The 72,089-nt window shown below is 38.9% G+C and overlaps 1 pseudogene; it reads left to right on the plus strand.

The window, feature by feature from the left end:
• The first annotated feature begins 27,538 nt into the window (after positions 1-27,538).
• Positions 27,539-28,997, plus strand: LOC140511609 (high affinity copper uptake protein 1 pseudogene; annotated as a pseudogene).
• The last annotated feature ends 43,092 nt before the right edge of the window (positions 28,998-72,089 follow it).

Here is a 72,089-nt window from a genome sequence, read left to right on the forward strand (position 1 = left end):
AAAAATAGCTCCAACATTTCAAAGACAGAAAAGGAGTCAGACTTGTATTCTTCTAAAGAATCAATGCCTATCTAAATTAGATTTTCAACAAATGAAGGGGATCTAGTATTCTGCTGGCAATATGTATATGATCTTTCTCTGAAGGGACAGATATCCTAGGGTTGATACTTAATATTCTTGTCTGAACAGATTATCTTGTCTCATCTGAAACATCAACACTATAGTATGAGATTTGTTTTTTCTTACTTAGTATTTTATTTTTACCCAGTTACATGTAAAAAAAATTTAACATTCCTTTTTAAAATTTTGAGTTCCAAATTCTCTCCCTTCTTCCCTCCTCACCTCATCCCTCTTTGAGTAGGTGAACAATTCTATATAGGCTATACATTTGTAATCTTGCAAAACATTTCCATAAGAATCATGTGGTGAAAGAAGACAGACAAAATAAGCCTCAGGAAAAATAAAGAAAATTTAAAAAATGTATGCTTCATTCTGTATTCAGACACCATTGGTTCTTTCTCTGGGGATGGAGAGTATTTTTCATCCTAAGTCTTTCAGAATTTTCTTGAAGCATTGTATTACTGAGAATAGCTAAGTCATTCACAGCTGATCATCTTACAGTATTGTTATTACTTTGTATGTAGTACATTTCACTTTGCATCAATCCATGAAAGTCTTTTCAGGTTTTTCTAAGAGCATCCTGTTCATCATTTCTTATTCCATCATAATCACACACCACATTTTGTTCAACCATTCCCCAATTGATAGATATCCCCTCAGTTTCCAATTCTTTGCCCCCAGAAGAGCTGCTATAAATACTTTTGTACACATTTTGTACTTTTCCTTTTTAAAAAATTTTTTTTATCTCTTTTGGGATATATACCTAGTGGTGGTATTTCTAAGTCGAAGAGCATGCATGGTTTCATAGCCTTTTGAACATAGTTCCAAATTGTTCTACAGAACGAATGGTTGGAGCAGTTCACAACTCCATCAATAATGCATTAGGATGAGATAGTCTTAAATAATGAAAACACAATGGAACATGGTGCCTACATTCATGGACATTTAGAACTGAAAGGGCATCCAGGACGATTTAACCCAAGCCGTTACTCTAGTAGATAATAATAGAAAGAAATAACAGAAATAAAGGAACAAACACAATATCACAAACCTTGCAAGAAAGGAGCCCTAAGAGGAGGACAAGAGATCTTTCCCAGACTCCCTTTCACCCCTAAAGCTAGTGTCTTTCTCTGAGATTACCTTTCATTTTATATATGTGTGTGTATATATATATATATATATATACACACACATATATATGTGTATTTGCATTTACTACATATGTATTTATATGCATGTATATATGTGTATGTGTGTGCATATGTATGTATACATTTCTATATACACATTTCTATTTACATTGTTTGCATGTCATCTTCCCCATTTAAAGGTGAGCTCCCTGAAGTCAGGGACTATGTCTTTGCTTTTTCTTGAATACCAGTACTTTTTATAATGCCTAGCACTTAGTAAGAACTTAAAAAATGCTTGTACACTGACCCAAGATTTTTTTGTCCAATTTTCTTTCTTAAGTTTAGCCAAGTAGATTTAATGAGGAAATTCATTCTTTGATTCCCTGTAAATTGAGGGGAATATATTAGAATATAGATATCACTGAAAAATTACATGACAAGAAGAACATCTCTTCTATATTTTCCCTTAAGATGATACTGGCTTTCTCTCTAAACAACAGAGGTAAACTACTGCATGTTCTTGCCCCACCCCTTTTCACATTTTTTTTTTAGGAATGTGACATGTCTTCTTAATCTTTTCTTCATAAGAAGTAGATGCTAAACTAACGTAACTAGAAGGAGCTATAACATCAGTAAACAGCCAAGGCTTTCCTGAGTGCTCACGTGCCTTGGCATTATAGGTATGATTTGAAATTGTAATTTCATTTTACCATCAAGGTGAAAGGAGATGTTAACATGAAAGAGTTATTCACTCAGTGGGGGAAAGCTAGAGAAAACTTGAACTTAACAAATCTACACTGTTTTCAGTATGGAAAGCTTGTCAGAGACCCAGTCCCTTCAGCTTTCACACTAGAAGATCAATGGACATTTTGCCAACCTAACTAATATATAATCTTTTTCTCAAGGTGAATGAAACTATTTTTTTTTAATACAAGGAACCATACATGTTGGTGACAGCAGCAAGAACTGACCACATGGCTGTAGGCAAGTTATCTAATCTTTTAGGGTTCGTGCTTCCAAGGATGAATTGATCACTTCTGATTTAGGAGATCAGGGAAAGTTTTATAGAGGAAGTAGCATTATAGTAGTGCTGTGAGAGAGAGGTAGAAAACGGTTTGGCAGACTAGAGAAAGGGCATCCAAGATGGAAGAAAGAATACACACAAAGGCAAGAGGCAGGAAAGTTAGATAGAAAGCAACCTTCCTCTTTATAGAATTTTCTTATTACTGTCAGGAGCACCACCATTCTCACAGTTACCTGGGCCCCCAACCTCCTCGGGGTCATCATTGACTCTTCCCTCAAACCCATCCCACATATCCAATGTGTTGTCAAGTGTTATTGTGGCTACCTTCACAGCATTCTTCCACATGTCCCCTTCTTTCCAGTCACACAATTACCAGTCTAGTGTAGGTGCTAATCACCTTGCACCCAGGCTACTACATTTCTCTAACAGTTAGTCTCCCTGCCTGTCTCTCCCCGTTCCTGTCTATCCTCTTCTCAGCTGCCAAGGTGACCTCTTAAATCACATGTCTGACCATGTAATTACCCCCTACCCCATTAACTCCAGTATCTCCCTATTACCTCCAGGATCAAATTGAAAATCTTCTGTTTAGCTTTTAAAGTCTCTCACAATCTGATTCTTCCTTACCTTTCTAAATCTTCTTACATTTTACTCCCATTCACATACTCTAGGACTCAGTGACCCTGGCTTTCTTGAAGTTCCTCCAATAGGATACTCCATCTCCCAACCACATGCCTTTTCACCAGCTAGTCACCATTTCTGGAATGCTCTTCATTAGTTTCTGCATCATGATTTTCCTAGTTTCCTTCAGCACTCAGCTCAAATCCTACCTTCTGTGAAAGGCCTTTCCTAGGACCCCCTCTTCAACCTCCACTATTCCATGCCTAGAGCCTTTCTACTGAAATTATCTCCCATTTTCACTGCCCATATCTTGGAGGCACATATTTGTCTGTGTGTTGTCTCCCTTCCTAAAATGTGAACTTCTTGAAGTCAAGAACCATGGTTTTTGCCTTTCTTTATAATCAGCACTCCTCTCTCGAACTCACCCCACACAACCAATGGGTTGTCAAGTGTTGCTACCTTTGGAGCATCTCTCCTCATATGAACAGCATCTTAGTCATTGTAAACTCTTAATAAGCACTTGTTGGCTGATGAAAGCCAAAATGAATTAAGGGAATGTCAAAAGGGTCAGTTTGGCTGGAATGCCATGAATACAAAAGAAGACAAAGTCAAGAAGAGTAAAGCATATAAAGGAAAGGTCAAGTTGTCAGCACTGTGACCTGGAGAAGAAACAAAGTGCCCAACAGCGGGCTGAGTCAGCCCTATGACAAAGGACAGCATAAACTCTTTCTAAGTATAGTTGAGATGCATTGTACTGATAGAGCATTAAGTTGGATAACAGTAGGAGGAAGAGAACACCTTGGGTCAGTAGTAATAAACTGCCTTCTTTTGTGGAATCTTGTAGCCTTTTCTGTTGTTTTCAGAGAATGACTTAGTTCTATGGAAGTCTCTAAGGTGTAGAGACAATATGACACCACTGTAAGGATTCCCTTTTAAAATGTTGGCCTTTTTTGTATATCTTTACTGATCTTTGGCAAGTCAGGTAGGGGAGCTATGTATGCCACTGTGGCTGTTGGTACCTTATTTTTAGTTGGGGCCAGCCTTCTTGTATTAAGTGAGCCTGTGATCATTAGACCTTTCAAAGATGTTCTAGACTATATTTACAACAAAGAAATTATAAGAAGCTCTACCCTATCAGCTCTGAAGCTGACTGTGAGAGAGCATCAATAGAATAAAGACACTGAGACACAAGAGAACTATCGGGAGGCTATCAACCAACTGAGTCAACATTAAGGCTTCCTAGCCTTTTCCCCCCTTTCCCCAAATCAAACCTGCTGCCCTGAAGTCTATTCATCACAACAACATTACAGTTCTTTAATATACCAGGCACAAGGTCAGCACAAGGAAAGACTGCAGTTGCTAAATGAGTACCAATCTAAGATGGGAACCATAGCAGTAAGGTCTCTCAACTTCGCAACCCTGTCTAGAACTAGAAACTTAGATACAAGGATCCCCAGCTCTAAGATGAGGGTCTCAGATATGACTCTTCACTTTAATGACACAAATCAGGACCAGAACTTCAGACACCAATTTCTTACCTCCTAGACTCCACCCAGAGCCAGAGTCCAAGAGGTCAGATACCTAACCTCTATGACCAGAACCCTTTATTACAAGGACTAGATCATCAGATACCATGTTTTTAATCTACAAGACCTTGCCCAGGATAAGAGAGCTTCAGACACTAGACCTCTTGCTATCAGGACATCATTAAGGAATAAGGAATCTGACTGTAGGCTTTTTTCCCTTGGTGCTTAAGATTAATCTGACACTGACCTAATCTGTTATCACAGTAAATAACAACCATTTATTAAGCACTTACTATGTGTCAGGCATGGTGCTAAGTGCTGAGGAGACAAATAAAGGCAAAAAATAGACCTTCCCTCATGGAGGGTAGAAGCCCTAGTCATATATAGGAATATATAGGGCTAGCAAAATCCAACTTCTTCCTCTCTTTCAGGGGTGAACCTGATAGCACAGGTTCTCTACTGAGATGAATGAGATAATCATAGATCACTGATCAGTTAACAAAAGGGTCCTTATTTAGCTATAGAATAGAAATGACATAGACATAGATACAGAAGCATTTAGATGCTGTCCTTACAGAAACTTGTCTTGTCAACTCTGAGAGACCCCTGATTACATGGGGGTGCTACTTTTTAATGTTCTTATTAAAGACTTATTAGGGCCAGGAAGCTTCATCATGGGAGGCAGAGCCAGTCAGGTCCCAGGAACAGCTTTGCTGATTTTTGTGGAAAACTAATCCTTGTTATTTGGTAGGAAGAATTATGGGTCTAACCAATGTTAGAGTAGGTGTAATGGTTCTAACTTATGTTGTGGGGGCAGAGGGAGAACCAAGAGGTATGTGTGGGAAACCCTGGTAAATATTTATCCCATCATACTCTTCTAACCCAAGACATAAAGATTCAGTGGCTAAGTGTGGCAGGAGCAAAATTTATGTTCCTTGCTACGTAGGATTGGCTGATTTTTCACTAAAAGTTTTTCCCTGGGAAGCTGGCCCCAAGATTTGATTGATCCAGAGACCTAAACCTATTGACATGATAAATCTCCTCCTATTGGATCAAAATGCTCCTCTTGGGGAAAATTTCTGGGAATCTGTGCAATGCAATTATGTCCTTACCTAATTGTGAAACTTAGGCTAGATTAGAATCATCCAAAATTGATCAAATTTAATCCCTTAATAGTTATATTTTCATTCATTTATTCATTCAAAGGTGTAACTTGCCTATCTTCATTTCAAATTATCTCTATCCTCAAGGAGTTTCCATTCTACTGGGTGACTACAACAAAATCACAAATAGATATATACATGAGTATTTGAGGAGGAAGAAAAAAGATTAAAATTTAAAGGCATCAGAAAAGACAGTGGCCCATAAGCCTTGAAGGAAGCTAGCAAATGAAGTTGTAAACAACTAAGTACAAACATTTACCTGGAAAGATAAGATGAAGTCAGACTGTAAATGCTAAGCTAAGATGTCTGTATTTTATCTTGTGGTAATAGTGAGCCATGGAAGATTTTTGAGTAGGGGAGTACACTGTAATTCATTTAAGAATATCAATTTGTATCTGTGTAGAAGATAGGATAGAAACATGGCTGGGAGACTAATTAGGAAGATACTACAATGATCCATGCCATACTTGGGCTGATATCTGCCTGAACTGAGGGGGTGCTTGTGTGAATAGAGAGAAAAGGACTGATACAAGAGATATTATGGAGGTAGAATTGACAAAGACTTGGTACCTGATTAGAGAGTGGGGGAGGAGAGAAAATGAGGAGGCTGAAGAGTCCAATGTGATTCTCAGGCATTAAACACGAGGGATTGAAAGAATGACATTACCCTTAACTGGAAAGTTTAGAGGATATGCAGTTTTAAAGAAGAAAATAATGTGTTCCATTTTGTACAGGTTGAGTTTGAGTTGCCTACAGGACACCCAGTCAGAGATGCTTATTTGAAACTTAGGAGAGACTAGGGTAGGCTATATAGAACTGGGTGTTACCTATAAAGAGAAGATACTTAAACCCATGGGAATGGATGAGAGCAAGAAAGAGAGTGTAGAAAGAAAGAGCATTCATAACAATGGGGGGGACACTCACAGCTAGGGCAGGGAGGGAGGGAATAAGCATTTATTAAGCACCTACATGCCTAGCACTGTCAAGTATCTTATAAATATCATTTAATTTGACCTTCTCAACAACTCTGTGAATGAGGTAGGTGCTATTACTATCTTCATTTTCAATTGAGGAAACTGAGCCAGATTGAGGTTAAATGATTTGCCAAGGGTCACACAGTTAGGAAGTGACTGTAGTTGGATTTGAACAGAGGTCTTCCCAACTCCAGTCCCAGCACTGCCCATACAATATGATGAACTAATCAAAGGGATTGAGGAGAGGTCAGGTAGATAGAAGAGTAAAGAGACGAATGTCATGAAATCCAAGGGAGGAGAAAGTCTACATGGGGAGGGAGTGGTCAACAGTGTTAAAAATTGTAGTGGTCAAGAAAGATGCAAAGTCCTTAATATGACTGAGAAAATGGTCATTGGATTTGCCATTTTAGAGGTCATTTGTAACTTTGGAGAGAACTCTTTTGTGGTGTTATTCTTATGACCAGACATTTTTATTGTCTTCTGTTGGACTGCAAGCTCTTTGAAAATGAGGATCATGTATTATACACTTTGTATTGTATTTTGTATTTGTATTATATTTATTATTATTATATTTGCATTATAAACTTTTGTGCAGGGGCTGTCATCTGGTGTCTTACTGCCAGCTATGTGACTTTGGATGAGTTCCTTACTTCTCAAGCTTCAATTTCTACGTCTGAAAAATGGGGATAATATTTTCACTCCTTCCTTGATGGGGTTATTATGAGAAAACTCTTCCTCAAACTAGAAAAATTTTAAATGACGTTGTTAAAAGTGTCCATTAAATGTTTGTTGAATGAATGAATCATTTGCATTTCACACAGTTTCACATACATTCATTTCAGGATATCCTCACAAAAATTTAGTGAAGTAAACAGTACAGAAATTATAATTCACATCTTCCATAGGAGAAAACAGCCACAGAGAAAAATGACATGCTCAAAGTCACTCTGCTAGCTAGTGACAGGACAGGTTAAAAAGCAAGCTGTTGATTCCTCTTCCAGTTCACGCTTTACTTCAGCATATATAAATACTGATCATCATCATACTGATGATGTGAGGGCATACTGAAAAGATGCATGTGTGGTCAGTAGTCCTTCCCACATGACATACATGTATAAGCTATCCTTTGGTTTGTGGCTTAGCAGCTAAATGCTGACCTTGGTACTTCTGATGACTCAGACTCTTAGATGAATTCTGCCTGTGCTCACAAAGCCTCCCCCCACTCCACCTTCCCCTCTTCAGATTCTTGTCCTGTCTGATTCCCAGAAATTCACAACCATGCCATATCATTAGAGACGGTGTTTCAGCCCATCTTTAAAAACATTCCTCTCACTTGCCCCACTTTCAATTTTCTCACTTTGTCTTCCTATAAAGCATTTAGCTACTTGGGTGTTCAGTTATTTTCCATGGAATTATGACACAACCAGGAACTAAATAACCCAAAATAAATGAAATGTCATAAAATCATGGATTTAGAACTGATAATCACCTTAATAGACAAGTAATTACATGAAACAATCAACTTATGAGTAAATAGTATATTACTTATAAATATTTAATTTTTATTATTAAAGTAATATTAAATTTATCATTAAATCAACTTTTAACTATTATAATTATTTAATTTAAAACTATTAAATCACTTATAAGTAAATATTATTTACAATAAGTAAATATGTTACTTGTAAATATTGTATTTACTTCTGTGTATAAATGTACCATCTTTCAGTAGAATGCAAAGTTTTTAAGGACACAGATGAGTTTTCATTTTGTCTTGGTAGCCTCAATGACTAGCAGTGTCTGGCACGGAGTAAATACTAAAACGTTTACTGAATTGAACTAAATGTAATCAAATCTCCCTCCCCCATTATACAGATGAGAAAACTGAGATCCAGACAACTGTAGTAATGGACTTAAAATACAACAAGAGATGTATTTTTGGATGTGGTTATTTTGGGAATTTGTATAGTTTAACTATGTGTTTTTGTTATGAAGGTTTTCATTTTCTCTTTTTATTGTTTAGTTAGGGGAGAGAAGAATAAGAAGGAGGAAGAGAAAATGAATTCTTCTTAACTGGGAGGAGAGAGAGAAAAATAGAGAGAGACAGAGAGAGATAGAGACAGAGAAGAAGAAGAAGAAGAAGAAGAAGAAGAAGAAGAAGAAGAAGAAGAAGAAGAAGAAGAAGAAGAAGAAGAAGAAGGAGGAGGAGGAGGAGGAGGAGGAGGAGGAGGAGGAGGAGGAGGAGGAGGAGAAAGCAAAAAAAATTAAAAGAAAAGTTAAGTGACTTGGCCAAGGTGCCAGTGGGAGAATTGGAATTTGAACCTAAATTGACTAGTTCCAAATTTTGCATTCCCTTTCTCCTGTGCCATATTTTTGCTTTCATTTTGAAAAATAAAATGTTTTCCTTTTCCTTTTACGCTTCATTATTTCAAAATAAATTTAGGCTTTTTTAATTGTTTAAGGAAAAATATGTCTGCATGAATATACTTCTGCAAATTAGTTATTTAAGTTTTATAGTGGATTACAAATATCCCTTTAAGGAGTTAAGAACAGAAAATTAAATCCTTTATTCATTAGCTGTCTCCAAGTTACATGGATTCTTCCTTTATAATCTCTCTCTGATTTGTTCCTTCCTTTTCATTACTATCACTGTTACCCTACTTCAGACTCTTACCATCACAGGCCAAGACTATAATGGTCTTCTTGCCACCAATTCAGACCATATTTAATCCACTCTGTACACCACTGCCAAATAAATGTGCGATCATCTTATTCCCCTAATCAAAGACACTTCAGTTATACTCATCTCCATTAGAATCATATTCAAACTTCTGGCATTCAAAACTATTCCTAAGCAGTCCTGACCCACCGTTCTTACCTATCTCCTGCTATTAGCTCACAAGAGATCTTTGTTATTTCTCCATTATTGAAAAATCAACCAACCAACCAACCCAACAACCAAAGCTCAAAATTTAAGGTGCAGACTGTATCATAAACTAAAACATATCTCAACCTCAAATTTACTTTCTCTTCTGTGTCTTTGCTCACACTCTCCACCATCTCTTGGAATATTCTCTCTGCTCCTTTCTATCTCTCCAAATCCTAGCCATAATTCATGTTTAATCTCATTTCCTCTGAAAGAATCTTCACTACCTACAATAATATGAAGTTCTTTCTACCTCCCCTGAATTCCCACAGTATTTACTATCTGTACTATCCATATGACAAATTAGTTCCTCTTGGCCTTGTAACAACTCTTTTTGTATTATCTAGAATTGTAATTTCAATTTAGTCTTAAGTATTCATGTTCAGATAGTCTGAGGGTTATGCTCATACCCAAAGACTGATAAAAGATTTTGAAATGGTCTCACAGCGAAAGGAACAGATTCCCTATGAGAATTTATGGGAAGACATGAATAATTGCAAAGGAGGTGAGGGTGAGTGGCTATCTATATCACTGGAGGGAAAAACCACATCAGCAAACCTCAGAATTTCAAAATTACAAGGCATCCTAGCAGTTATCTAGACTAACCCAAACCCCTCAAAAATGAATCCCATTTACAACCTCCCTGATAAATTGTCATCCAACCTTTACTTGAAGACTTCCAATGAGCTAGAATCCATTTTCTTCCCAGGGAGTACAATCCTCTCGTGGATTGCTCTAATTTAGGTCATCTTATTTTTCTTGAGATCAAACCTAAATGTGCTATTTTTCAACTTCCATTCATTGTTTCTATTTCTGGCACGAAGCAGAACAATTCTAATCCCATGTACAAATGAAAACTTTCATTTATTTGAAGAAAACTATCATGTCTGCTCTACCTAATCTCATCCAAGCTAAATATTTCCAATTTACTTAATAGATCCATATGTGGCATAAACTCAAAGGTCTTCATCATCCTGGTACATGTCCTCTGGACACTGTAATTTGTTGATATCTTTCAATAAACTATGGATTTAGGACTAAAAAAAATACTCTAGGTGTAATCTGTCAAGGTCTGGTACAGTTGAACTACTTATTTTTATACCTGTAAGCTGTCCCTGTTTGCCATAGCATACCAATGACTTGTATTTATCATATGCAAAAACTCTAATATCTTTTTTATTAGACTACCTGTATTGTAGTCTGTACTCCTGTAACCATGCCTATGTCATCCAATATTTGTGACAATGATTTAATTGTTTCTCTTCCGCACAGGAACCCTGAGGGTCTTCCCCTCCCACTTAGATTTTTTTTTTTCTGATTAATGGGGCCATCCTTTTCTCCTCCCAATATATTCCTCTCTCACCCCTTAATTTTATTTTTTATAGATATCATCAATCTTATCTTTCCATGTAGGAAAGTAAACAGTTCAGCTTTAGAAAGTCTATTATGATTTCTCTTTCCTGTTTACCTTTTTCATTCTTGTCTTGATACTTGAAAGTCAAATTTTCTATTCAGCTCTGGTCTTTTCATCAAGAATGCTTGAAGTCCTCTGTATCATTGAATGACCATTTTTTCCCCTGAAGTATTATACTCAGTTTTGCTGGGTAGGTGATTCTTGGTTTTAATCCCAGTTCCTTTGACTTCTGGAATATCCTATTCTAACCCTTTGATCCCTAAATGTAGAAGCTGCCAGATCCTGTGTTATCTTGATTGTATTTCCATAATACTTGAATTGTTTCTTTCTAGATGCTATTTTCTCCTTGACCTGGGAACTCTGAAATCTGGCCACAATATTCCTATGAGTTTCTCTTTTTGGATCTCTTTCAGGAGGTGGATTTTTTCAACATTTATTTATTTGTTTGTTTGTTTGGATTTATTTATTTATTTTGAGTTTTCAGCATTCATTTCCACAAAATTTTGAGTTCCAAATTTTCTCCCCATCTCTCCCCTCCCTGCACCCCAAAACACCAAACATTCTAATTACCCCACCACCAATCTGAATATTTATTTTGGATGTTTGGGATACAGAAGTCTTGACTTTTATGTCTTTCCCTGATAGTAAGCCTTGTTCTTCCTCATCTGAAAGTATGGGAGAAGATATCTGTTCACCAAGAAAGTAACCTTCTATAGTCTTATTTTTTTTCCCCTTTTTGGGGCATTTTCCCAACCAGTTACTAGACTTTTGGGTCCTTTGTCAAAAGTAGGATATACTCTGGGGATCTGTAAGATCTCAGTTCCTCCAAGGTGGCACAATCAAGCATATACACTGTTCTGGGAGCAACCAGAAACTTTTGTGCCCAGAATCTGTGAGTAGTAGTTTCCTCTCCACAACCACCTGGCCTCTAGTTACACCAAGCCAGCACTGGGGGCTGAGATTCAGATAAGCTTCTCAATTCCCCCAGGGGTTTTAGGTGGGGGCAGGGCCACCATTCAGTGTAAGATTAAGATCAGCTGCTCAATTTCCCCAGGAGCAGTAAGTGGGGGCAGGACCACCCCACAGGGCTGAGGTACAGATCAGCTGCTCAGTTCCCCCAGGGACTTTATAATCCAACAATGGATGCAGGTTGCTGTGGGAGCTGCTGCCACCCAATGTGGCCGCTGCCACCACTGCCTGATGCCAGAGCTATGGGAAAACCCTGCTCCCTTCTTGGTCAGATGAAAAAACCCTCTCACTAACCTTTGGCACCTGTGGGTTGGGGGATCTGCAAACTGCCACTACTACTGCTGGTGATTCCACCCCCAGGCCTGCTGGGGTCCTCCTCCCACTGCCATGCTGCACAGCCAAAGCTAGGTTGGGCTCCACTCCATGGTCTCTGCAACAGACCTTTCCCATCAGCCTTTCAGGTCACCCTGGGCTGGAAATCTCCTCCACTCCGTCGTTCTGTGGCTTCTGCTGCTCTAGAACTTGTTGAGAGTCTTTCTTCACAAGTATTTTATGGGCTGTGGGGGAAAAGATAGTGTATGTGCATCTTTCTACTCCACCATCTTGGCTCTACCCCTCTTTCAATATTTATTTTACCCTCTGGTTCTAGAATATCAGGGCAATTTTCCCTGATAATTTCATGAAAGATGATATCTAGGTTCTTTTTTTGATTATGGCTTTCAGGTAGTCTCCCAATTTTTAAGTTTCTCTCCCAGATCTATTTTCCAGGTCAGTTGTTTCTCCTGATGAGATATTTCACATTATCTTCCATTTTTTTCATTCCTTTGGTTTTGTTTTTTAACTTCTTGGTTTATCATGTGGTCATTAGCTTCCCTGAACTCCACTCTCAATTTTAAAGAACTATTTTCTTCAGTGAGCTTTTGAACCTCCTTTTCCATTTGACTAATTCTACTTTGTAAAGCCTTCTTCTCCTCATTGGCTTTTTGGACCTCTTTTTCCAATTGAGTTAGCCTATTTTTAAAGGTATTATTTTTCTCAGCAATTTTTTGGGTCTCCTTTAGCAAGATGTTGACTCGTTTTTCAAGCTCTTCCATGGCCTGAGTCCATTGCATATTCGTTTTGGAGATACTGGATGCAGAAGCCTTGACTTCCTCCGACAGTCTGCATTGTTCTTTCTCATCTGAAAGGATGGAACGAAATACCTGTTCACCAAGAAAATAACCTTCTATGGTCTTATTTTTTTCCCCCTTTTTGGGCATTTTCCCAGCCAGTTACTTTACTTCTGAATCCTTTGTCAAGAGGGGGGTCCTAGTGCTCCTCCTCCCCCCCAGGACTGTGCTCAGGGCTGAGATTTAGATCAACTGGCCAATTCCCCCAGGGGCTTTAGGATGAGTGCTTCACAAATGGACATGCCTGCTGCCTCCACCCCTACTGCTACTCCACCACCCCTGCTGCTGCCACAGCTACCGCCACTACCTCCTGGGGCCAGTGCTGAGGGGGAACCTCCTCCCCTCTCACCTAGCTGGGAAAGCCCTCTTACTGACCTTTGAAGCTTTCTTCAGTACTTGTGGGTTGAGGGATCTGAGACCCTCCCTGCTGGGAATTCTGCCCCAGAGTCCTGTTCCAGTCCTGTTCCTCCTGGTGCGATGCAGCCAGGGCTGGGCTCTGCTCTGCTCAGTGTCCCATGGGATAGACCTTTCCTGTCAGCCTTCCAGATTATCTTTGGCTGAAAATCTCTTTCACTCTATTGTTCTGTGGCTTCTGCTGTTCTAGAATGTGTTGAGGGTCATTTTCTTCAGGTATTCTATGGGCTGTGGGGGAAGAGCTAGCATATGTGCATCTTTCTACTCCACCATCTTGGTTCTGCCCCTGAGATCTTCATTTTTAAAAAATATTTTTTGCAAAGATTTTCCTCTAGCTATCTGTTTCCCTTTAATTTAAATACATTATATTTGTACAAAAGGGTTTTTTTGTTTTTATATAATATACTTTATATAATTTTATATAATAAAATTGTCTATCCTGTGTGATCCTCTCAATCACTGTTTAGTTATGAACAGTTTTCATGTCCATAGATCCAAAAAGCAACATTTTCCTTGCTCTTATAATGTGCTCTATGAACTTTTGTATCCAGTTTATATATCCATTTGGAGCTTATCTTGCTGTGTCGTGTGAGGTGGTGATCTAAAACTTAATTTCTGACAGATTGCTGTTCAGCTTTCCCAGAAATTTTTGTCAATTAATGAGTCCTTCCCCAGCAATTGAGGTCTTTGGGCTTATCAAACACTATACTACTGGCCTTACTTCTGTATGTTGTGATCATTATCTGTTCCACTGGTTGAGTGCTCTCTCTCTCTCTCTCTCTCTGTCTCTCTGTCTCTCTGTCTGTCTCTCTGTCTCTCTGTCTCTCTCTGTTTCTCTCTTTCTGTCTCTTTGTCTCTGTCTCTGTCTCTCTGTCTCTCTGTCTCTCTCTCTGTCTCTCTCTGTCTCTGTCTCTGTCTCTCTCTGTCTCTCTCTGTCTCTCTCTCTCTCTCTCTCTCTCTCTCTCTCTCTCTCTCTCTCTCTCTCTCTCTCTCTCTCTCTCTCTCTCTTTCTCTCTCTCTCTAAACCAGTACCAAATTGGTTTAATGATTATTGCTCTATAGTACAGTTTGAGATCTGGTATATAAAAAAAAAAAATAGGCCTCTTCCTTCCTACTGTTTTTCATTATTACCCTTGAAATATTTTACCTTTTTCTCTTCCATTTGAATTTCATAATTATTCTTTCTATCTTTGTAAAATGTTATCTGCAAAGTTTAATTGTTATAGCATTGAACAAGTACCTTAATTTAGTAAGTATTATTATTTTTACTATATTGGATTGACTTATCCATAATCAATTAGCATTTCTTCAGTTACTTAAATGTTTTTATTTCTACAAAGAGTGTTTTGTAGTTAGATTTATGTAGTGCCTGAGGGAATCTTAGTAAATAGCCTTGCAAACATTTTATAGCTTTTCTAGTTATTTTAAATGGAATTACTCTTTCTAAGTCTTTCTGTTCGGAATTGTTGACTAAATACAGGGACACTGATGAATTATGTGTATTTATTTTATATGTTGTCATTTAGTTGAAATTTTCATTTCAATTAAGATTAGATGACACCATTACTGTCCAGGTATACCATAATTATCATCTGCAGAAAATCATAATTTTGTTTCCTTTATGCCTATATTTTTCCCCTCAATTTCTTGTTATTGCTCTATGGCGATAGCTGGCATTTGTGCCACTATATTGAATAACAGTGGTGATAATGAACACCCTAAATGTATACCTGATCTTATTGGAAAGGCCTTTAATGTTTCTCTATTACATGTAACACTGTTCCTGGATTTAGATAAATATTATTTACTATATTTAAAAAGTCCATTTATTCCTTTGGTTTCTAGAAGTTTTAATAGAAATATATTGGATTTTTCAAAAGCTTTTTCATAATGTATATAATTATATAATTTTTATTTATTAATAACATAATTTATTAAATGTATAACCTTCATTATATTGTACCAAATCTGCACTCCTGCTATAAAGCCAACCATATCATAATATATGATATAAGATGTTGTTGTAGCAAAATTGTTAATATTTTGTTTGTTATTTTGCACAAATGTCTAATTAGGGATCCTGGTTTGTAGTTTTAATTCTTTGAGCAAAATAGTTTCTGATAATCTCTCCATTTTTCTCTAATTCTTGTATATTATTGTTTTTAAAACATTTTTATATAAGAACAATTTGATTTTCCTCTCTTTAAAAAAAGTTGCTTATTTCATTCACTTTTTCATTGGTTTTATTTATCAATGCAATGATCATTTTTGCTTTTAATTTCATTCACCTTTGTTTATGTAATATCTAATTGTTATTTAGTTAGAGATTTTTAATTTGTTTTCTCAAGATTTTTTAATTGAATGCCCAATTCATTAATTTGTCCTTTCTCTATTTTATTGATCAAAGTGTTTAAAGATATAAATTTTTCCCTCAGAATTGCTTTAGCTGTATCCATAAGTTTGAAGTATTGTCAGGTTCTCTGATGAAATTTTTTATTGTTTCTAAAGTTTGCTTTTTGATCTCATAGTTCCTTGGAATTATATTATTTAGTCTCAATTCTTTCTTAATTCTTTCTTTAGAAAATATTTATTGGATATAGTTTATTGCATCTTTATCAATATAAATGATGTGTCTACATCTATACATTTTCTACATCTTATTGGTGAAGTCTTCACCGCAATATATGTGAATTCTTTTAACAGGGCCATATATAACTGAGAATTATGTAAAATCCTTTCTAGTCCCATTCAGTAAGTCAGTATTCTATCAACTCTAATTTATCAAAATTCTGTTACAGGCCTTAACTTTTTTCCTATAAATCTTTTGATTACATTTGTCTGGTCCTGAAAGGATCTGAAATATTAAATGTTTTCACTGTTACAATTTTACTTTCTATTTCTCCCTCCAATTTGATAAAGATGGTATGTTATTAAATACATATTTATTAAGTATTGATACTGACTCATGAACTGTGGTGTCTTTAAGCATAAAGTAATTTCCTTGCTTATTTCTTTTTATCTTATCTATATTGAATGTAGCCTTATCTGAAATCATGATAGCTACCCCTGCTTTATTGAATACAGATAAAACATAATAGGTGTTGCTACAGCCCTCTATTTTAACTCTGTGTGAATATTTTTCTTTCAAATATGTTTCTTCTGAACAACCTACTATTAGAGTCTGCTTTCCAATCCATCCTGCTATACTCTTCTGTTTTATAAGTGAGTTTATAACATATACATTTACTGTTATGATTATTAATTATGTGTGTCTATCCATCCTACCCTGTTGTACTCATTTTCCTCTTTGCTGCCACTTCCATCTTTATAAATAAGGAAGTGGTAAAAAAAAAAAAAGAAGGAATTTGACTAATACTTGTGATCAGTCTTATAAGTGCAATAGCTTATTTCTTTATTATATACCATCCTGTTCCCAGGCTTTTACTTTTTCTTTCTTTTTTAATCCTCCCTGCATACTCCTTCATCCAGCATTTATTTTTTCTATTTATTTTAATTTCATTTATTTTCCTTATATTTATTTCTTTACCTTTCATGCCCCTCTCTACCCCTTATATCATTAATGTCCTCTGTTTCCCTTTTGAGATGACCATTTTTTCTGTATCAAAATCTCTCTACATAAGGTATAACTGTAATAAATTTCCCTCTATCTGATTCAGATGAAAGTGAAGTTAATGGGATTCCCATTCCCCCAACACGTTCCTCCATGACTATATACTCTTCATTAAATGCACCCCTTTTTTGCAACAGTGATTTACCTTCTCTTTTTCCTTCTCTCCTACCAAGTAAATTTCTCTATCCCTCCCGTTTTGTCTTCTTTTAAGACTTGTTTCATTGAACAAAGCCTCCTTAGATCTTCTGTAATTTTAACCTTTGACTCTGACCCTGAAAGACACTAAGGTTCTGAGAAGATATTTGTTGATTCAACCTCACTAAAGAAATACGTACCTTTCTATATTTCTCTTGGCTTCTGCATTTCCATTTCTAAATGATTACATAGAAGGATGGTGGCTGTGATGTCCCCAAAAGATAGGACCACAGGGAATACCCCAGTCTTCTTGACCTATGTCATGCCACTGGATTCCAGTGACCCTGGAGGAGTGGGGCTGCTGATTTTGCACAGCCTTACCCCACTTAAATCCAGCTCACTTGCAAGTCAAGACATCACCCTCCTGATGTCACTGGTCCTCTTTGAGAATGAAGCATGAACAGCAATCAATACAGGGAGATTATCTATGTTGTCCACAAGCATTCCTCACTGGAAGAATGAAAATTGAAGGCATTTTGTTTGTTGAATCAGTCCACTTCATAAATCTGTTCAACTTGTTCTATGGTTTAAAATATCGGGGGGGGGGGGGAAGTGGGAAGGAATTTTTTCTTCTTTACAGACTAATAGAAAATACCAAGCATTATAAAGGTTATGTGTTAAAGTGGAAAGAATACTGAACACAGAGACAGATAATTTGGAATCCAAGTCTGTAAAGAACACTGACAAAGTGTATATTAACTTGTCTTCACATGATGCTCCTTACACACACACACACACACACACACACACACACACACACACACACACACACACACACACACAGTACCTCTTCTCTGTCCCTTTTGAACCTTATCCATCCTTCAAAAAGATAACAAAGAGAGTTGCACCTGGCTTCAGGAGGAGCTGAGCCTTTGGGATTCTGCTTCCCGTTGGTTTTTCATGTGCTTGTGACTTGTCTCTCCAGTTCATCTTGAAGCTCCTTGAGGGCAGAGATCAGAGCTGTGCTTCCCCCTCAGCATTGTTCATTGCTTATGGCGTTAGATAGCAATTCAATTGATTGTAACATTAAAAACAAGTATAAAATTATAATACTAGCTGGTATCTATGTAGCACCTTAAGCTTGCCAAATCATTTTTATGTCTTCTCAAATGTTAAAGTACTCTATAAATGTCAGTTATCTCACTTAATCTTATTGATTAATACATAGAAATGGAGATAATTAGGCAATAAAATATTCAAATAGATTTCCTTGTACCTACCTCACTCAAAGTAGGAAGAATGCTACAATGGAAAGAATGCTGAATTTGGAATCAGAGGTCTTGGGTGGCTCTGCCTGGGTGAGCTTGGGCAAGTCACTTATCCATTCAGAGGCTCAGTTTCCTCAACTATAAAATTAGAGGATTACATTGGATGGCCTCAACAGTCTCTCATCTAGCTCTAAATTTGGTCATAAATTCAATCTCTATATTTCTTCCTATCACCAGAATAATGAATTAGATTTTTTAAAGAGTATTACATATATGGTCTGCAGTTACTTTTAGCATGTGTTATAAAGGGGAAGAGCAGCTAGGTGGCACAGTGGATAGGGTGGCAGGCATATTGTCAGGAAGACGAGTTCAAATCTAGCCTTACATGCATGCTAGTTGTGTGACCATGGGCAAGTCATTTAACCCTGTTTGCCTCAGTCTCCTTATCTTTAAAATTAGCTGGAGAAGGAAATGGCAAACCACTCCAGTATCTTTGCCAAGAAAACCCCAAATGAGTCATGAAGAGTCAGGTGTGGATGAAAAACAAAAATGGAAAAACAAAAGTTCCCCAAATAGTCCCCAAAAAAGCCTTCTTTGGAATACTACTTCTTCCACATTTGACAACTGGCATGGAAGAGTACTTAAAAACCTGGAAAAGCAAAAATGTAGCTGACTGAGAACAGAAAAATACTGCAAAATTTCTGAAAAATAGTGCAGACAATCTAAGAGTATTTAGTATTATTCGCCTGCAAAGATAAAGGAATAAACCATCCAGGAAGATTTGCTTGGCAACAGGAATCTGGATTTCAAGATTTCCATTGCACATCTGCATGCTCATTTCCTAATACCCCCAATTAGTCAGGAAAATAGCTACTTTTCATGGTTACTAGGTTACCTGTTGATTGGACAGAGGGAGGAAAATAATATAGGAGAAAAAAATAGAAATGTCTTATTAAGTGTCATTTTCTATAGAAGGATGAAGGAAAAAAAAGTTCTCAAACTTTTCTTTTCCACTGGTGTATCTTCCTCATGCAATTAGCCTTTTAGAATTTGGAGTCAAGAGAGAGTTCACATCCCATTTTGGCTATTAGCTAGTACACATACAAGTGCATCTGTGTATATGTCTATTACATATATGTGTAAGTATATAGTTATGTTATGGGTCAGTCGTTTTTCAGTCATGTCCAACTCTTCATGACCCCATCTGGGATTTTCTTATGGTTTGCTATTTTCTTCTCCAGTTCATTTTACAGATAAGGAACCTGAGGCAGACAGTTCAATGACTTGCCCAGGGTAGCACATAGAAGAAGGGTCTGAAGCTAGATTTGAATTTGGGTCTTCCTGACTCCAGGTCCCCAGGGCTCTATCTACTTCACCATTAACTGCCTTCATCTTGTCACTTCATTTCTACAGGTTTCAATTCCATCATCTGTAAAGTGAAGAAACTTAATGAGATGTTTTCTCCAATAATAATCTAGGCTTCTATGAATCTTGTCATATCATCCCTATTAAAATTCAAGAATGACACCCTAGGGCATTTGACCCACTCACTATTCTGGGAAGGAAATCAACAGGTTATATGGATGGGACTATTTCATGCCCCCAGGATATGACCAAAGTGGAACCAGATTACCAAGCATAGAATAAGACATTACTAGAATTGGATAAAGTGTCACCAAATGGGCAGCTAGGTGGTACAGCAGATAGAACACTGGGCTGGGAATCAGGAAGACTCATCTTCCTGAGTTCAAATCTGGCCTTAGACACTTCTTACTAGCTGTAAAAGTCACTTTACCTGGGCAAGTCACTTAACCCTGTTTGCCTCAGTTTCTTCATCTGTAAAATGAGCTGGAGAAAAAAATGGTAAACCACTTCAATATCTTTGCTAAGAAAAGCTCAAATGGGGTCTCAAAGAGTAGGACAAACCACAGCAACAAAAATAAAGTGTTTCTTACTAGAGAAAAAGAAAAAGAAAAACCCTCTCCTTACTCTCCTTGCAGAGATCTGCTGCATAGAAAGTTCCCAGTTTATAATCTCCCCCAACCCTGAACTCTGGATCGAGGGTCAGAGGTGTGTTAAGCCAGCAAGTACCAGTCTGTGACAAATGATCATTAAATTTATAGTATGAACATTCACATCTCAGAAGCAAATGTAGCAAATGCTACATTCAGGGCTTAATGTATTGTTTTGTGACTTATGGAGAAAAGGTTCATAATGCAGATTATAGATATCCTCCTCCACCTTTCCTCCACTGTAGTTCAAGTAAAAATTGTATCAATATTGGGGGAAGGGGAGCACTTGGCTATTAAAAGACCCCAGAGGTGCAGCCAGTTTGTCTACTAATCTAGTTGGTCCTTTCTTGACTCATTAAGAGAAGTATTCATGGCTAATAAAGAGGCCAGGCATAGAGCTTTTACAAGCCAGTTTAGTACCTTCTGATTATATTTTCAGCCTTCAATGACTATATTAACCGAGGTTGGGGTAGAAATCCCATCCTTTGGAGGCTGGAATTGATTAGTCAAGTTGTGAATCATGTTGACCAAGTGGGAAAATTTTTGTTTTTCAGTCATGTCTGAGTCCTCATGACCACATTTGGGGTTTTCTTAGCAGAAATACGATTACCTTCTCCTGCTCATTTTATAGATGGGAAAACTGAGGCAAACAAGGGTTAAGTGACTTGCCCAGAATCATAAGGAAGAATCTTCCTGACTCCAGGCACTGCACTCTATCCATCATACTACCTATCATATATTGGAGAATAGGCTCAGATAAGTAGATGATTTGTGTTAATACAGCATGGCAGAGAAAACAATGGATGGGGAGGGGGAAAAAGAGGAGAGAAAAATCTGGATTTTTGCCTTGGCTCTGCCTCTAGCAAATAGCTAACACAGAGACTTAAAGTTTTGTAAAATGCTACGTGTGTGTATTTAATTTGATTCTAATCTAATTAGTTATATCATAACTAATATAATAGTTGCTAATATATTCCTTCTTTTGCAACTGAGGAAACTAAGGCCGAGAAAGGTTTAGTGACACATTCAGACTTACACAACTACTAAGTATCTAAGGCCATATTTGAATTCAGGTCTTCCTAACTCAAAGTCAAGCCCCCTGACTACCTTATTATCATTCATTTGCCTGGGCCTTAGATTTCTCATCAATTAAATGTAAGATTAAATGAGATGACTTCTAAATTCTCTTGTCTGAATGGATACATTTCTTCTTTGTTGATAGTCCTTCATTCTCAAAGAAGATCGATGACCTCAGCAGGATGATGTCTTGACTTGCAAGTGAATTGCATTTGCCTGAGGCAGAACTGTGCAAAGTCATCACTTCACCCTCTCTTCTAGAGTCATCAGTATCCAGTGGTAAGACATAGGTCAGCATGACTGGTGATGGCCCAGGCTGCTGTGGGAGCCCTTGGCTTTTTTAAGCTAAAGTCTTTCCCAGGTCTCAGTTACAAGCCCTTTTTCCTCTCAAATTACTTTGTAAATAGTCTGTCTTGAGATTATTATGTTCATACTTCTTTCTGAGGATAGAATGTAATCTCTCTGAACCCCCCCCCCCTCCCTTTTTTGGAACTTTTTATCACCGTTGCCCAGTCTAATACATAGTAGACCCTTAATAAATGTTTACTGATTGACTGCTTAGCACAGTGCCTTAGGTACTTCTCAGTACCTAGGAAACGTTTGTGGAATTGAATTAAATCCATTCTATGAGCCTGTTAAAAGAAAATCTTTATCAGGTCTTGCCTTCAATAATGAAAACAATTAAAAGGAGTTTGTTAAGCATCTCAAAGCAAGAAGTGTAGAAAGCAACCTGGCAAGGATTTGAAATCCTCCACTGCTTTTATAGATGATTTTTCCTAGTAAGAGCCAGATATTCCTGATAGGAACACATTTCCAAAAGGTGATGGACGAGAGTCTCATCTCCTCTACTATTGTTGCATCATAGGGAAATAAGATTAAAAATAAGGGGTATGGCATGTACTTTGATCCCATATCCTCATCAAAGTATTTGCCACCTTTTCCAATAGACTACTGAAATATCCCTTGAATGCAAGCAAGACTGGAAACAGTGGAATCACTAGGACCAACTCAGCACAAATTTCAACAATTCTGTGTTTTGATGTTTTACAGGGAGAAATATCACTACTTTCCTTTATTCATTAAGCATTTATTAAGCACCTCCTACTAAGCACTGGAGATATAAAAAGACAGTCCCTGGCCTCAAGGAAATTACAATCTAACGGGAGAGACAACATGCAAACAAATACACACAAAGCAAGCTACATAAACAGGATAAATAGAAAATAATTAAAAGAGGGAAAGCATTGGAATGAAGAGGGATTGGGGAAAACTATCTGTATAAGGTGGGATTTTAGTCAGGATTTAAGGAAGCCTGGGAAATCACTACTTTGAAATATTCTTACGGAAACCCAAATCAAGAGTTGCACTGTTTGGATTAATGCTGCTCCCAGAAAAATTATAAATAAGTTAAATTTTTCTCTAAACCCCCTAATCTCTCCAGTTTACTAACTCTTCCCCTGGAGGTGCTCCCTTGTTTCATTTCCCTCCCATTAACCTGTCAGTTCTGTTCAGTTTAATGGAACCACACCAATAAACACAGTGCCAGGAGGCTGGGTGGAGATTTAAAAACAGCTAGCTGGGTCTACTGACAGTTTCCCATTTCCTCTCTCTGTGCATTTGCATAAACTGTCTCCCCAGGCCTGGAATGCTCTACATCCTCATCTTATTCTCTAAGAAACCAAGAACTCAGGAGAACAGAGGTATTTCTTCTAGTAGGTTATCTGTATACGCTTCCCAAATTATTTTATAAAACATTTTTTAAAGGATTTTCCCTCTGTGGTTGCCACCTTTAGGGCAAAGATTGTTTTGTTTTGATTTGATTTTTGTCATTGTAGCTCTAGCCCCAGATAGTCAACTCTTAAATACATACTGAATTGAACTGAAAGCAACCTCAATTCTAAGGGATAGGTGGGTAGGGAACCAAGAAAAGAGGGTTACAATCAAATCTTGCCAATCAATCAATCAAGGTAAGTAAATTCTAGCTAATCTTAACAGTGGGAAAATGTTATTTTAATACCAGAATTGGTGTCCCTGAACTGAGCGGTGAAGAAAGATAAAGATTCTGAGGGAGGGGAGGAGGGAGTGCATTTCAAATCTGGGAATTCATACAAACATGTTGAGTCAGAAAATGAAATGTCAAGTTAGGGGACTATCTTTAGTAATCAGTTACTCTTGGGTAGAACATTTATAGGTTGTTTGGTTATTCAGTCATGTCTGACTCGTCATGACTCTGGACTATGCTACTGTTCATGGGGTTTTCTAGCCTAGGATACTAGAGTGGTTTACCGTTTCCTTTTCTAGTTGTTTTTTTTCTTGAAGAGGACCATGACAGCAGGGAGGTGATACCATGACATGCAAGTGACTGGAATTTAAGTGAGGCAAAGCTTTGCAAAGCTACCAGCCTCACTGTCTCCTCTAGAGCCATCTGTATCCAGTGATGGAGGGGAAAAATATGAAATAAGACTGAAAAGGTAATCTTGAGCTAGCTTATCAAAGGGTTCAGAAACTTGTAATTTGTCCTAGAATCAATAGGGAGCCATAGATGGTTTTTCAGAGGAAGAGGAACATGATCAAACCCATGCCTTAGGAAGATTACTTTGGCAGCTGACTGATAGTTTGAAGAGGGCAACACAATGATTGGTGAGATTAGTTCTAAGGCTGTGACAATAGTATAGGTGAAAGCTGATAAGGGTCTGGTTTAGTGTGATAGGTGATGTGAACAGAGGGGAGAGCCAGCAAAAATGAGACATAGTTCAAGTTCTTCTCCCAGGGAAAAGATGCATGTTATAAAACCTGAGAAGACATTGCCACTGATTAGAAATGGAAGGAGAGGGAGAGAGGAAAGGCATTGTTAGGAAGCCCAGCACCCAACCTTGGTCATCTTGTTATTTCCTCATATTTCTATCAGAAGTTGTTTCCATGTCTTTTTATCACTTGGATGGATTTTGGATTGCACTGATGTCACTGCTGATTACAAGCTGAGACCCCTTCCTCTTCCTTTACACTAGGTGATTCTGGTCCCAATCTTTATATAAATCTCCTGCAGACTACCTGCCCAACCAGTTGAGGCCTGTGTTCTGTCTCTGCTGCTATTTTATAGGTGATGGTAACCTTGATGGGGCTGTCTGTTATCCTTATCTGTCTGTTATTTCTCAGTGAATGGCCTTTTTAAATTCCTTACTGCCCCCTCCCTTTTCCAGTTATACCACTTTGATACAACCCTTCCTTAGGATTAAATGAATGAAACAATTCAGAAGCAGCAAAGTCTTCATCTTAGCTGATGAAGCTAGGGCCCCATTATTTTAGGCACCAGTGACCAGGAAGACCAGGTAGTTTGTTGGTCATCAAAGCCATCCTGATGCCCTTAAGGTAACTTTGTTAATGATTCTTTGATTATCAACATAAACTAAGATGGTAAATGGTGGAGACACAGGAATGCCAAAGATGTTTGTCACTATTAAGTTGGAGGTCCTGGCAGCATCAAAAGGAAAGGGAGATTTCCCATGCATGGGAAGATTCTTCAGATGTTCCTGTTTGTGAATGGTTTTGTTGGGGTTGCAACTATATATGTATACACACACACATATATGTGAATGTATATGTGTGTATATCAATATATGTGTATATATATTTATATGCATGTATATGTGTGTATATGTGTATGTAGCTATGCATGTATATGTGTATATGGTTGCAACTCCAGCAATGTTATATGTATATATATATATATATATATATATATATACACACACACACATATATATACACACATGCAGGCACATGCTTAGATTATTTGATATAGAGATGGAAGGAACTGTAGAAGTCACCATGTCCAGCACTTTCATATAAGAAAACTGAGGCCCAAAGACTTTAGTGATTTTCCCAAGGTTACATGGATAGAAAGTAGCAGAACCAAATGTGAGCCCAGATCTTCTGGTTCCAGAGCCAATGCTCATGTTTCCACAGCAATATGTTGCCTCTCTGGGCCCATTTCTTCATCTGACTATGTTGTATCAGTGCAACCAAACAACAAGCATGTAATAAGTGACTATGTGCCAAACCTTGTTCTATACCAAGAATACCAAGACAAAAGTCCTTGACCTTGAGAGTCATACATTCTATCAAAGGAGGCAACATGCAGATATAATGATAATACAAAATAAATACAAGGGGATGGGGAGGATGGGGCAATCTGAAAAGGTTTCACGTGACACTCAATTTTGAAGGAATCTAGGGAATTTCAAGAGTCAGAATTAAGGAGGGAGTACATTCTAGGGCAATTACAGAGAGAGAGAGATTAGAACATCATGGATGGAAAACTTTAAGAAGGATAGTTTGACTGGAATGTAGAGAACAGGAAGGAGAATCTTATATAATTAAAGCTGGAAAAGTAAATTTTCAGCAGGTTGTGAAGGGGTTTATATGCCCAACAGAGGAGTTTATATGTTCTCCTAGAAACTACAGTTTATTGATTAGAGGAGTGACATGGTCAGAGATGCACTTTAGAAAAACTACTTTAGCAGTTGTCCGGAGGATAGAGTGGAGTAGGAAGAAGCTTAAAGCAGGAAGACAAATTAGAAGCCTATTATAATAGTCAAGTCAAAATATGATGAGATCTTCAAGTAGAGAGGAGTGTTGGGGATGTTGCCCCTAAGGGGAGCTATGTGAAAATTCTATGAAAAGAGAAAGGACATCCAAACTCTGAAATTCTAGGAGTTGTGAGTAAATCTGCTACACGTATGTGAAACACGTGCCTCATTACTTTTGTCCTTTAAATCTGAGCCCACTCTTCTCATGGATGCTATGGTTAAGGATTTCCCTAGATTTTCATAGGTTAAGTTACATTTTTACCAAATATTACTATGCTAAGTAAAAACCTTTGTTAAAAATGAAGTCTGTTGGGGGTGGAGCCAAAATGGTGGAGTTGAAAGATGCACATACTCTAGCTCTTCCCCCACAGCCCCTGAAATACCTGGAAAGAATGACTCTCAACAAATTCTAGAGCAGCAAAAGCCACAGAATGACAGAGTGGAGGAGACTTTCAACCCAGGGTGACCTGGAAGGCCGAAAGGAAAGGTCTATTGCACTGGATGTGGAGTGGAGCCCAGCCCAGCCTTGACCATGCAGTGCAGAGAGGAGGACCAGAGCAGGCTTCAGGGACAGCAGAAGCAGCGGGTAGTTCACAGATCTCTCAACCCACAGGTGCCAAAGATCAGTGAAAGGGCTTTTTCAGCTGCCCAAGAAGGGAGCAGTGTCCCCCCATAGCTCCAGCCCCAGGCGGTGGTAGCAGAGGCCTCAGTAGGCAGCCAGGGCTCCCATAGCAGGCAGCAGCCTAAATCCATTATTGGAGACCTCATCGTAAAGCCCCTAGGGGAATTGAGCAGCTGATATGAACCTCAGCCCTGAGAACTGGAGGTGAGGCTGTTGTGGAGAAGAAATTCTACTACTCACAGATTCTGGGCACAAAAGTTTCTGATTGCTCCCAGATCAGTGAGCAAACTTGATTGTGCCACCTTCAAGGAACTGAGATCTTATAGATACCTAGAGTATACCTTAGAAAAATGTCCAAAAAAGGGAAAAAAATAAAACTATACAAGGTTACTTTCTTGGTGAACAGATATATTCTCCTGTCCTTTCAGGGTGAGGAAGAACAATGCTTACCATCAGGGAAAGACATAAAAGTCAAGCCTTCTCTATCTCAAACATCCAAAATAAATATTCAGTGGTCTCAGGTCATGGAAGTACTCAAAAAGGATTTTGAAAATCAAGTAAGAGAGGTGAAGGAAAAATTGGGAAGAGAGATGAGAGAGATGGGTAGTGGACATGTAGGGCTGGGGTGTGGCGAGCGATCTTGTGTGCTTGAGGAAAGTTATCAGGCTGAAAGGAAGAGACTCAGAGGAGCTGGTGGTGTGGCATCTGGATCTAGGACACAAGATTCTGCTATTGATTTTCAGCCTTTCCTAGGAAGATGAACTCCAGACACGGTCATGGAATGACCCATATGGACCCTATGAGCCATATGAACCATAATAGTGCTATGCCCCCCCTAACATCATCCATCCACTACACTCTTTCACAGTCATGGAGGAGGAGGAGACATGATGATGATGATTCCCATGACCTTCTAATTTGGCTATAAGAATGTGGAATTGTTGTTTCTTGGATTAATTATCAATACACCAGGGGAAATGGCTGGGGCATTTGTGGCTATCTTTTTATTAGCAATGTTCTATGAAGGCCTCAATATAGGATGGAAGAGCCTGCTTCATAAATCCCAGGTCAGCATTCACTACAACTCCATGCCAGTCCCAGGGCCAAAAGGAACCATCCTTATGGAAACACACAAAACTGTTGGGCAACAGATGCTGAGTTTCCCTTGCCTTCTGCAGACAGTGCTGCATGTCATCCAGGTGGTCATCAGCTACCTCCTTATGCTTATCTTTATGACCTACAATGGGTACCTCTGCATCGTCGTGGCAGCAGGGGCTAGAACAGGCTACTTTCTCTTCAGCTGGAAGAAGGCAGTGGTAGTGGACATCACAGAACACTGCCATTAATGTCAGACTCTAGGATATGGCCTTATTTACCACAAATGGAGATAGGTGGAGACTGGGGGAGTTGATTTCAAGTCCTCCCATTATCCCTCAGTTGACCCTTTGACTCCCAACACTTGCATAGACAACAAATCAAGGAGGTTTATGTATTAACCTCCAAGCTGGATGGTGCCTTCTCCAAACTGTTGATTTCTGCTACTAGGCTGAGATCCATAGTTCTCCACTAATCAAAGTAGCTTTTTGTTCTAATGATTTCTTGATCATCTACTTCCCTTTTTAATCTCTTTTTTTATTATTATGATATTTTGTGATGATTTCTGGGTCATAGGCACAGGTTGCGGGAAACTCCTACCCACCCCATAAGCCTAGAACAGTTGTTGGACTTTATGAGGGGGAAATAAGGTGTGCCTGTGCTGAGGTGTGGAGTGACACATGGAATCTGAAGGATTTTTGAGTGGATTAAAGGTGCAGTAGCATAAAGAAATGTTCCTTTGCATAGCAACAGTCCAGGTCAGAAGCTTCTGCCTTTGTTTACTTTTTTATTCTTATCTCACCCAGTCACACAACTGACAATTTAATGGTAGGAAATGTTTTCTAAGAAATAAGAGAGATGCAAGAAAATTATGAAAAGCAAGTCAACAGCTTGCTAAAGGAGACCCAAAAAAATGCTGAAGAAAATAACACCTTTAAAAATAGGCTAACTCGAGCGGCGGAGCCAAGATGGCAGAGTAGAAAGACGCACATACACATAGCTCCGAACCCACAACCCACAGAACAGCTACAGGGGAGTAACCCACGGTGAATTCTGCACCCAGAGGCCACGGAATATTGGAGCGAGGGAGATTTCTGTTCCAGAGGGACCTGCAAAGCTCTCACGGGGGGTCCTTTGCACTGCGGACTGGGCGCCGGGACTGGGAGCTGAGGGCAGCTCTGCCACGGCCGCGGCACCGAGAGGAAAAGATCTGAGCGGGCTACGGGGACGGGATCTCCAGCGGCCACGTGGGTCCCTCCACCCACAGAGGGACCTGCAAACCTCTCCCAAAAGGTCCGTCGTACTGCAGACACAGAGCCCAGCCCAGCCCAGACCTGCTGCGGCCACGGCACCAAGAGAAACAGACCCAAGCAGGCTTCAGGGACGGGATCTCCAGCGGCCGCACAAGTCCCTCCGCCCACAGGTGACGGGGGTCGGTGAGAGAGTCTCTTTGGCGGGTCGAGAGGGGAGTGGGGTGCCCTCATGATTCGGGCCCCCCCTGGGAGGTAGAAGCTGAGAGGAGGCTGCAGACCAGAGCTCCCCAAGCAGGCGGGAGCCTGAATCCATTGTGGAAGGTCTGTGCATAAACCCCCTGAGAGAACTGAGCCTGAGAGGCGGCCCTGCCCTGACCTGACCACCTGAACATAATCTCATACTGAATAGCAGCCCTGCCCCCACCAAAAGCCCTAAGGCTGGAAGCAGCATTTGAATCTCAGTCCCCAAACGCTGGCTGGGAGGATCAGGAGGCAAGGTGGGTGTGAGGAAAATATTCAGAAGTCAAGTCACTGGCTGGGAAAATGCCCAGAAAAGGGAAAAGAAATAAGACTATTGAAGGCTACTTTCTTGGAAAACAGGCATTTCCTCCCTTCCTTTCTGATGAGGAAGAACAATGCTTACCATCAGGCAAAGACAAAGAAATCAAGGCTTCTGTGTCCCAGCCCACCCAATGGGCTCAGGCCATGGAAGAGCTCAAAAAGAATTTTGAAAATCAAGTTAGAGAGGTGGAGGAAAAACTGGGAAGAAAAATGAGAGAGATGAAAGAAAAGCATGAAAAGCAGATCAGGTCCCTGCTAAAGGAGACCCAAAAAAATGCTGAAGAAATTAACACCTTGAAAACTAGCCTAACTCAATTGGCAAAAGAGGCTCAAAAAGCCAATGAGGAGAAGAATGCTTTCAAAAGCAGAATTAGTCAAATGGAAAAGGAGATTCAAAAGCTCACTGAAGAAAATAGTTCTTTCAAAACTAGAATGGCACAGATGGAGGCTAAGGACTTTGCAAAAAAGCATGATATCACAGAACAAAGAGAGAAGAATGAAAAAATGGAAGATAATGTGAAATATCTCATTGGAAAAACAACTGACCTGGAAAATAGATTCAGGAGAGACAATACTCTCATCACATTCCACTAAAGGAAAGAATAAAATGCACACTCATTTTGGTAGGAAAACCTATCTCACAATACAGGAAAGTGGGGGACAAGGGGACAAGCAGGGTGGGGGGGATGACAGAAGGGAGGGCATGGGGAGGAGAATGCAATTTGAGATCGACACTCATGGGGAGGGATAGGATCAAAAGAGAATAGAAGTAATGGGGGACAGGATAGGATGGAGGGAAATATAGTTAGTCCTATACAACACAACTAGTATGGAAGTCATTTGCAAAACTACACAGATTTGGCCTATATTGAATTGCTTGCCTTCCAAAGGGAAGGGGTGGAGAGGGAGGGAGGTAAAGAAGTTGGAACTCAAAGTGTTAGGATCAACTGTCGAGTAATGTTCTTACCACTAGGAAATAAGAAATACAGGTAAAGGGGTATAGAAAGCTATCTGGCCCTACAGGACAAAAGAGAAGACGGAGACAAGGGCAGAGAGGGAGGATAGAAGAGAGAGTAGATTGGTCACAGGGGCAATTAGAATGCTTGGTGTTTGGGGGGGGGGAGGGGATAAAAGGGGAGAAAATTTGTAACCCAAAATTTTGTGAAAATGAATGTTAAAAGTTAAATTTAAAAAAAAAATAGGCTAACAATTGACAAAAGAGGTTCAAAAAGCCAATGAGGAAAAGAAAGCTTTAAAAAGCAGAATTAACCAAATGGAAAAGGAGGTTCAAAAGCTCACTGAAGAAAATAGTTCTTTAAAGATTAGAATGGAACAGATGGAAGCTAATGACTTTATGAGAAACCAAGAAATCATAAAACAAAACCAAAAGAATGACAAAATGGAAGATAATGTGAAATATCTCATTAGAAAAACAACTGACCTGGAAAATAGATCTAGGAGAGACAATTTAAAAATTATGGGACTATCTGAAAGCCATGATCAAAAAAAGAACCTTGACATCATCTTTCATGAAATTATCAAGGAAAACTGCCCTGATATTCTAGAAGCAGAGGGCAAAATAAATATTGAAAGACTCCACCAATCACCTCCTGAAAGAAATCCAAAAAGAGAAACTCCTAGGAACATTGTAGCCAAATTCCAGAGTTACCAAGTCAAGGATTTCTCCTTGACTGTCTCTGTCTCTCTCTATATTCCAAGCAGCTAGAAAGAAACAATTCTAGTATTGTGGAAATAAAATCAGGATAACACAAGATCTACCATCTTCTACATTAAGGAATGGAAGAGTGTGGAATAGGATATTCCAGAAGTCAAAGGAACTAGGATTAAAACCAAGAATCACCTACCCAGAAAAACTGAGTATAATACTTCAGGGGAAAAATGGTCATTCAATGAAAGAGGACTTTCAAGCACTCTTGATGAAAAGACCAGAGCTGAAAAGAAAATTTGACTTTCAAACAAAAGAATCAAGAGAAGCATGAAAAGGTAAACAGGAAAGAGAAATTGTAATGGACTTACTAAAGTTGAACTGTTTACAATCCTACATGGAAAGATAGTATTTGTAACTTGGAACTTTTCTCAGTATCTGGGTGGTTGGTGGGATTACATACACACACACACATGCACATATACATATACGTATATGTATAGGTACATATAGAGAGAAATAGAGACAGACAGACAGAGCACAGAGTGAGTTGAATAGGAAGGGATCATATCTAAAAAAATAAAATTAAGGGGTGAGAGAGGAATATATTGGGAGGAGAAAGGGAGAAATGAGATGGGGCAAATTATCTCTCATAAAAGAGACAAGAAAAAGCTTTTTCAATGGATGCAAAAAGGGGGAAGGTGGGAGGGAAAAAGGGGGAAGGTGAGAGGGAAAAAGTGAAGCTTACTCTCATCACATTTGTCTCAAGAAAGGAATAACATGCACACTCAATTTGGTATGAAAATCTATCTTACACTGCAGGAAAGTAGGGGAGAAGGGGATAAGCAGGGTAGGGGGGATGATGGAAGGGAGAGCACTGGGAATAGGGAACAATTAGAAGTAAACACTCTTGGGGAGGGACAAGATCAAAAGAGAGAATAGAAGAAATGGGAGGCAGGATAGAATGGAAGGAAATATAGTTAGTCTTATACAACACAACTGTTATGGAAGTCATTTGCAAAACTACACAGATATGGCCTATATTGAATTGCTTGCCTTCCCAATTGGGATGGGTGGGGAAGAAGGGAGGAAGAGAAGTTGGAACTCAAAGTTTTAGGAAAAAATGTTGCGTACTGTTTCTGCATGCCATTGAGATATAAGAAATACAGGTAATGGAGTACAGAAATTTATCTTGCCCTATGGGACAAAAGAGAAGATGGGGAAAAGGGAATGGAGGGATGTCATAAGGGAGGGCAGACTGGTGGAAAGGGTAATCAGAATGTTCAGTGTTTTGGTGTGTGGGGAGGGGAGAGATGGGGAGAAAATTTGGAACTCAAAATTTTGTGGAAATGAATGTTGAAAACTTAAATAAATTAATTAATAATTAAAAAATAAAAATTTTAAAAAATGGTCTATTGACTGATTATTAATAGAAAATACACCAGTGTGGACTCATGAACTTAAGTGTTAGCAGTAGAGTGTGACTGGAGCTAAGGAGATTGGGGTTGTATATATAGATCTAGGAGTCATCTACAAAGAGATAAGAAATAAATTCATGGTGACTGATGAGGTCAAGTGAAAGAGTAGAGAAAATAAAGATCAGTAGAGAACTTTAGGGCACACCCACAATTAGATAATGTGATATAACTGATGATCCAGAAAAAGAGGCTTGAGAGGAAGGAGGCACTCCAGCAGGAGAAAGGTCAAGGCCAAATGACCCAAACAGAACCCCTGCTGTGCCTGTACTCCAAAGAGATTGAAGGAAAGGATAGACATGTACAAAAATATGTATAACAGCTCTCAGATCATAATAACAAGGTACTGGAAACCAAGGGGATGCCTATAAATCAGAGAATGCCTAAACAAATTCTGATATGTCAATATAATGACATACGATTATATTAGAAGTGATTGACAGCATGAGTTCAGAAAACCTGGATAGACTTGTATGCATTAATTCAGACTAAAGTGAACAAAGCATCCAGGAGAGCAATTTATATAGTAACAATACTGTAAAGACAAACTACTATCCTGAAGAACTCCGATTATTGCAGCGATCACCCACGATTCCTGGGGACTGATGAGGCATGCTACCTACCTCCCGACAGGTGATGGACATATGATGAGACATACGGGTGTATATACAAACATAGCCACACATATACATACATATACATATACATACATATATAAGTGCACCTACACATATACACATACCTATATGTGTACACGTGCATACATGTATGTGTGTATGTATACATATATGAAACATGGTCTGCATGAACGTTCATTTTTATTTTACTATGTATATATTTGCTACTTTGGGTTTTGTTTTTCTTTTCTCCTCCAAGGTGAGAGACAGAGAATATAAATGCTTATTACTTGAAATTTAAGAAATTTTTTGAGAAAATAATCAAACAGGAAAATCAAGAGAGAGGTATCTCAAAAACCTTGGGGGGAGAGCATATCCATGAGAAAAAGAAGGTGATTTTTAAGATCCTATCCAGCTCTCAGCCCTATGATGTTATGAAGTGATGATTGTCCAGAATAACAATACTACAAATTCCTCCAGACCTGGAAAACAAAAACAACTTAGAAACCTCTAGAGTCAGCATTACACACTGTCACTGCCAAGCCACTCAAATCTGGATACTTCATTGTAATAGATCAGCCAAGACCCCACATTTGCTCCTAGGCTAAGACTTGGCCAAATTTATTTCAAAACACTTGGTGGCAGAGCTTCAAACCCTCCTGTGAAACTCAGTCTGCTTTTCAATGGAGGAAAAAGGACAGCCACAAACAATTTTAGCTTTAGATTCACCTCAAAAGTTTCTTTTAGACTTTTAATGCACTGCTGAGGATGAGTTGTTCTATAGGTCTAAGTGGGAAACTGTGAACCTGCCCCATTCAAGCTGATTTGGACTTAATTGCACACCAGGGGCTCCAGTGTAGCCTTTAGACATTATGAATTGGGGCAAGAGCCTAACATAACTATGCAAATTTACCCACATCTGCAAAATTCCTAAGTACATTTCTAAAATCTACACCATCTTTCACATATATATTAAACCTTCAATATTCTAAAGAAAAACAAACCTTTATTTTGAAAAGAAAAACAGATAAATTGGTTCCCAAAGTGCCAATGAATGCTAATCGATTGACTAGAAAGAGCCAGAGGTAGCACGACACAGTATGTCTAGGCCTGGAGCTGAAAGGGACCTCAGAGACCATCAAATGCAGCCCTCTCATTTTACAGATGACAAAATTAGGACGTAAGAAAGTTAAATGACTTGTCCAGGATTAAACAAGTAGTCAGTGTTAGAGGCAAAACTGAAACCAGGTCTGATTTCAGAGGCTGCGTACTTTCCATTTTGTTTTATGTAGATCTGTGTCTCTCTCTCTCTCTCTCTCTCTCTCTCTCTCTCTCTCTCTCTCTCTCTCTCTCTCTCTGTGTGTGTGTGTGTGTATGTATGTATATAGATAGATAGATAGATACACACACACACACAGAGATACAGATCTACAAGTCTACAGGTCTCCTGAGTGCTAATTCCACACATACATAGACAGATATACAAATCTCCCCCCTGCCCCATTCTCTCTTTTTCTATCTGCCTATCTAGATGTACATCCAGATAGATATACTTTCAGATAGATATACTTGGTCAAATTTCATTTTGAAAGACTTTCAGAGGAGCAAATAGGTGGCATGTGGATAAAGCACTCACTCTGGAGTCAGGAGGGACCTAAGTTCAAATCCAGTCTCAGACACTTGCTGGCTGTGTTACCCTGGGCAAGTCACTAAATCCTAATTGCCTCTCAAAAAAAAAAAAAAACCAACCAAACAAACAAACAAAAACACCTTGGAGGCAGAGACTCAAACCCTCCCACAGCAGAGATTAGATGTTAATAGTGTTGTTGTGATTTTAAACTCTGAAACTCAGTCTGTTTTTCAATGGAGGAAAAAGTTGTAGATTTTAGATAGATAGATCTGTATATGTACACATATAAAATATATGTTCAATAGCATACTTCATTATTGTAATGTATTTGTGATGTAATTAATGTGATGTCTCAATCTATCCTTCTCTAATCATAATCTGTTCACACTTTTGTACCCTGTGCAAACTCTATCAAGTCTTCCCTGAATAATTCATGGAATTTGCCCAAAAAGGGAGATAAGCCACATAAGCCAACCACCTTCCTTTTCTGTTCCAGGCCCAGTTAATTATCTTGTTCATCTAACACATAGATGTTGACTGACCATTTCTGTCAGTTGTTAGCCCGACTACATATCAGAACCTGGATGAGGAGCATTATTCATCTACTTGTCCTTTTTCCCCCCTTGAGACCTTTGTTAAATTTAAGTATTTTTCCCCTCACCTCTCCCTATTGCTTTCTGACTCCCTCCCCTCTGGGGGGTAGTTTTCCCAAGGACGAGATCTCAAAGCATCTCAACTTCTTTCCATGTTGGGCAATTCATGGTTCACCAGAATATGTTTATGCCCCAAGACACTTGGGGAGGCAAGGGGGAAGAAAACTCACCCTACCTGAATGTTTGGCTATTTCCCTCAGACTTAATGGAGCTCTGCATAGCTCTGTACAGATCCCCATCCATGTTGTCCTGGCCTGTGTCCTCTGTTCTTCAGCTCCCTGGACCAGCTAGAGTGATTTCTGTCATTTGCAGTTTGAATTTTTGAGGTTATAAGAGGAGGAGGAAGGAGTTAGGGCATGGAACTCAATTCTATTTCAAGCTTTCTTTAATTCTGCTCTCCTACAGAAATCTTTTATAGCACAGATCAGTCTTACTAAATTTCTGCAGTTTGGAGCCTGGATCTCCACAGCACTGGAAAGAGTTCATTTTGTGTCAAGCCCATGAGTTAGGGCAGCCTCATTGCCAATAGCATGGTGGGTAGTGGGAGAAAGGGTGTTTGTTCATGGAGGTTTTTCTTTTCTTTTTTTTTTAACCTTTTGGGTTTCTTGTGTCCTGGACCGTGGAGACAGCTGAATTTACTTAATCTTTGGTGCATAATAAATGCTTTAAAGAGACTTGAAAGGTTGTGAGAATCAGAGAAAATGTCTAGTTCTCCATCTTACTGGTCACCTGACTTAGTCCACTTCTTTTTTAAGCATGAACAGTCAGGGAAAACTGTTATGAGTAATTATAAATTTCATTCATTTAGGAAGCTCTAAGATATTTTGACACCTGATGTAATCAACAAAATGTCATCCACAAAGAGGGGCATTTTTGGAGAACCTGAGCTAGAGCATCTCTTCAGATTCTTTGCTGATCATTCTCCAGAATGGTGACAAACACCTTTGGTCTACATACGTCTCTTCGTTCTTTTATGCCCTTCTTAAGATTAATAAAAAGAGGGAGGGAGGTGTTTACCCCAGTAGCCTATCAGTGGCTAGTGTGTGTACACACACACACACATGCATGTGTGTGTATATAATACACACATGTGTACATGCATGTGTACATATATACATGTATATATACATATATATGTATGTATATCAATGGTGTGCCAGAGACAGCTCATACCAGTTCTCAATCTGACTGCTATTTTCAGTGTGAGCATTAACACTTTCAAAAATTAACAACTGCCACCATTCAAGGCTTGATTTCTTGTTTAATTGATTGTCTAGACTTGAGAAATTGATGGAGAAAATGTTAATAGTGCAGATTCAACTTTAAAGTATGACTATGCATTCACACATACACACACTGAGAGCTGATGGTTAAACACTTACCAGCACACCCCTAAGTATATGTCAGGCAAATTATATAAATGGCTATAAATTATGGCCAGAGTTAATGAGAGAATTGGATTAGGTGATCTCTAAAGTCTCTTACAGCTTATAACATTCTGTGATTTTGCTGTCTTTGTGGAAATAAGAGAGAAGACAGTACATTTTGCTAATAAATTTAGTAACCATCCATATGGACACACCAAATAAAGTAGAGGTTGGTGGGGAAGAGCTGCTCTGCCTAAATTATTCAGACTATTTGCTAGGCAATTTTACTCTAAATGTGCTCATTTTTCAGTTTTCTCTCTTTGTGTGCTCCTCTCTCCCTCCTTTCCTTTCTCCTCTCTACCCCTTCATCTCTCTCTTCTATCTTTCTCTCTGTTTCTGTCTCTTTCTGTCTTTCTCTCTCTGTTTCCCTGCTTCACCATGTGTCTGTGTCTCTGTCTGTCTGTCTGTCTCTCTCTCCTGTGATTTCATCAGGGAAGAAAGCTTCTGGTGAGGAACTTTCTCTACCAATGCAGATCCATTTCTTTTCTGTAATATAGTTTTAGAGATTCACTTGGAACACTGAGAGTTTAAGTGAGTTATCCAGGATCTTCAGTCATTAGTATCAAAGATAGGACTTAAACCCAGGTCTACCTGACTCTAAGGATAACTCCTATTCACTATACTTTCTGGTTCCCACTTTCCTGAAGTGGAAAGCTTTTCATCTACTTTGCAGATACCTTGAGCAAAGCAAGGTAGATACCTCTGTGTCTTAGTTTCCTTCCCTGTAAAATGTGGGAGTTGGATTGGGTGGTATCTAAGATCTCTTATGTCTATTTCACAAATTTCTACTGTGTTCAGAGCATGGACTTCTTGATACTGGGAGAGATAATAGCACAGAGCACTACCAAATTTCTGCAGTTTGGAGCTTGAATCTTCATGGTACTAGAAAGGGTGCATTCTGTGTCAAGCCCATGAGTTAAGGCAGCCTCACTGGAAGTAGGAGAAAGTAGGTAGGCAGTGGGAGAAAGGGTGCTGAAGCTTAGCCAAGACGTGGTCAGCTTACAATCATGGAGGATGATGCTGTATATATAGATGTGCCAAATAATGCATTAATGAAGTGGGGGGGGGGGCGAATAGGAGACTGTGCCCAGTTTGGATGGGGAAGGATTCATGGAGGAAGGACCATTTAAGCTGGGCTCTAAAGCAGAGGTTGGAATTCAACAGTGAAGCAGAACACAAAGAGATCCTGAAAGTGGCAGGGCATATAGAGAGCAGCAGCTAATTCAATGTATCTGCAGTGTAGGTACCACATTTCAAGAACACTGATCAATGACAGTGTGCAGAGGAAGGTGACATGCACAGTGAAGGAGCTACAGATGGTGCCATATGAAGAGAGGTTGAAGGGGCTAGGAATTTTTAGCCTGGAGATGAGAAAACTAAGGGTGGAAATGATAGTCATCTCAAGAGCTGTCGTGTGAAAGAGGGAATCAACTTGTTTTGTTCAGCCCCAGGAGGCAGAACTATGACAAATGAGTAGAAATTGGAGAGAGGCCAATCAATGTAGGCTTGATAGAAGGAACGATCAGAAGTGGGATGGGCTGCCTCAGGAGCTCAAATGGTAAATGGTGGATTTACCATCTTTGGAGACCTTCAGTCTGAGGTTTGGCAATCATTTGTTGGGGATGTTGTAGTCAGGATGCTAGTTCAGGTGCAGATTGGAATAGATGGCCAAGGAAGCCCCTTCCAACTCTATGATTATATGACAGGTGATGGGGAGCAGTAAGAGAGGAGACTAGGAAGATATTCTGGTGCCAAACTGTAGAAGGCCTTGAATGCCAGCCAAAGAAAATTTAAATTTATTCAGTAAGCAGTTGGGAACCATCAAAGCATTTTGAGCAGATTGCTATGTATGACCAGATCTAAACATACGGAAAATTAATCTGCCATCGAATTATAAAGGATAGTTCGGAGGGGGTGGAGGGGAGTGGGCTGTGCAAGGGTAGGGAAAATAGAGTTGGGAAGCCCTGTTAGGGAGTTACTGCAGTAGTCCAGGTGGGTGGTAATGAGGAGTGGTGACAGTGGAAATAGAGAGCAGTAGACAGTTGCAAGACAGATTAGAGAGCTAGAATTGACAGGACTTCATAACTGGTCAGATACGAGAGACGAGGAAAAGGAACAGTCACCAAGGTTTCCAACACAAGAGACAAGGTGACTGGTGGTGCCATAGACAGAAATAGTGTAGTCGGATGTTAACAAGACTGCTCGATTTTCTCTATCAATTATCTGACTACCCACATCCTTCCACCAGAAACTTTTAACAAGCCTTCAGCACCCCAAATCTGCTAAGGGTCAGTATACTTTTCTCTTAGGTATCTCTGTTGGCAGTTGTCTGACAGACTAAATCTCATAAAATAAATACACAATTTTATGAAAGAGGAATGATTAATTATCAAGCACTATCAAGGGAAATTTCTAGCTGAGTACATTTTACAAAGATATTTAAAAAGAACAGCTATTTAATGAAATAGGAATCCCTATGAATAATTCTAAAAATGTAAGATGCAATAATTTCTAAAGAGAAAATTACAATGGATTAGTCCTGGTTGGACTTACCTTGATGTGAGGCCATATAGACTTCCAAATTCTAGAGAGAGAAAAAGAGATAAAAAGATTACTGGTCACCCCTCCATTCCTCAGAAGAAGAGAAAAGCGTAACCAATGAATTGCCCCTTACTAAGTATACTTGCTTTGTTCAGACTCTTCTCTATTTGTTAGGAAACTCCCATTCACTCTTACTTTCCCAGTTTGCATGATATTGAATCCCTAGTTACCCTCCTCCTGACCTCCATTGCCTATTCTCAATTCCCCATACATCTCAATTCTACCCCTGGAAATGACAAACTGTATCTCTGCTAGCCCCTTCTACTATGCACTCTGGAATTTATACTCCATAATCAACAAGCTTCCACTACATTTTTAGACCTCTTCTGCTCCTTCATTTTTTGACTTTCATAGAGATCTGGATTCCTCAGGATAACATTGCATCCCTGGTTATCTTTTCCAATACTAGTTATGCCTTCTCTCCAACCCCTTGACACACTGGTCCTCAAGAGGGAGTCAAAATATTCTTTGTTTTCCATTGCAACCCACTTCTAAACTCTCCCTCTGCCACCATCACTTGGGAAGCTGTTTTCTACCAGTACCTGATGTTTCTTGGGAATTTCAGTAGTTAACAATCTTCTTCCAGACCCCCTGTCCTTATAAACTCCTGTCCTTATAAAAGAGGACTTCCAATTTGTTCCTTCAAATACCCTTAACTCCCAGTTCATCAATCTATATTAACTTCCTATAATCTACTCTTCATCACATTAGCTATGGAAAAGGATCGCCATACTCTTGATTTCACAATTACTCCCAAGTCTTTCACTTTGATGATCAAGGACTCTGAAATTCCTGATTTAATCATAAGTTCATTTCATATTTCCATGTGCCTTATACCACCCAACTTTGTTCTTTGCACTTTAGGAAGATCATATGATAGCTGAGTGGAAGATGAACTAGAGTGGGGAGAAACTTGAGGATGTGAGACCAGTTAGCAGGCTATTTCAATAGACTGGGCATAAGATGGTGAGGGCTTAGAGCAGGGTGGTAGCAGCATTTGAGGAGAGAAAGGGGAACATACAGGAGATGCTGCCATGTTAGATGCAATAGGTCATGGCAATTGATTGGATGTGGGAGTAAGAGAATGAAAAGTTGAGGATAACACTTTTGGTTGTGAGCCTGGGTAACTGGGAGGAAGGTGGTAAAGTGAGGAAGAGGAGAGGATTTTAGGAGGAAAATAAGTTCAGTTTGGAACTTGTTGAGTTTGAAGTATCTATGAAATCTCCATTTTGAGATGTACAGTAAAGCACTTAGAGATGTGAGACTGGAAAGGTCTCTGGACAAACCTCAGAATATCTGCACCAACATATTAGTTGAATACATGGAAACTAATGAGGTCACCAAGTGAAATATTTTAGAGGGAGAAGAGAAAGGACCTAGGACAGAGCCCTGGGGGATAAGCACAGTTAATGCGTGTGACCTGGTTGAAAATCCAGCAGAGGAGATTAAGAAGCAACAGTCAGACAGGATAAGAAGAGAACCAGGACATCTAGGTCATGAAAATTTGAGAGAAGAGATTATCAAGAAGAAGGTGATTGACAGTGTGGAATCATTTTTTAGACTTTTTCTTCTCTTCTAAATCTCCCATGAGAGAAGCCTCTCATGACTTTTGTAACTGTCTGCTTTACTGAGAACCTTATGGCCATTCACTAACCAAGAACTTCTCTTTTCCCCTTGTCTTCATCACATACGACCATTGTCTTCTTTACCCTAGTGTTTGATGCTGTGCTGGACACATGTAAAGTGATCCTTTCCTTTCTCCTCTTCAAAACACTCAACAATCTGGCTTCTGACCCCATCATGAAACTGAAACTGCCCATTCCAAAGCTGTTATAATGGTCTCTTCATTGCCGGATCTAAAGCTTTTTCTCAACTCTCATCTTTTTTTGTTTAAAAAAAAAAACCTCTTGGCAGCATTCGACATTTTTGTTCACATTTTCATATTCTCTTTCCTCTGAGTTCTCCTTCTAACAATCTGACTCTTCCCTTTAAGTCTCTTTTGCTCACTACTCATTCACAATATACCCTCCAAATTGTGTGTGAATCCCAAGACCCTCAATGCCCTGGACCCTTTTCCTTCTCACCCTCTAATGTTTCTCAGTGATCTCAACAATTCACTTGGGTTTAATTATCATCTCTATGAACATGACTCTCAGATGGATCTTTCCATTTCTAGTTCCTTCCCTGAGCTCTGCTACCACATCAACTTACACTAGTAGATGTTTCCAAGTGGGTGTCATAAACGCTGCAAATTTCATCATGTACAAAACTAAGTTTCCTATCTCCCCTCACCTCTTCCTTTGCACTATTCTTCTGACTTTGCTTTTTTTTTCTTTTGAGGGCATGACTATTTTTCTAGTCACTCAGCTTCATAACCTTTGGGTTATTCTCAACTCCTTGCTTGCATATATACCACAAGTCAGTTATTGTTTCTACCTCCAAAGCCTCTCCATCATCCACCATTCATCACTCCCTTTTCCCAATCACACAGCTACTCTGATAGTTCAAGTTCTTATATCATGTCTCTCTTGAATCACACCAATAGGCTCCTAATTGACCTACCCCTCAAATGGTTGCCAAGTTTATTTCCCTGTAAAGCAAACTTAACCATGTCACTCCCCTAATCAATAAACTAAAGTGGATCCCTATTACCTCCAGGATCAAATATAAATTCTTCAGTTTGACATTTTAAGTTCTTTACAACCAAGTCTCAACCAATATTCCCACACCTAAATGTACATTATTCTTCTCTGTTAACCCTGTATTCCATCCAAACCAGTCTTCTTGTTGTTCCTTATACACAACACCCCATCATTCACCTTCTGGTCTCTGTCCTAGCCATGCTCCATGCCTGGAATGCCCTCACCTCCATTTTATAAGCTCTGGTTTCCTTCAAAGCACAATTCAAAAGCCACCTTTCTTGGCCTAGCTGTGCCAGATGTCAAATTGTATTCTAAAGCAGTAATTATCACAATTATCTAGTACTGGCTAAGAAATAGAACTGTGGATCGGTGGAATAGATTAGGTACACAAAACAAAGCAATAAATGACCGTAGTAATCTAGTATTTGATAAATCCAAAGACCCAAGCTTTTCAGACAAGAGCTCACTATTTGACAAAAGCTTCTGGGAAAACTAGAAAGCAGAATGGCAGAAACTGGGTATAGACCAACATTTTACACCATATACCAAGATAAAGTCAAATTGGGTACATGATTTAGACATAATGGATGATACCATAAGCAAATTAGGAGAGCAAGGAATAGTTTACCTGTCAGGTCTATGGAGAAGGGAAGAATGTATGCCCAAACAAGAGACAGAAAGCATAACTAAATGCAAAATAGATCATTTTGGTTATATTAAATTTAAAAATTTTTGCAAAAACAAAACCAATGTGACTGAGATTACATTTGGGGAGCTTCTGTTCTGTTGGGGGGAGATGACCTGTACACATACATATAAATTTCCATACACAGTAATTGGATGGTGGGAAGGTAGTTGAGACTGGGAGAATGAATCAGGAAAGGTCTAATGGTGGAAATAGTGTTTGAGCTGAGTTTCTAACTCTGATTCATTTCTTGAGTTATTCCTCCTACTTACTATGACTTTGAGAAACATTCAAAAAGATATTTTTAAATAATTGAAAAATGTTTATATATAGAATTTAATTAAGCAAGTCATTCAATATTCATATATTCAATAACATATAGTGAGGTCTTCTGGGTATTCATACATTTATTCAGCAGGCATACATTGAGGTCTACAATGTGCAAAGTCTGGGCTGAGTGGGATGCAAAGATGAATGAAGGCATTTTTGCTCTCACTTATAATATAGTACGGAAATAAAATATAGGTGCAAATAAACTATAACCTTAAAAAAGAATGTGATATGCATACAAAAACACAATGTACCAAAATTCATATGAAAACTGAACAAATGAATGAATAAAAAGCATATATAAAGCTCTTACTATGTGCCAAATACTATGCAAATGTAAAAGCAAGGCAGTCCCTGCCCTTAAGAAGCTTACATACTTTGCAAGGGGAGACAGGACAGGGCAGATAGTGGTGGTTAGGAGAGGATGTTTTGTTCTGAGATGTCACAGGGATGGTGAGTAGGTGATGGGAGAGTCCATTGACATGCTCTATTCAGAACCAAGAGGTAGCTATTGTGTCACAGTGTTGTAGACTTGGAGGTAGGAAAACCTGAGTTCAAATCCTGTACTAGCAGTGTGACTTTGGCCAAGTCATTTACCTGTGTCAGCCTCACTTTCCTCATAAAATAATAGCACTTACTTCACAGAGTTGTGAGGATCAAATGAAATAATATATGCAAAATGCTTTGCAAACTTTAAAGTGCAATACTAGCTATTATTTATTAACATAGATTTAATTCATTACTATTATTAACATCAATTTAATTAATTGTCCCAGAACAAGCAGTAAAAAGTTGGAAAGGAAAGGTCAGTGCATTCGCAGAGCAGATGGCAAGGACAAGATGGATAATCAGACAGTTGAGATGCAAAGAATGCTAGGGGGTTAACTAGATATAGTAATCATATGTATCAGTGCTGGCAAACTCCCAATTCCCCCCCCAAAAAAACAAAAAAAACCAAAACATAGTTCCAGAGCAGTGATTCTAAAACTGAGATTGTTACCCAGAGCATGACTTCAGAAGGTCCAATGGGCTACAGGGAGCCAAAGAATGGTGGATAAGAACTTGAGAGGCTGGTCCAATAGAACATGAGTAAGAGATCATTCCCAGCTGGATGGGTCACATAACATTTCAGAGAACTGGTGGGATCTCAGCTGGGCCTTGAAGGAAGGAGAGGAGACTGGCACTGGGATACTCTAGGATTACAGACTGACCTGAACATAGATCAAGAGGTAGAAAAGGCCACGTTTAGGAAACAATGAATAGTCTTTGACTAGTTTAACTAGTGGATAGGTTATGTAAAGAATAGTTATGAAAAATAAGATGGAAGAAATTGGTTAGAGTCCATTTGTAGAGGTTTCAGATGCTAAGCTAGGTGGCATAGACTTTATTCTGTAGGCAATAGGTTGCTGGTGTTTGTTCTTGGTCCTCGAAGAGGACCATGACATCAGGAAGGTGATGCCAGGACTTGCAACTGAATTGGATTTAAGTGAGGGAGTGGTGTATGGTCACCAGCCTCACTCTCTCCTCCAGAGCCAGCTGAATCCAGTGGCAAGAAATAGACTAAGATGACAAGAGATGGCTCCCAGGCAGTAGGTAGTCACTGAAGGGAAAGACATGATCAAAGCTGTGATATGGGAAGGTTAATCTAGTCGTGACTGCAGGATATTGGAAATTAAAGAGATACTCTAGGCAGGGAGACTAGTTAATCAGCTGTCAACAATAATTCAAGAGAAAGGTAACAATGGTCTGAACTAAGATGGTAACAGCAGAAATGGAAAGGAAGCAGTGTGTTTGGGAAATGTTTGAAAAGTGTAGAATGAGACACGACTGAATAAGGATGAGGTGAGGGGAGGTGTGTAGATTGAGATGGATCTCGGAATACTGATTAATTTTGGGTAAGCAGAGAAAGAAAGTAATTCTAGACAGGAGCAACAGCATTTTGGAACTGTGCAGTAGTTTCCCTGTGAAGTATGAGGTAGTTACATACTATATATAAAAACACTGATTGTCCTATTGATATACAAGGCAATGTGAAATCCGAGCTTAGTGGTGAAAATTTAAACATATTATTATTCAGTGACTTTAAGGCAGGTACATTATTTTCTATTTCTGTCAAAGTTTCCATTGTCAGAAGGATAAGTGGTTGGATTTGTTCATTTGGTCTTCTCCATTAGCCAGATTACTCACAAATCTCAAAGTTATACTGAATCTTTAATGGAATAAACTGGGGTCCAATTTGGGGGGAAGTTTCCTTATAAGCAATATTGTTGTTCAGTCATTTCAGTCATGTCTGACTCTTCATGACCCCATTTGGGATTTTCTTGGCAAAGATACTAGAATGGTTTGCCATTTCCTTCTCCAGCTCATTTTACAGAGGAGGAAACTGAGGCAAACAAGGCTAAGTGACTTGCTGGGGTCACACAGCTAGGAAGTGTCCGAGGTTAGATTTGAACTCAGATCTTCCTGAATCCAGTACTCTATCTACTATGGCCCCATCTAGCTGTCTCTATTGTCAATATACATACTGAAAAGGAGGGAATTTGGAATGGTCAAATTTTAGAACAGAATATAGTGGAAAGAACCCTGGGAGTCAAGAGACTTAAATTTTAGTCCTATCTCTGCAACTAACTTATTGTGGGACTTTAGGTAAATAATAACAGTTACAGGCATTGGGCTTTAGGACCCCTTTATACTCTTTAAAACTATTGAGGATCCCAAAGAGCTTTTGTTTATGTGAATTATATCTATCAATATTTACCATAATAGAAATGAAAACATCTTAGTATTATGGAAATAGTTTTGATCTTATAAACTCAGTGAAATGGTCTTGGGCACCCATATTTTGAAAACTATTCTGTTAGGCTATGAAAATAAGGGAAAGAATTAGAGTTCTAGTTCTCATAGATGATGGGGCCAACTTAAAGAAATAATAAGAGATAAAACTGGAAATATAGGGAATGAGTAAATCACAGGTGACCTTGAAGGTCAGGCTAAGTAATATGATCTTTATATGGTAATCATAGGAAGCCACTGTAGGTTAGAGAAAGGGAGGTGGTTGAGTAGAAGAGGTTATATGCCCTGAAGTATATGTAGCAAGATTCAGTGGTTCTTAAATCTGGAAGCAGTGTGCAGGCTGAATTTGATTAATCTACCATATTATCTGACTGTGGAAACACAGAGGCACCCCACAAAGATTCAGGAACCCTAATCTGGCACCCCAGAGTGCACTGGAAACCTTATTGGAATCCTGTAGAGTGAATTTCTACCTCCAAAGTGATACCCCCTGAGATGCACAGCCTTGAAACGCTAAATAAATAGGATGACAGTCAAACATGAAGTATGAACTTCGACTTTTTCTTCGTTTCACTATTAGATACAGTATTTATGTTATTAGTGCTTATACAACTGTCTAATCCTTTAAGCCCAGTTAAATTATTTGTTATAATTATTTTGTACAGCATGAATTCTGTGCATTTTTTAATATTACCAAACACATTCACTCCTGTCACTGTTACATTTATCCTCATGTAAGTTCATCAAACATTCTCTTGTCCTTCTATTGTGCTGAGTGGATTAGAAATACCTTCTTCTGAAATAGCTCTTTCTCATGTTAATCTGCTGAGTTCAGATTCCCCATGATTGAAAGGCTTTAATCACTTTCCCACTGGTCACTGACTTATGTTAACTATGTTCTTTAGGATGGGACATTCTTACATTATGTAGATGTAACAGAAGGAAGCCTAGTCTTCTGAAAAAAGGAACTAGGAAACCATGGAGCAAACAAAATCCATTCCCATGTGATCCTGCATCCAGGGTTTTTTTGGCAATGGGAAGTCAGAGAGACTTCTGAGAAAAAGAACACAGCAGGCACTTATTAAATACTTATTGATTGATCAGCTGAATGTGAGGGAGAAAGGAGATTTCTGGGTAGTAGTGTTGAAGGATTGAATCCAGTAGTTGGCACTTCTTAAACTATGGGTCATGTCCTCCACAATTTGGCAACACTAAAAGGTTTCTGAATATGTGACCAAAAATGAATTCAAAATCAACACATAATAAATCCAAGGTGCTTCTGGCAACGCTTGCCTGTGTGGCTTTGCACAACTTCACTGCAGCCTTGGTTCTTAATACACAGCATGCGCACTTTGCACTGAACAAGCCTTCATACCACACAACACCAGCAAACACTGCCAAAACGCAAAAAGGGGTCATGAGTGGAAAAAGTTTAAGAAGCCATGTGTAGACCCCAGCAGCAGCTGCCAGGGAAAGGGGGTGAAAAGTTCCTAAGCCAAACTTAGTTTTCCCAAAACATGCTAAAAGGTAGTGATGACCAGGAACTGGGATAGACATGACAAAAAGAATGTAGATTTCTGAGAGAAGGAAGTGACATGGACAAAGAAACTTCGGAACCACACAGAGATGCCCAATTCCACTGAGTTCACATCTGGTATGGATGTTATAAGTTTGTTTAACATGAGCCAGGTACTGACCCTCTAGAGAGGGAAGAGGAACACTGGTTCCTTCACAGCCAGACTTAGGTGAATTTCCTTTTTTTCTGTTCTTTACATTGCTCATAATAAACTTGTTCTCTATTTAAATGCTTCTTGGGAGACATTTGCAGAGGTTGCTAAGATCCTTAGGAAAGCTAGCAACCAGCCCTATTCAGATATTCCCACAGCTCAGACCCTGAGTATATACCTGAGGGTGGTGGGCAAGGGCAGGGAAGGGAAAGGAAAGAGAAGGGCAGGGCCAGGCAGGGAAGGAAGAAATATAGGCTGTGACAGTAGCTATACTGATGATTGTCTTTAGTGGTAAGCCTTCAAGAATGAACCCATTTTAAGAGGAGAAAGGTCCAACTGACATAGAGATGACAAATACAGCCATAATCTAGCCTACTGAGTTTTTTTTATTTGTAATTCTGTCTCTTTGCTGCATCATTACCTCATAACATTTATCATAGCCCCCCCCCCCACACACACCACAATGGTAGATATAGAGATATATTAGGGTTCTGTCTTCAACCCCTGGCTCCCAGATCTCTCTCCCTCTCTCTCTGTGTCTCTCTGTGTTTCTCTTTCTCTTTCTGTCTCTCTCTTTCTCTTTTCCTCTTTACCTCCCTCCATCCTCCTTCTCTCTTTCCCTCTTCTTCCTTCTTCTTCTCTCTTCCTCCTTTCCTCTCCCCCTCTCCCTTTCTCCCTCTTCTTCCTACTCTCTCTGTCTCTCTCTCTGTCCCTCCTTCTTTTTCTTTTCTTCCTCCTCCTTCTCCTCTCTCTTTCTCCTTCCTTCTCCCTCTCCCCATCTCCCTTTCTCTCTTCCTCCTCTCTCTGCCTCAATCTACTTATCTCTCTACATATGTGTATATACATATATGTGTAAGTTTGCATGTATATATGTGTGTACATGCAAACAGCCTCATTCTCTTCCCTGAGCCCAGTCCTGTGTCACCAGTTATCTAATGTTCTTTAAACTAACTGTCCCTGCAACATGCCAAACTCAACCTGTCTCAAACTAAAATCATTCTGTCTACTTTCAAACCTATCCCTTTTCCAAAATTCTCTGTTTCTATCAAAAGAACCACCATTTTCTTCATGTCCCAGGTCTGTAATCTTGACATTATGCCTGGCTCCTTGTTCTCCTGCACTCCCGTTTTCCAATCAGTTACCCCATCTTGCCATCTTTATCTCTTACATTCAAAACAGCTACTACCTTAGTTCAGGCTCTTATCACCTCTATCCTGGCCTGTGGTAGCATCGTTCCAATTGTTATCCCTGCTTCAAAGCCTCTCCTCACTCCAGGTTATCCCACACACTGCCCACTTGAGTGACTGTCATTAAGCCCAGATATGACCAGGTCACTCTATTCAACAAATTCAAATGCCTACCTATTGCCTCTAGTACAAACTATGAGCTTTCTTTCACAGACAACCTATCTTTCCATTTCCATTATATTACATTCCTCCCCCCAATTCAGGGATCAGCCAAACTAGCATTCTCTCTGTTCATCACACAGGAAGATTCATCTTCCATCTTCAGCCTTTGCTATCTCTGATGCCTAGCGGAAGTGGTACCTCTCCTCTATGGTGCATACAACCTCTCTCTTCTTCCTTGATGCAGCTCAAATGCCACTTTTTAATTATTTGTACTTATTCTCCTGATAAATGTATTTGTTTTTGTATTTATCTTCTCCCTTGATGGAATGCAAGCCCCTTACGAGGATTGTTTGTTTCATTCCTTGTGTTTGTAACCCCATCACCCATCCCTGTTTCCCCAGGACCTAAATAAAACACAGTCACACACATGTCTCAGCTTGGGAAGATAGACACATAACAAGTGCTTAATTAATTCTTATCGAGTAGTGATATATATCCAGTCTGACTTTCTCTCTAGGACCAAGCAAAAGACAAAGTGAGAATATAAGGAAAAGTACTACTTTTGGAGTCAAGAGACATAGGTTCAAATCTCAGTACTGCTACCTACAGACTCGCATGAGCCAGTCCTTTGCTCTGGGCCTCAGCATCCTTATCACAGTCTCTGAGGCAGACAGAGCCCATGTTCTTGGTGATCTGGTGCTTAGATGGGTAGTTATGAAATGGATCATGCTTAAGCCCTTGTAGGGAGCACAACTCTCTAAAGATGGGCTGGGGGATGAGCTCCCAGCCCTGCACTAGCTCAATAAGATCTGCCTTCCCTATGGGGCTCTCATAGCAGCTCATTTATTTAATGCTCACTGTGCTAGACAGTGAGCATATAAAGAGAAAAACAAGAGAAGAAATTCATCTTCTCGTAGAGGGAGACAACCCATAAGAGGAGCTTTCAGCTGCGTGTCAGGGGGAAGGTCCATGGTCCTTAGGTCCTAAATAACTAAGTGGTGCAGCAGATGGAGTACTGGACCTGGAGTCAGGAATATCTAAGTTCAAACGTGAACTCGGACACTAGCTATGTGACCAAGGGCAAGTCACTTAACCCCTATTTACCTCAGTTTCCTTAACTATAAAATGGTAGTAATAATAACAGCACTCTACTTTCCATGGTTGTTCTGAAGATCAAAGGAGATAATATTTGTAAAGGGTTTAACATCGTGCCTGCCCCATAGTAGGTGCTCTGTATTTGATTTATTAGGGTGCACCACCAAAACACATGGTCACCATCTTCTTCAATGCTATTTCCACTAATAAAATCGTATCCATTTCTGCTATGGAGCCATTTGGCAGCGCCAATGACTTTGACAACTTGAACTTTCTTACTTGAGACTTCCGCAGTGACAGCTGCAAGCAAGTCAGTAAGCGGGGCCCATTCCCACAAGTATCGCACCCCTCAAAGATGGCTGGAGAGGGGGGATGCATGCAGCTCTTGGGGAGGCCTTGAAAGGTACTGCTATTTCTAGTTCTTAAGGCTGCAGGTTACCTCCATCCAGATCTGAGGGGCGGGGATGGGTCCATGTGATGGTGATGATCTGACTCACCTGGCGCGGACTACTGCTTTTCTCTCCCTTAGGGCATCTTGCTGCTTCAATTCAATTGGCTTGCCTGACCTATAAGTGGCAGTAGGTTGGGCAGCTGGTGGAGAGGGATGTCCCCTTTGCCACAGGAGTTTCTCCCATGGACTAGCTCTGAAGGCTAGACAAAGAGTAGGAGCAGTAGTCTGGGGTGGGAAGGGGGCGGAGCAGCTATCCAAGGGACTCTTCAGTTGAACTTCCCAAAGCAGCTAACAAGCTCAAAGTGCCTCTAGACAAATACTCCTAGGACTGAGGCCAAAATCCATTTAGGCAATTTCTTCTAGGACTTTTCTTCTCTGCTTTCTGAATTGAGTCAGCATGTATTTGGAGTTGAGCATTTCTGTATCCCAATTAAAGCTAAAAACAGGCAGGGATAACAAAGACAGTATGGACTGGGGATTCTTAAACACTCCCTTTCTAATTACCTACATGAGAGGAAAGCACAGTTCCCCATCTAAGGGGACTGGGCTGTACTGAGAGATTTCTAAGGTCTCTTCTGTGTCTACATCCTACAGTCCTAAGAGTATTTGTATTTGTATGTCATAGAAAGTATAAAGTTAAATATGAGAAAAATGATGGGCTTTGATTAAGCAAGAAAACAGAATTCTTGTTTAAAGAAGGGAAGAAGTCCTAGTAAGGCCTAAAATATTTTAGCAGGAGACATTTGTGGGAACAGGTTGTCAGGAAGGCCAGAGCCCTGAATACAACACTTATTTCTTATCACCTCACATAGGACAAAGGTCTTTTTAAAGAAGGGATTATATACAGGACGAAAACAGTCTTATTAAGCTACTTACTAGTTTAGGCTAAACTACCCCAACACTGACACTCTTTTAACATATAATAACCATTTTCTTTTGGGGGGGGGGAGTCTTCTGATATGATTACCCCTAAATGCCATTTCCTACCAGCAGATTTCTAAATTCAAGTGAATTCCTCCAGTTCCCAACCTGAGAACTTCTCAAATGAGTTTTATAACGTTGCTAGGGGCTGAGTGGTTAAGTGATATGTACATACAGCAAGTAAATGCCAGAGTCAGGATTAAAATCCAGTTCTTCTTGACTACGGGTTCAGCCCTCAATCCACCACATCACTGAAATATCCCTCCCTAATCATAATCTCCTCTCCTTTCATTTCTTTTGCCTCCTTTCTCCAAAAATCAGTTCCTCCTCCTCAGCCTCCCCTTCCTCTTCCTTTTCTCTCTCTTTCTTCTTTCTATCTCTCTCTCTGTCTTTTGTCTCTCTCTCTGTCTCTTTGTCTGTCTGTCTTTCTCTCTCTCTTTCCCTCTCTTTCTCTCTCTCTCCCCAAATTTGAGATTCTCCCAATCCATCATCCTTTCCTTAGCCTCATTTGCTGACCACTCTATCCAATGAACCATATTGCCTCTCCCAAAAACATATAAACTCTATAAAGTGAAATTTCCTTGGAATTTGCTTTGGCCTTCTGGAGATTTCGAAGATTCACTTTATTAATCATTCATTTCAATAGTTTGGGCTCTATCAGCAATATTTCATCACTTCAATATCTACATACTTTAAGCCATTTTTTTAAGTGCTAGCACCTAACTTTGGAGCTCCCAGTTATCAAGTACTTTCCACTTCTGTGGCAGATGCATATGGGGACTGCTTTTTATCATTTCACCAAGTTTATAATCTGCTTCAGGATGTTCTGTTCTATCCTTCAGTCATTTATATTCCTTAGGCATCTTTTGTGAGATGCCATGTCAAAAGCTATTAGAAAATCCCAGTAAATTATATCCCCTAGATTTTCGTTAATCCACTATTTTGTTGACTCGGAAAATTCTAACAAGAGAAAGGCATGATTTACCTCTATACCATGCTTGATCTTACAAGTTTAGGCGTATCCAACTTTTTTATTATTACTGGCCTCTGATATGCCCAAAAAACTTACCTGGCACTAAGGTGGGGCTGTCTGATCCTTCATTACTTGTTAGAAGATAGGCATGATGTTATCCATTTTCCAATCTTTGGGAATAGAACTCATTGCTTAGGATGCATCATCCTATACATTTTAGCAAATAGTTCTACTGTTTTGTATTCAAAGTCCTTCAGAATATACTGCTGATACCATCTGGTCCTAATGATTTATTGCCTATGAGTTTCTCAACTTGTTCCATTACCTCTTCCTCAAAAAATTTTATCTCTTCCAATTCTATGCCATATTTCTGTACAAAGTGCACTTTGGATAGGAATTTCCCCAGAATGCACTGGAGAAATGACAGATGGAAAAAAATTCATTTCATTTCCCTTCTCTATGACCTACTCAGTTTCTCAGGAATCCAAAGAGTCCAGATCCCTCTAAATGGCTCTTTCTTGACTTTTATGCATTAAAATAACTTCATTTCTCTAATCTGAAGGTGCATTTAATTTGGAACTTTCTTCTTGCATTTGCTGCAGAATTTCATCCATTCAAGGGAACCTAGCTGTGAGTTAAATTTCACATTTGAAATGTTCTAGTAGTCCTAATAGACTTCATTATGCTAGCAAGATTATGCAAGTTTAATTTTCCCATTTTTGTTTTCAGTAGTTGTGGAGAAAAGGATAATGACAAATATGTCTATGACATATGTAACCCACACATGGACTACCTTTCAGCTTGGCTTTGCCCCTACAGTTATAATTGAGCAGGTGTAAAAGATAAAGAGGGAGACAAAATGCAGAGCAAAAACACTGGGTTAAAAAAATAGTTCAACTATTTTTATCTTAAAGTAATGATTAATAATACATTGGGACCAAAAAAAAAGTTGCTTTTTCTTCCAGGAGTGAGACAAAACCACAGAATTGCAAAGAGGGGCATAAATATGGACAGGCTGATGGGAATAAAACCCACTTTCGACTTAGTAGCTCTCCCATGCTCTTAACAGAGAGTCCTCCTAAGACCACAAGATTTTGTCTGCCAGGAGAGAGTTCACAGTACTGTCATACAGCAGAGCACCATCTGGTGACCCTAGGAACCAAAAACACTAAGGCATTTGATCAAATATGTAGATAAATTCTATGTATACCCTAAAGGTGAGGAGAGGTGGAGGCATGGGTGGGGGCATTTTACTTTAGAGATAAGGGTATTCTGTTGGATATATCTCCATTTTGTTCTATTTCCAACAGTTCTTTTTCAATCAACCAATCAATCCATTGATCAACAAGCATTTACCAAGCACTCTTTACAATGCATGCCCACCTTTGACATCATACTATGGCCCTGTGACCCTGGACAAGGCAACTGAACCTCTCAGGATTCCAAGCTATTGTCTAAGGGTCTCTAAGCAAATCTCTGAGTTCCAGAGATGGTGCAGACTTGAACTGGCAAAGGAATTTTCCTCTTCTGAGAGTTCCTGTGTTAATGAAATCACAAGTCTAAACTTTATTCCTTATTTAATATGCGTCAGGCACTGTGCTAATCTTTGGGGATAAAAAGACAAAACTGGAACAGTCTTTGATGTCAAAGATCTTATATTTTAATTTGATCTATCTACCTATCTATATGCACACACACATGTATGTGTTAGGCACATATAGGAACATATGTAACCATATAAATAATACATATAAAATGAATAAATGAATATAAGTATATGTGTATGTGAATATAGTACATATAGGAATATATAAACAAATAAATGATACATGTAAAATGAATAAATGAATATAAGGTATGTGTTTATAGCACATAGAGGAACACATATAAGCATATAAATAATACAAATAAATGAATAAATGAATATAAGGTAGCTTCTTTCTTTCATCAAACTCTTCTGGGAAGTACAGGAGAGAAAATAAGCAAAGAAAATTTTAAAAGGAGATTCTAGAATAAATAAATCTTTTTTCTTTATTAAAAAAAGATGATAAAAGCAGATATATTTTGAATGGTAGTTGCACTTTATGATATCCACTTTTCTGTGAAAACTCCACATTTTCTCTCTTTTTTAAAGGAGTGTGATTCATTGGAAAGACCACTGGACTTGGAGGGAGAGGACGTAGGTTCAAATCCTGTCTCTGATACTTACTACCGTAAGTGACTTTAGGAAATCAATCAATCAATAAACCTTTATTAAGTACCTACTATGTTCTAGGCTATGTGCTAAGTGCTAGAGATACAAAAAGAAGCAAAAGACAGTTCAGAGAAGGCCATCTTCCAAATTAAGTAAAAATCTGTCATTTTCATATTGGGAGTAAAGTTCTAATGTGTATTGACTTCTTGGTCACTATGACAGATTTGACTTTCTGGTGTTGGGATTTAGCTTTCTGGTGTCTAAATAAATGTTTTTCTTCTGCCTTCTATATGGAGAGTGTGCTATACTCTGAGACTGAAAACTATACTGGCATATTCATAGTCACCACCAGTGGTGTGAATATTGCCTTGGTGATACAGTGTTTCACTTTGGCAGTAATCAAAGAGGACTAGGCAATGAAAGGAGGTTTTTCACTTGGTGTCTTGTCCCTTTAAAAAATCAATAGCTCTTCTAAATTCCTTGACTGACCCCCAGATAAAAAATTCCGAAGGAGGTGGTCCAGGCTCTCCAGAAATCCATTAGGGGCTACATGACAGACCTAATCCTGTAAATGTTTTACTGCCCAGAGGAGGTTTGGTGGCTTTAGTGGATTATTATTTAGCAGCCCTAATGGAATTCCTCTGAACAGAAATGGGGGAGGAAGGGGTGTTAAGGTTTTCAGGCCCAACAAATGACTTGTCTCTAACATGAAAAGTCTTGGGAGTCTGGTTATTTCTTTTTCACCTCTCCTAAGCAAACTGGTTATTCATGAATTTCTTTGCATTAAAGCGCAGGGTCTTAGTAAAGCATGTATAGTACATAAAATCCTTGGTTAAGTTTCTTAGTGGCTCTATTGAAAGTCTTAGAGCAATGTCACTTTTAAAGATGCCACTCTTTAAAGAATTGCCCGTGCTTTCTTTGTGCTGAAGAGAAGGAAAGTCTGAGACAGACCCAAGACATTTAAAATAAGCTTTTTGCAATCATAAAAGTAATTTTTCTTTGTGTAGAATAAAAGCAAATATTCTTCAGCCTTTATCTCACAGGTACAGTCATTTAATGGGCAACTAGATGGCACAATGGATAGAGTTCCTAAACTGGATTCAGGAAGAAGAGTTCAAATCCAGACTCAGACACTGAGTAGCTGTGTGGTCTTAGGCAAGTCACTTAGATGTATTTGCCTCAGTTTCCTCATTTGTAAAATGAGCTGGAGAAGGAAATGGTAAGCCACTCCAGTATTTTTGCCAAGAAAACCCCAAATGAGGTCACAAAGAATCAGAAACAACACAGTAACAAACATCTACTACAGGCCACTCGAATAAGAGAATTATATTAAAACAATTCCTTCTTTCCAATTTTTCCTCCATTTCTCAAGAAAGGAGAGACCCCCAAATGGTAATATTACCTATGAATTATGTTACGACCTGGAAAGTTTCAAAAACAAACTGAGTACTAACTACTGACTATGGGAAGCTGGTTATTGGGAGGCTACCTGAAGTTTCAGAGTTCCTTAATTTTAGAGCTAGAAGTGATCTGAAGGATTGTCTAGTCCAACCACTTCATTTTCTTGATGGGGAAACTGAGTCCAGAGAGATTACATGACTTGCTAGCAAGTGGTAGAATCAGGATTTGCACTTGGTTCCAAACCCACTATTCAGTCACTCTTGTGGACTAGATAAGAAGTCAAAATCCTAGGAATCTATGCCCAGATCTGTCATTAACTATAATCATAGCATGTCAGTGGGAATGCCAGGGCCAAATATAAAACAACTTGACAAGGTAGCATATGGAACATGAAACCAAAGTCTGTCTGTCTGTCTCTCTCTTGCTAATTCATTCATTTAAAAAAAAAATTTATGGGGGAGGAGCCAAGATGGCAGAGTAGAAAGATACACATGTACTAGCTCCAAACCCACAGCCCATAAAATACCTGTAAAGAAGAACTCCCAACAAATTCTGGAGCAGCAGAAGCCACACAACAATGGAGCAGAGGAGACTTCTGTTCCAGAGAGACCTGAAAGACTGACATGAAAGGTCCATAGCACACCAGACCCAGCGCAGAGCCCAGCCCTGCCTTGGCCGTGCAGCACCAAGAGAACCAGATCCAAGCAGGCTTCAGGGATGGAATCTCCAGCAGCCATGTAGGTCCCTCCACCCACAGGCACCAAAGGTAAATGAGAGGGTCTTTTTCGCTAGCTGAGAGGGGAGTGGGATACCTCCATAACTCAGGCCCCCTTGGGAGGCAGCAGCGGAGGCAGAAGCAGACAAGGGTTCCCAAAGCAGGCAGGAGCTGGGATGCATTATTGAAGGTCTCCATATGAACCCCCCAAGGGAACTGAGCCCTGTGTGGTGGCCCTGCCCCCACCTGAGCACCTGACCTTAATCTCACACTGAATAACAGCCCTGCCCCCACTGAAAGCCCTGAGACTGGGAAGCAGCATTTGAATCTCAGCCCGTAAGTGCTAGCTGGGCAGAACTGGAGGAAAGGTGGGGGTGGAGAGGAAACTCAGAAGTCAAGTAACTGGCTGGGAAAATGCCCAGAAAAGGGAAAAAAAATAAGACCATAGAAGGTTACTTTCTTGGTGAACAGATATCTCCTCTCATCTTTTCTGATGAGGAAGAACAATGATTACCATCAGGGAAAGACATAAAAATCAAGGCTTCTATATCCCAAACATCCAAAAATAAATACTCAGTGGGCTCAGGCCATGGAAGAGCTCAAAAAGGATTTTGAAAATCAAGTTAGAGAGGTGGAGGAAAAACTGGGAAGAGAAATGAGACAGATGCAAGAAAAGCATGAAAAGCAGGTCAACACCCTGCTAAAGGAGACCCCAAAAAATGCTGAAGAAAATAACACCTTGAAAAATAGGCTAACTCAATTGGCAAAAGAGGTTCAAAAAGCCAATGAGGAGAAGAATGCTTTCAAAAGTAGAATTAGCCAAATGGAAAAGGAGGTCCAAAAGCTCACTGAAGAAAATAATTCTCTAAAAATTAGAATGGAAGAGATGGAGGCTAATGACTTTATGAGAAACCAAGAAATCACAAAACAAAACCAAAAGAATGACAAAATGGAAGATAATGTGAAATATCTCATTGGAAAAACAACTGACCTGGAAAATAGATCCAGGAGAGACAATTTAAAAATTATGGGACTACCTGAAAGCCATGATAAAAAAAAAAAGAGCCTAGACATCATCTTTCATGAAATTATCAAGGAAAACTGCCCTGAGATTCTAGAACCAGAGGCCAAAATAAGTATTCAAGGAATCCACTGATCACCACCTGAAAGAGATCCAAAAAGAGAAACTCCTAGGAACATTGTGGCCAAATTCCAGAGTTCCCAGGTCAAGGAGAAAATATTGCAAGCAGCTAGAAAGAAACAATTCAAGTACTGTGGAAATACAATCAGGATAACACAAGATCTAGCAGCTTCTACATTAAGGGATCAAAGGGCATGGAATATGATATTCCAGAAGTCAAAGGACCTAGGACTAAAACCAAGAATCACCTACCCAGCAAAACTGAGTATAATACTTCAGGGGAAAAAAATGGTCTTTCAATGAAATTGGGAACTTTCAAGCATTCTTGATGAAAACACCAGAGCTGAAAAGAAAATTTGGCCTTCAAACACAAGAATGAAGAGAAGCATGAAAAGGTAAACAGCAAAGAGAAGTCATAAGGGACTTAACTAAAGTTGAACTGTTTACATTCCTACATGGAAAGACAATATTTGTAACTCTTGAAACTTTTCAGTATCTGAGTAGTGGGTGGGATTACACACACACACGCATGCACATACACAGAGACAGAGAGCACAGAGTGAATTGAATAGGATGGGATCATTTCTTAAAAAAATGAAATTAAGCAGTGAGAGAGAAATATTTCCGGAGGAGAAAGGGAGAAATGGAATGGGGCAAATTATCTCTCATAAAAGATGCAAGCAAAAGACTTTTTAGTGGAGGGAAAAAGAAAGGAGGTGAGAGAAAAACATGAAGTTTACTCTCATCACATTCCACTAAAGGAAGGAATAAAATGCACACTCATTTTGGTATGAAAACCTATCCTACAATACAGGAAAGTGGGGGAGAAGGGGATAAGCAGGGTGGGAGGGAGGATGGAAGGGAGGGCAATGGGAGGAGGGAGCAATTTGAAGTCAACACTCTTGGGGAGGAACAGAATCAAAAGAGAGAATAGAAGCAATAGGGGGCAGGATAGGATGGAAGGAAATATAGTTAGTCTTACACAACACGACTATTATGGAAGTCATTTGCAAAACTACACAGATATGGCCTGTATTGAATTGCTTGCCTTCCCAAAGGGAATGGGTAGGGAGGGAGGGATAAAGAGAAGTTGGAACTCAAAGGTTTAGGAACAACTGTCGAGTACTGTTCTTGCTACTAGGAAATAAGAAATACAGGTAATAGGGTATAGAAACTTATCTGGCCCTACAGGACAAAAGAGAAGATAGGGACAAGGGAAAGGAGGGATGATAGAAGAGAGGGCAGATTGGTGATAAGGGCAATTAGAATGCTCGGTGTTTTGGGGTAGGGGTAGGGGACAAATGGGGAGAAAATTTGGAACCCAAAATTTTGTGAAAATGAATGTTAAAAGTTAAATAAATTAATAAAAAAATTTATGTTCAGTTTTCAACATTCACTTCTATGAGATTTTGAGTTCAAAATTTTCTCCCCCTTACCCCCTGCTTCTCCCCCAAGATGACTTTCAACCTGATATAGGCTCTACAATACATTCATATTAAACATATTTTCACAGTAGTCACAATGTAAAGAAGAATTAGAACCAATGGGAGGGATCACAAGAAAGAAGAAACAAAAAGAGAGACAGCAAATAGTGTGCTTCGATCTGCATTCAGACCCCATATTTCTTTCTCTGGATGTGGACAGTATTTTCTATCATGAGTCTTTTAGGGTTGTCTTAGATCCTTGCATTGCTGAGAAGAGCTAAGTCTATCAAAGTTAGTCATCACACAATGTTGCTATTACTGTGTGCAGTGTTCTCCTGATTCTGTTCAATTCACTAAGCATCAATTCATGAGCTTTTTACAGGTTTTCCTGAAGTCTGCTGCTCATCATTTCATATGGAACAAATAGTATTCCATTACCTTCACATACAACATGTTCAATCATTTCCCAATTGATGAACATCTTCTCAATTTCCAATTCTTGGTCACCACAAAAAGAGCTGGTATAAATACCTTTGTACATGTGGGTCCTTTTCTCATTTTTATGATTTTTTGGGGATACAGACCCAGTGGTATTACTGGGTATACATAATTTTATGGCTCTTTTGGCATAGATCCAAATTGCTCTCCATAATGGTTGGATTAGTTCACAATTCCACTAACAATGCATTAGTCAGAACCAAAGTCTCTTGATTCCCCCAGGCAGTGTTCTTTCTACTGTAAAGCTGGCTGAGCAAATCTAAGCCTCAATTTTCCTATCTACAAAATGTAGGGTTGAGTTCGATACACTAACAAATCCATTCTGGCTCTATTAATTAGTTAATATTAATTAAATATTATTAATATATAACTATTCTATTTTAAAGGATTAAGTGATCTTTCACATTCATTATGGCTCTCAACACCTCATCTGGGTAATGAGAGTGGTCACTTAGATTCCAGATCACAAGTTACTAGACAAATGATAATAGCTAATATTTGTCTAGCATTTTTAAACATTTGGGTACTATAAGTATAGCATCTCACATCAATCTTACAACAACCCTGAAGGTTAATAGTGCAAATGCTTTTGTCAGCAATTTTACAAATGAGGAATGAAAATGATGCTAGAAAGTTTCAAAAGGACCATAGATTTAGGGCATTTTACAGATGAGCAAAGTGAGGCCCAGGGACAAATTCAGGAGACTTTCCCAAGATCATACACCTATTCAATAGCAGAGAGAGGCTTTGAGCTCACCTCCTCAAAACTCCAGAAAGAGGCTTCTTTCCATGACCTTCCTACACTGTCACTATTTTTTAACACAAACTTTTTTTCTTCTGAGCAATCCACTTTTAAGGAAGCATTTTAATTACATTCCATAAAATAGGATTTGGCTGTTTCATGCATAAAAAGTGGTTTCTTATGTGTTTTACTTTTAGTGTTAGTGAGTTGCGGCTTCAAAGTATTTACAGAAATAGCAAGAATGCTTTCTGTTTGCCAAAACAAGGCAACGCCATTACCCTCTAAGTCATGAGTGGCAAATTAAGTGAGTTGTCCATGGCTGTGGGTAAAGGACTTCATGTATTTTGAAGCCAATCAAACCTTCTTAATTCAAATCTTGTGTTCATTTTATTTTGATTTTTTGGTATTTTTGAACTTGAAAAAAACTACTATGAATATTTCCATAAACCAAGTAGACAAAAAACAAACCATATGAAATTATAAATCACTATTACCTAGTTTGTTTTTAAAGTACTTATTAGTTTCAAACCTGTCAAGTTTCAGAGCTCGTCTATCCCTCTCAACTTTATTATTTGTATTATTTAAAATGATTCATTAACATCCTTTTCTTCTTTTTGAGGGGGGTGGGAGAGGCATCAATATCACTAGCTCTTCTTTCCCTGCTCTTCCCCAAACTTCTTCCTAGTAACAAATAGGCAGTCAGGCAAAAAAAAAAAAAAAAAAAAAAAATCACACATCGGCTATTTACAAAAATGTATCTGTCATGTTATACTTTTGTTATGTTTGTCCTTTGTTTTTGAAGAGGACCATGACATCAGAGAAATGATGACATGACCTGCACTTGACTTTGTTTTGAGTGAGCGAGGGATGTGCAAGATCACCAGCCTCACTTTCTCCTCCTGAGCCATCTAGGTCCAGTGACCAGATATTCATCAGAATGACTGGAGACAGCCCAGGATGCAATAGAAGACCTTGGACTTTTAGGCTAAGGCCTTTTCAAGTATTCAGTTAAAGTGAGGTAATGCCTATTAGTTTGCTCAGGCCACGAAATGTATGCTTTCTCACTGATCTTCCGGAATTGTGGTTACTCATTACCTTGATCAGAGTTCTTAAAAGAAGTCTTTCAAATTTGTTTTTCTTTACAAAGTTGTAGTCATTATATAAATAGTTCTCCTGGTTCTGCTCTATCCTGCAGTAAGTTCATACAAGTCTTCCCAAGTCTCTCTAAACTTTTCCTTTAAACAAACAAAGAAATAGGTATTATAATTTGTTAAGAGCTTTTTTCTACTTTTATTGATATAATTATGTGATTTTTATTAGTTTGCACTACTACAATTTATTATTTATAATTGTCCTAATATTGAATCAACCCTGCATTGCTGTGATTAATCTAACCTAGTCACAGTGTATTATTTTTAAAATATGGTATAATAGCCACTTTGTTATACCTTATTCACAATTTTTGCATTGATATTCTTTAGGGATATTGTTCAATAGCTTTCTCTCTCTGCTTTGTCTCTGTCTGGTTTAAGTATCAAGAACCTATTTGTATCATAGGAGAAATTTAATTTGAATTTCTTCTTTTTCTATTTTTTTGAAAGATTTTATTTAATGTTGGAATTAACAGTTCTTTGAAAGTTTAATAGAATTTACTTTTAAATCCACTTTATCTTGGGGTTCTAATGCTCTTTCCATTACACCATGCTGTCACTAACAGAGATATTCTGCTTCATATGTATACTTAATATCATTAGAAATCACAGAATTACAGAATTTCATAGTTGGAAGGGACCTTCATGGCTGCATAGTCCAACTTAAATATGAGAAAGAATTTTGACCATGATACACTTTATCTGAGTTCTGCCTGAACTATACATTTTGAGATCTATTCCTTCTCTCATAGAAACTCCATTTTGGGATAGCTTTAATTATTGGAAATGTCTTTCTTTCATTAAGCCTAAATAATATTGACTTCACAGAATCACAGAATTTTTGAGTTGGGAAGAACCTCAGAGACCATCTAATCAAATCCATATAAGACAGAAGTCTTGATCATATCATGCTATATCATACCATACCAAGTTGTCATTCAGCCTCTTCTTTAAGATCACCAAGTAGGAAATAATCACCACATCTCTGGATAGTCCATTCCATTTTTCAACAGATCTAATGATTAGGAAGTTTGCCCTGATATCAAAACTATACTTCTACTTATAGCTTCTACCCATCACTCCTGGTTCTACTTTCTGAGATCAAACCAAACAAGTCTAATACCTCCTTCATGTGACAGTGTTTCAGATACTTGAAGACCGCTATCATTTCTCCTTGGAGATTTCTTTTTTCCACACTAACCATCCCTAGCTACTTCAATCCATCCTCACATGATATAAACTCAAGGACTTTCACATTCTGATTGCCCTGTGCTAGACCCTCTGAAGCTTATCAGCATCCATCTTAAACCATGGTGTCTAGAACTAAGCACTCTATTTCATGAAGTTTTTGTGAAGATTCAATGAACAATGTTTATAAAATGCTTTGTAAATCCTGAAGTGTTGTATAAATGTCAGCTTTCACTGAGAATGGTAATAAGAAGCAAAACAAGGTGATACTTAGCAGATAATTTTAAATAATGAATTTGGGGTTAAAATAGAAATAAGATGATGAAAAAAATAAATTGTAGGATGAAGGAAACATGATTTAAGAGAAGTTCATACAAAAAAGATCCACATTTCATTTTTCTCTTAGCAGATCTACTCTTGGTGATGCCAGTGTCCAATAAGGGGCAATGGTGTAAGGAGAGAGGCCTTGAGCTCTGCATACTAAAACAAATATGTGGGCCTATAAAGTGGGCTGTGTTCTTTTCCATCTTAGGTAAAGAGATTAGAGACTCTGAACTTCTTGAGTTTCAAAAGATCTGCAGAAAGACCCTTCAGAATTCTGGGAATCAAAAAGACTTATGTCAGGTTTTGCAACCAGACTCTATAGATGGCCAGAAGACCAAAGAGTGGCCTTTGGGATCTGGCCAATAAATAGGTGAGATAAAGATGCATCTGTCAGTTATGAATCTGGATGTGAACTTAGTGGTTCCCATATCATGGAGGAACTCAGTTAAGTCTCAGCTAACTCTCCCTAGAGACCAAGGTGGTATAGGGAAAAGGATGTCTCATAGTGTTAGAGGAAAATGTTTGTACTTATGGTTTTGCTATATCTGTTAATGAAATATCCTTTTGTGAGAGCTCTTTTATTTAAAACAGAAAGGTCTTATACGTTTTAATTGATTGTAAGCTCAACTTGAGCAAACTCCATTGACTAGTTACCAAAGTGGAGGGGAAGGTTACAAAAGGTGGACTTACATAATTTTTGGCTATGCTAATAGGAACAAGTAAAGGAAGAATTCCATTATTTAGGGTCAGACAGCACCTCAATTGTATTCAGTTTGGGGAGCCACATTGACAAATATGAAAATGTCTCCCAGAGGGTAATCAAATGACAAGGATCTGGAAACTTCACTTACAGAGAATGATGAAAGGAACTGTGGATGCTTTGGCTTGGAGAAGAGAAAACTTGGGGGACATATGATAATTACATTTAAATATTTGGAGACAGGTTTAGAATGATTCTCTATAGTTTTTGAGAGTGGAACTAATGAGTAGAAATGACAGGGAAGATTTTAGCTTAAGGAGGAATTTTCTAGCAATTAGTATTGTCTATAAATACAATGAGATATATCACAAAGTAGTAAGTTTCCCACCAGAGGGAGGATTCCAGTAGAGGCTGAATAATCTGTAAAGAGGATCATAGGAGCCTTCTAGTGCAGGAGACCCCTCATTTTACAGAGCATAAATGACTTATACAATGTCTCATGGTCAGCTTCAGAAGGGAGATTTTAACCTAAGACTTCTGAGTCCAGAAAACGTGCTTTGCTCATTGTAACACACTTTGGATGAAAGATTGAATTAAATGACTTAAAGAGTCATTAGTTTTTTTACAATTTGGAACAGGTTTTAGATATCTAGTCTAAACCCTACATTTTAGATAGAGGAAACTTAGCCCAAACACAATTAAACTGAGGGTATACAGCTAGTAAATGGCACAGTGTGGACTCCATTCCAGGTCTGCTGATTCCAAATGCAATGCCCTTACTCCTTTGTACGGTTCCTTTTAACTCTAGGGTTCTGTTACTTTATGTCCCTAAAGAACACAGTCTGACCTCAAAGTCCTTTCACTTTAATGTTCGAGTGAATCCTTGGACTTTTGTTACTAAATATTTATTGAATGAATGGCTCAAATTACTCTAAATAAGCATTACTATTCAAAGAAAATAATGAGAATTGCCATTATTTACAATGGCTAAATAGAATGTTCACACATGCCAGCAGTTAAATGTACAAATGCAGAAATCTAGAATGTCCTAGAATCGATAGATTTGGAGCTGAAAGGGGCCTAAGAATTCACCGTCTAATCCCTCCTTTTATAAATAAGGGGCAGGGGGGGGGAACTGATATCTACAGAAGGTAAGTGACTACTTCATGGTCACTCAGGTAAGTAAGTGTCAGAGTCAGGACTCAAACCTGGTCCTCTGACTCCCAATCCAACACTCTTCGCAGTACACAACCTTGTCTCAATTGTATTCAAAAACAATCTATCAAGTGGCTTCCATGTGCCTGGTATTATGCTCAGCACTGGGGATACAAAGACAAAAAAATGAAACAGTTCCTCCCCTCAGTTTACATTCTACTGAAGGGATACAACATGCAAACAGACAGGTAAATACAAAGTATATCGTGGGCCACCTCCAGTCGTCCTGATCTATATGTGGCCACTGGACCCAAATGGCTCCAGAGAAGAAAGTGAGGCTGGTGACTTTGCACAGCCCTGCCTCTCTCTTAAATCCAATTCAATTGCAAGTTGTGACAGATGTCATCTTCCCGATGTCATGGTTCTCTTAAGAAAAAAGGACAAATTGCAATCTGTGAGTTATCCAAAGTATTTCCAAGAGGAAAAGAGCATAAATACTAACTGGAGGGTGGACAGTTTTAAATGGAAAACTGAAGTATTTTATCCTAAAAGGCATTTTTTGTATAGGGGAGTAACATGGTCATATCTTGGTTTAAGGAATATCATTTTGGAATCTGGGTGGAGAATAGATTAGAGAGAGAAAAGACCAGAAGGACAGGAAACTTCTGGTCCAAAGGCCAAGTTTGGTCCTTTGTTTGATTTCATATAAGTTAAGACATGATATTACTCTATCCATCACAATAGTACCAATTATTTTTCCCCTAACAGGCTATTATGATATTCAGGTCATAGAGATGCTATGTTGATATCTCCCTGTAGGAAGTGTCTGGACTTTCCAAACACCTACAAGGAGCAGAGCCTTAGAAACAGTACCATATCAATAATATGTCAAAACTAAACATACAAGACCTCTTCATCACAAGACAGCATAGAAATCAGAGAACCTTCTTAGAAAACTGTGATGATGAAATAGCATCTTTCCCATATACATACCCTTGAAGCTAACCTAATGGGTAATATGAAACATCAAAAGGCATAGAATTTGGCAAACTTGATTAAATCTAGTATGTCTTTCTTCCTTAAATTCTGATAAATTTCCTGATTATGCCATCTTCCTAAACCTCATAATGATGATATGACAATGTAACTCAGTTGAAAACTCTACAACTGTTGCCCGAATGACATCTCATTTGGTCTTCACAACAACCCTGCAAGGTAGGTGCTATTATTATCCCCATTTTACAGTTGAGAAAACTGAGGTAAATTAAGGTTAAGTTTTTTGCCCGGGGTCAAGCAAAACTAGCTGATAATTATCTGAGTCCAGACTAGAACTCACAAGAAGCAGACTCCAGACTTGGTACTCTATCCAGTGTACTACGTAGTTATTTTTAAGCTTACTTCAGCTTGACCTTTAAACCATTAACTGGACCATCTTCTGGCATTATTGCAAGATGTTTCACTTTTTAGCTCTGCCTCCTGAAAGAGACAGCCATAACAACCACTAATGGACCCAACTTCTCTCATTGAAAGTACCCTCTATCCCTGTGGAATCTTCCTCTGATTGTGGATTCCTCCCAGAATCTCTGTTCTAACACTCAGGCCAGTCACATCTCCATTGTTTCTCCAACAGAGATTAAGTGATCGTACCAGAGTCACAGAGCCAATACTGGTCAGAACCAGGTTTACCTAGTTTAATACCTGTTTAAACCCTGGTAGACTCATCCTGGGTTCTCTGCAGTTCACCTTTCTTCCTTCCTCAGGTAACTAAACCCAGAATCAATACATAGTTTTGTTTGTTTTTTTAAAACATTTTTTTAAAGTTGGAGTTGTTTGCTAAGAAATTTTAAGGTTCATCTCAGCCTTAGGAATCTCTGAGAATCCTATGACCATCTCAACCAGAGAGCTATATTTATTATCTGGGGACAAGGTTACACACAGTGGGACTGAGTCACTGACTGTGAAGTGTGATTTGAGAGCCAGAAACACAAAGAAATCTTCTCTACCAGCCATTCTAAAATTCCCACCTCTTCCCTTGGTCAAGGCATTGAAGATTACTATTAAAATATAAATGTGTTAATGTGACATGTAACACTTTAAAGCTTTAACAGCCATTAATAATAACCATAATTCTAATTACAGCTAACATTTACATGGCTTTTAAGGTTTGCAGAGTTCTTTCAGATATCTAACAGTAGGCTGGAGATTGGGGTCCCAACCCTGTTCAAGCAAAGGTCTTCTTCCCCACCCTCACTCCACCCCCATGCAGCTCCTAGAGCTGTCCAACAGTCCTTTTCATGTCCCAAATGAAAGGGACACAAGAAACAGACAAAGCCCCAAACAGCTATGGGTGTTTATGAGAAGTAAGATTAGAACCACTGGGTGTAGTTATTAACAGAACAAAAGAACAAGGCTAGAAATGAGTCTAGTCCTGAAATCAGTGCCAGACGCTTCCATTTCAAGGAAGGGGGAAAGGGGACAAGAGCAAGGACCACACGTCAGCAAATTGTTTGGGGTTTTTTTTGTTTTGTTTTCCTCAGAGCTCCAAGCCCCTGAGCACAGGAGATTTAAAACACTCACACACATGCGCACACACGTACACACACGCACACACACACGCACACATACACTCACTCATATCTTTCCACTTTAGCTCTCTTCTCTCCAGTCTCCCGGGAGAGGAGGTGTAGGTGATGTCACCAGGCTGCTGCCATGGTCCCAATCCCAAGGCTACTCCATGTCTCGGGGAAACCCTGCTACCTCATCCCTCCTCTGAGATTTTTTTTTTCCTTTCTCTCAAGAGATCATTCAAAGTCTTGATGTAAAGGGAAAACTGTCTGCTAGTCAGTAGTGTGTTGGGAAATATTTAGCAGCCAGGTGTCTGAGAAAGGAAAATATACCGAGACACACTTTTAAGTTTAACATGCATCGTTAAAATTTTCTCCATTCCTTTCTTAAGTTTGGGATATCAAGAAAACAATAAATCAAGCTCTGATTTGTAGCTTGTGATGATTTTAGAGGTATAAATGCTCATAATGAAAATTTAATAATCAGCTTATGGTTTGAGGTAGCCCCAGAACACCTCTGACTCTCATAGTGTCTCATGTTAGCTTCCTCTCTTTCACACTAGAAAGATCCCAGCATCTTTAGCAACCTAGTCTCCTTTGTGAGATATCCACTTTGCCAAAAAGGACCATTACACACATATTATCCTATTTGCTTTGTACACCAACCTTGTGGAATAGGTGCTATTATTATCCCCATTTCACAGATCAGGAAATGAAATCTGAGAGATGTTGTGGTTTACTTAGAGCCAAGTAGCTAGTAAGCTTTTGATTAGTAGAGGTGTTATTGGGTCCAACTCTTTATGACCCCATTTGGGGTTTTCTTGGCAAAGATACTGGAGTGGTTTGTCATTTCCTTCTTCAGCTCACTTTACAGATGAGGAAACTGAGGCAAACAAGGCTAAGGGACTTGCCCAGGGATCACATAGCTACTAAGTATCTGAGACAGGATTTGAACTCAAGTCTCTGACACCAGGCCCATCAATCCATGCACTGACCTCGTCATGGAATACCTGAGTTATAGTCCTGCCTCTGAAACATAACTGTGATCTTGGGCAGGTCAGTGGTCAGTGAACCTCTGCATCAGTATCCCCAGGTAACTCTTTCAGACTAAAAGTTACAGAACAATTGTTGATCTACATTGGTAGAAGGAGTTTCTTCACTGGAAATTCTCTATACCAGATATCACAAGTCAAAATGCAGGGCAGGGGAAGGGAGGGCAGTGCAAGGGAAGGGATTGAAGGAAAAATCAGGTTATGAAATGGAGATATACCCAAACAATTATAATGGAAAAGAAGAAAAGATCCAGAACACTGGGGCATCCCTGGAAGAGCAGCTCTGAGTAGGAGTGTTGTTACACTAGTCGTTTATTTAAAAGGCATTTACTAAGCACCTACTATGTGCTAGGCATTAAAAGTGAAACAAAGCCATGACAGTAGTCTAGGGAAACTAAGAAGACACTGGACCCAAAGGGAAGCAGGGAGAAACTGAAGCAAGAAAGATAATGATAAACAAAACTGACTTTTAATTTGTGATTATGCCAAAGTCCAGCCCTGCCTTGGGAATGCCTTATAGGCATTTCACTTGAGCTTCATGTAAGGCAAACAGGCTTGGTAAGCAAGCACTCTTTCACACTTGCTTGTTAGCCAGTCTAGGACTTAAAAAACAACCCTTCCAACTAATGTCAGGAAGGATTCTAAAGGACTTCTTACTCATGCCAAGCACAGTAGGCATTGCTACATTGGCAAAGAAAGTGACCTTCTATCTTCTATCTCTTCTATCTTCTCAGCCAAATGACTTCCTCAGCCCCACTAGCCTATTAGTGGGAATAATAAACAAAAAGGGATGGCAGAGAGTAGTCTAAATAGTTTGTTTTTGCTCAGTCATGTCCAACTCTTTGTAACCCCATTTGGGGTTTTCTTGGCAAAAATATTGGTGAGCTTTGCCATTTCCCTCTCCAGCTCATTTTATAGATGAGAAAACTGAGACAAACAGGATTAAGGGGCTTGCCCAGGATCACACAGCTAGTATCTGAGGCCAGATTTGAAGTTGGGTTTTCCTGATTACAGACCTGGTACTCTACACATTGCACCACCTAGCTGCCTAGATCTAAATATAGTAGTATGTAAACTTAGGGGCTAAAGTTTTGGCATATGATTTTTTTCTTAATTCCTTTCTTATCTTCTTTTCTAAATGCCCCATAAATGTTTCCACCTTCAATGATACATTTCATAAGGCAAGGAAGTAGATTATTTTTGGATATGGACATATCCATAAGTGAAGAACATAGAACTATTAATTTGAACGAGGTAATGGGGCTCTACAAATGTCTGATTGGTAATTAGGATGATTTTAAGCCCATCACAGCATTGGGTCATGGTTTACCATCCCCTTTTGTTTTAGATTGAGATATCTGGTCTCTTTTTGTGAGGAACTCCTAGTGTGGAAATTCTCTCCACCGATGTAGATTGACAAATGACATGTAATTTGCAATCTTAAAGGGTTGTCTGGAGGTACTGAGAGGTTGTGACTTGCTCATGATCAAGGATGTATTAGAGGCAGGTCTTCCTGACTACAGGCCAGCTTGCTCTTCCCAATACTATCTGTTTTTCAATATTGTCTTTATTTCCTTTGGTTTCAGGGGAGATTATATTTTTTCTCTCCATTTTCTTTTTCCTGAGCCAGCAAATAAACTCACAAGTAACATGTCACTCCCTCTAAAGAAAAGTAGATAACTTAATACCAAAACATCAAACCAGATAAAAATCTAAATTTGGTTGTCATAACTGTCAGGCCATTTAGAAACGAAATAATTCACACCCTGCTAATTGCTTTTATGTTCGTTTATCCAAAAGACGTGAGTCACCTTTCATAGATTCCTAATTATGAATGACTTACACTTTGTTGATGACAGAACAGTATGTTATTCTTGTAAAATTTCTCCAAGAGGAATTTCCCCCCAAAAGAGATCAATCTTTCTCAGATTTTAATTTATGTTAACATCTGATAGACTTGTGCCCTTTCCCCAAAATCTATAGCCTGGAGGTCACAATATTCCTCCACATAAATACACTGATGGGCTCATCTCATCTTCCTTGCATGAAGTTATTCAGATGCCAGGGAAACTGAGTTTCTGAACCTTCTGCTTCAGGCCTTTGGAGACTTTATGAAGTGATGGATTAATGTGGAGGACTAGCAAGAGTCTTTCAAAATGCTCTTTATGGCAACAATCATCAATGAGACAAGACAGAAGCTCATGCAATGCATGAGAGGGCCTCTGTGAGTAAAAATGGGTCACAAGCATTGGAAAGTTCGTGCTAGATTCTTATTAAGGATCTCAGCCTATTCCCTCTTATGAAAGAAATGATGTTAAGTAGATGAGACAGCAGCAGCTTTACTTAATCCCTGTCATGCCAAAATAATGCAGTGTTTCCTGCCCATCCCCAGGTCAAAGTCCTTCCTGACAAAACTGAAGCAAGGGACCTTTATACCTACTATCCCTATTCCTCTGAACAGCAATTATGTTCCTTAGATGAGTCTCCTGTCATGATGGTGTCTCTCCATCATGGAACTAACATACCACTGGTGTGAAATTTGACACAGAAGGTGATGCCAAAAGCCAACCTATGGGGACTCTCAATGAGCTGAACCTATTCATTTCAACAGCTTTATGTTGACACAATAGATCTTAAGACCTTCGATCTTATGCCGATGGGAGTTTCACACCGAGAAAAGATTGGCAGCACCAGAGCGAGAAATCTTGTCTTTATTCAGCATTGGGAGTGGTAGTACAACCTGTCTAGAACACCATCCCAACTGGGAGGTTCCATCTTTAGGAATGAGAGATCAATCTCTCTGCTGAGTCAAATGTTGGCTTGTCTGCCAAGACTAACATGAATGTCAACCATGGCTTTACACAATGGTAGCTTTTATTCCATGTCACATACTAGTAAAACTGCCAGTATGTGTTTTTTGTTTTTTTTCTCTTTCTAGAGACCAGCAGTCTTCCTACTCTCATCCTCATTAATAGCTGTTGAAACTAATGCCTTGAAAGCAAGCAAGTAACCCCAGTTTTTTTAAAAGTATATTTTGAGATTCCTGTTTTATGTATGTGGAAACAGCAGCGCACATATAAAAGGCTAGCCTAAGGTCATATAATTTAGTGACAGA

Source organism: Notamacropus eugenii, chromosome 6, assembly GCF_028372415.1.
Source record: "Notamacropus eugenii isolate mMacEug1 chromosome 6, mMacEug1.pri_v2, whole genome shotgun sequence".
Lineage (NCBI taxonomy): Eukaryota > Metazoa > Chordata > Mammalia > Diprotodontia > Macropodidae > Notamacropus > Notamacropus eugenii.